The 71,233-nt window shown below is 42.7% G+C and overlaps 3 protein-coding genes across 9 annotated transcripts in view; 1 reads left to right on the top strand and 2 right to left on the bottom strand.

Annotated features, from left to right (window-relative positions):
- The window catches only part of RBM17 (RNA binding motif protein 17), a 14,056-nt gene extending 1,137 nt beyond the window's left edge, over positions 1-12,919 (bottom strand). The window contains exons 1-11 of one of the 4 annotated variants that reach the window (XM_021384321.1): positions 12,828-12,881; positions 11,559-11,621; positions 10,795-10,935; positions 9,152-9,268; positions 8,013-8,179; positions 6,027-6,124; positions 5,043-5,099; positions 2,664-2,805; positions 984-1,135; positions 397-473; positions 1-18 (exon numbers count right to left, since the gene is read on the bottom strand). The exon at positions 1-18 is cut by the window's left edge and continues 81 nt beyond it. In XM_021384321.1, the coding sequence (XP_021239996.1) occupies positions 1-18; positions 397-473; positions 984-1,135; positions 2,664-2,805; positions 5,043-5,099; positions 6,027-6,124; positions 8,013-8,179; positions 9,152-9,268; positions 10,795-10,917 (951 nt within the window). In that variant the 5' untranslated portion in view covers positions 10,918-10,935; positions 11,559-11,621; positions 12,828-12,881. Of the gene's footprint in view, positions 19-396; positions 474-983; positions 1,136-2,663; positions 2,806-5,042; positions 5,100-6,026; positions 6,125-8,012; positions 8,180-9,151; positions 9,269-10,794; positions 10,936-11,558; positions 11,622-12,827 lie in introns of all 4 variants that reach the window. The other 3 variants (XM_021384320.1, XM_021384323.1, XM_021384324.1) reach the window with 3 other exon arrangements.
- On the top strand, positions 31,112-49,796 carry IL15RA (interleukin 15 receptor subunit alpha). 2 transcript variants are annotated; one of them, XM_021384318.1, is made up of 5 exons: positions 31,112-31,807; positions 42,155-42,340; positions 42,554-42,661; positions 43,241-43,473; positions 46,228-49,796. In XM_021384318.1, the coding sequence occupies exons 1-5, from the start codon at positions 31,747-31,749 to the stop codon at positions 46,315-46,317; spliced, it is 678 nt and encodes a 225-aa protein (XP_021239993.1). In that variant the 5' UTR covers positions 31,112-31,746; the 3' UTR covers positions 46,318-49,796. The 2 variants fall into 2 exon arrangements, with proteins under 2 accessions (XP_021239993.1, XP_021239994.1); XM_021384319.1 differs by having other exon boundaries at positions 31,147-31,807; positions 43,241-43,477.
- On the bottom strand, positions 55,645-67,395 carry LOC110392237 (endonuclease domain-containing 1 protein-like). 3 transcript variants are annotated; one of them, XM_021384316.1, is made up of 4 exons: positions 67,188-67,395; positions 64,892-65,076; positions 57,839-58,156; positions 55,645-57,144 (listed from the first exon to the last, which is right to left on the bottom strand). In XM_021384316.1, exons 3-4 carry the CDS (start codon positions 58,118-58,120, stop codon positions 56,599-56,601), a joined length of 828 nt encoding a protein of 275 aa, XP_021239991.1. In that variant the 5' UTR covers positions 58,121-58,156; positions 64,892-65,076; positions 67,188-67,395; the 3' UTR covers positions 55,645-56,598. The 3 variants fall into 3 exon arrangements, with proteins under 3 accessions (XP_021239991.1, XP_021239990.1, XP_021239992.1); XM_021384315.1 differs by lacking the exons at positions 64,892-65,076; positions 67,188-67,395 and adding exons at positions 61,613-61,700; positions 61,797-64,863; XM_021384317.1 differs by lacking the exons at positions 64,892-65,076; positions 67,188-67,395 and adding an exon at positions 59,796-61,605.

Here is a 71,233-nt window from a genome sequence, read left to right as displayed (position 1 = left end):
ACCAGCACCCACCATATTCTGAAAGTTTAAACAATAAACGTAACTCGTTGGATGCAGTCTGAATAGACAATTATGTAGATAAATCACAGATGCATGCAACTGTGACCATGAATTATTTAAGCTATTGTCTACCAGGTCAAGAACCATTTTGTCACATTCCAGAGCCTAAACAGTTCCCTAATACTAAGACACCGTGACATGGTCACCGCATAATCTAAACCAATGTTGATTTACAGTCACAATTTGTATCAGAGGAAACAGATTTTCTCCACACACACTGAGCACCGTGTAGGTGCAGGTCAGAATTGTCCAAATTGTAACAGGAATGCAGGTTTTAGCACTTAGATCAGTCGTGCACGCTGCAAATACCAAGACACACCTTTAATCACAACTTACCCTTAGTAAGACCACTTTAGTTGGGCATTTCAGTATCTCAGTCAGTGGATTAGAGTCTGCTTTCTTGGCTGCGTCTGCTAGGAAGAGAAAAAAAGTTAATCATGGAATCATTTTAGACTAACGCTCACACGAAGGCTTTTAGCAGAATCTTACTGTTAGCCAACAGTGGAATGAAAGCCACTAAATATAGGTTTGTACTGGTGAGGAAGAGTATTTCAGATCTTGTAGCTACTTGGAAGGACAGCATGCAGAAAAATCACTGCTACAAAGATCACAGACAATGTACTGTTTCCTTGAGGGAAATCATTCATGAGTTCAAAACTGCTTCAGATCCACTAAGAATTAAAAACCAGATCTCCTGACTTCCAACACTTGTATTCATGCAGAAGTGCTGTCCTAGTAAGCGGAGATGCTGTCTCTGTATCAAACAACCGCAGGGAAACGAGGGCATTATCTAATGCACATGATAGGGAAAAAGCCAGCAGGAGTAAAAAAAAAAATAAAAAAATCCAGGAGCTCCCACTGAGCACAAACTATTATTTCCCACAATCATTTTTCACAAACTTATTGGTGGAAGACAAGATTACCTTTCTCTGTAGCATCACCAACAATGATCTTGCCACCCCTCTTGCTTGTTTTCTCTACAGAGAGTGCTGTGCTCAGCCCCTGTTCATGCTTTCCCAGCCCCTGGCCCTCTCTGAAACCATACTTCTGCATGATTTTATGAGCTACCGTCCCTCTGCAAAAAGAAAAGAACATTGGTTAGTAAAGGTTTCATTACCATTCATTTACATTATCATCACATTTCTCCAGAGTGTGCAAATACTCAAAGGTTGTTCATACTTTTCCAAACACATTCAAAGCTGTAGTAGCAGTGCAAGTCACACATTGTGCCAAGGTCCATCTAGCCCAGTTTCTTATCTTGGCCAGTAGCTGGTATCAAATGCTTGAGAGAAAAGGCAGATGTGGAACCATCTGCTTCCCACATTAGATCACGTTATACTACTTACTATTTTGAAGTCTGCATGAGTTCCAAAGCACACGGTTTTGCTAGCGCTTCCTATGACAAACCTGGATATTCTAAGTATTAATTGACATGCCTCTCCTTTCTGAATTTTCAAGAACTTACTAAGGTAATAATTCTATTAAAGGTACCATCTTTGCTGGCATTTCTTTGGAGCACATAGCTGCTGTCCAGGCATAAAAGAAATGTCATGGCACAGTAATTTACACCACAGTAAATAATCTACACTAAGTCACCTCCGCTTTACCAAGAGGCATATAAGATTGCACAGAAAACATTGCATCAGTGACTACATGGCACATACAAAGGCCTGGCTATGTAAAGCTTGAAAGCTGAAACACTAAGCCACAGAATAAACAGTAGTCAATTGTACAGTCAAAATGATTTTTTATAACAGCACCTCCTCCAGTGAAGTGAAGGTCCCAGGGTAGTGCTAACTAGAGGTGGTAGCAGTATGTAAGTGGGTCCACCAGCACTACTTCAGTTACATGGTTGTTTATTTTCTTAACATTGCCCAGAAAAATGATGTTTCTATTGAACAACGGATTGAAAAAAACTGTCTCCAAAAATAAATGTAGTGTAACAATGTAATAAACTCCACTTCTATGGCTGTGATCGTCCCGCATGCAGTTCGGATCTCACCGGGTCTGCTCTTCTGTAACACCCAATCTGACTGGGAAGAGGGCACACAGCTAACCATCACACCTCTCAAATGAGGTCTCGGGGCTATTTTTAACCATCCATTTGACTTCACTTTGCCACCACTGTAGAAACACAAGCATCACACACAGCACGAACCCGAGGCAGAAAAGTAAACGGCCAGATTTGCAAACACAGCTGCCGCCACATTCATGCAAATATGCTTTGAATTTCTCAAGAAACAAACCGGAGTTGAAATAGGTACATAACAAAATTAGGACAAAGTTAGAAAAGAAACCTACTGGAACAAGCCATCTTTGCTCTCCTGTGGACTACATCAGCTTGGACTGTACAACCCATAAACACTTCACGCTGGAACGTGGCTTCAGAACTTGTCTTAAAAACACTGCCACCTCAAATGCATTTCTCTCATTCAAGTGAATCCACTGCTTCTTCTGTATCCTGTCAGTTATGTCTACAGGCACTCAGACTAACCATATACATAAATGTGTTATTTATCTCTACTGACAGCTATTTTAACTTTTCATTCCTGACACTTTATAATGCTTTTTTTCCACCCAGTGTAAATATGTCCAACATTTACCCCATGTTAGCAAGGAACGAGTTGCTAGGTCCTGTGGGGGAACGAGGTCTGTCTGGCTCATCGTACACTGGAGGAGGAATGGCTGCTTTGGAAGATGGTGCCCGAGGTCTTGACTCATCTTCATATGGGAATGATGCTACAGCTGAAGGAAAAAAAAAAGAGACATTTCCTTTTCACTAAAATATGTTGCATGTTACCAATGCTAGAATACCACGCTTTCAATCTTAGCTCATTTAGAGAAAGACCTCTGTTTGCAAGTTGTACCTTTTCTGCTTTATACAAAAACATTTTTCACATGAACCCAAACCAGAAGAATGTTTCCTATGCACACAGAGATTTAACATCCCCTTATCTTCTTCCCTTGCCCCAAGATTTAAACTTTGAGTTATTCTGGATTTTTGTCACAGAACAAATAATGGGTTTGTATACACGTCATGCATGTCTAAGTCTGTAACGCATTCATTAACCTCTTACTTATCACACTGAGAAAAACATTAAGCAGCCACCTGCACTACAGTGAGTCTATCCAGACAGAGGACAAACAAATTTAAAGCTCCATTCATCAGGAACACAATTATGACATTATGTCAGTACACACACCTAAAGGACTGTCAAGAAAGCATGCTGTACATTTCCACAAAGGAGAAATCAGTGTTCCAAGAAGAACCAGCACAACTCAAAACATTTATAGTCTTAAGAGATCTCACTGATAATTTCTGAACTAACACAGTACGAGAAAGAGACATATATCATACAGATTAGATTAGGTTACTGTCTTCCACTGAGAAGTCAAATTGAAAAATGTAAAAAAAAAAACAAAAAACACACGAAAATCTACAGTACATTGAAGAAAATACACAGAACACACTTTTGAGTGTATTTATGGCCTTATAAACTGAATTCATATCAAATTATCTTACTGTGAACTACTGTTTATATCCTTCCCTATCCTACTACGTCATACGTGAAGTTTGAGAAAGCAAAAAGAAAATACTATTTAGAATCAGAGCACGTGGAGTTGAAAAGGACCCACAAGGATTCAAGTCCAGCACCTGGATCCACCCAGGACCACCCAAAATCCAAACCCTAGGTCTGAGAGCATTGCCCAAATACCTCTTAACTCTGGCAGCTCAGTGCCACCCTCTGTTGCAGAGCCTTCCCCTAACACCCCCTGCCCCTCCCCTGACACAGCTCCATGCCGTTCCCTCGGGCCCTGTTGCTGTCACAGAGAGCAGAGCTCAGTGCTGCCCCTCTGCTCCTTGTGGGCCGCCATGGGATGGGCTGAACTGCTGCACTTCTGCTACAGCACTATTTTCTGAGGTTCTTCCAGTCTAGCTTTGGGTGTCAAGTAACAAGCAGCACAAAGATTTCTTTGTAAGTTCATCTCACAGAGCTCTCCCCTCAGGATATTTCTACCATTTCCAGCCTATATTTATTTTTCCTTGACTCTACTCAATTGCTCCTAATTATTTACTCCAAACAACTTCTTTCTGTTTCTTGTGTTTACGCACTTCAAATGCTTTCACTATTATATCATTCACTTACACTGCCAAGCTTCAATTTTTTTTACTTAAATCTTCTTTCAAATAAAATCTGGAAAGCCCTTTATGTGTACAACTTAATTATTTTTAAGGACGTAAAACAATGAACAGCACATTGCGTAATTTAAAAACTTAAAACACAGACATACAAAAAAAAAAAAACCCTGAGCATTTTGTTCTTACAGCAACATTATGCCACCTAGTGGAATACTGCAGTCTTCAACCTGAATTCATTGAGGACAACCCCGGTGCACACGCTTCAACAGATATTATTTGCATTATCTCTTACCAGTAAAGTGGAAATAGGAACTTATTTTTTGTCTCCAAAGCAAGACCTTCACCCTGCTCATGCACAGACCCAGCAGATGATATTTGCTAAAGAGGATTTTTCTGAGTGCTCTTAGGGTATTCCTCAAATTTGAAAAGTTGTGTTTGCAGTGCACAACCACTGCTTTAGAGAAGGGTCATTCAGAAAGCAACTCCGAAAGCAAAGGACAATGGAAAAATTCTCTCTTCATACCACTGAAGTTTTTCATCCATCTGTCTGCAACGTCACCATTTTTTACACCACAAATGAGTGACTGGACACAGTTACAACAGACCAGCCTGCTAAACCACTTCTCCAGCTACACAGTAAGAATCCTTTAGAATAGAGACAGGAAACAGTAATATTACAGGTTCCTCACAGCCTCCTTGCAGTCAGTAAACAACTAGTACAGGTCATTGGGCAAGAAAGAATTCCATGTAAAGAATAGCAGGATGACTTAATTGAATAGAAAGCCGAGTGAGAATTAAGCCATATTACTGGTTTTAGAGAACAGGATTTTGTTGTACTTACGTTCTTTGTCTTTCTCGACCAGAGAAGTGGGTGGTGCAATAGCAGCTCCTCCCATACCTGTGAGTAAAAGGGAAGAGAACATGGCTGTGTGATTAGGTTCTGCTGCTTGGAACGGCTGCACTGAGACTTAACACAGCTGCTGACTCCTTGCCAGCCAGCTGCTAACGTACATCACCGTCAACAGAAAAGCAGCAGCAAGAGCGTGAGCGATACGAATGAAAAGCACATCAAAGAAGACAAGATCAGACTGCAATCATGTTCTACACGTTGTTTCTAGAGTAAACATATTTCACAGAATTGCAAAATTAAAGGCTACAAGGGAAGCAAGCCTTCAGTTCTAGAACTGTTCAATTAAGCCAATACTCTGCTCAAGCTTAACAACACTTTTCGTAAGAGTGCAGTACAAAGCCCCTTCCCTATTTTAACACGCAGCATTTTAAGGCAGTCACCAACTTCCAAGGCAGAACAAAGATTCTGCATGCCCCTGTCAAAAATTTACTTTTCTAAAACAAAAACAAAAAACCAGACCTGAATTATTCACTATAATCTCGTGGTTGAGAAGAAGGAAATTTCATTTTGTTTATGCTAAGATACCATCCCGACACATATTTTGCTAACTAGTTCTAAGAGCATTCAAATAACAACAACAACAGGAATGGCAAGCACCAGTAGTGAAAGCTCAACGGTGATTCTCATGGCTTCATTTTATCCCACACTTCCCCTTCTCTCCTGGAATCTACACCACGCATAAAGTTAAAATAGGTATTGACAAAGTTATTTGTGGCTTTCCACACCCTCCACAAGAAAAAAAAAAACATTGTATTGAAATAGTTGTTATGTAATAAAACGCTGGGTTTCTTCTAATGGCTCCAAAGTTAACAATACGCTTCTCAGCTGACAAAATGCATTAAAACAGGACTGGGACCACATCCTCCTCCTCTCTACTTTTCTTTCCTCTATTAAGAAAATAAACAGCTCCCTTACTTCTTTTTCTTCTCTCCCTTTCATAATCTTCATCTTCGTCAGAATCTGGATCCGGTCTTCTTGAAAACCCACTGGCTTCATGTCTGTCTTTACGTCTTCTAGGAGACACAGCGAGTTAGGATAAGAAACAATCCAAGTCAATTCTGCTTTAACTCATGGTACTACCTTTGCCATGTGATTTGGCCAATTGGATTAGCATTTTATAATGAGTCTTCCACGAAAGCGTAAGTAAACACCTTTACTTTTAGTGTTTTTGTTGGTTTGTCTGCTTTTACCCATATTCTTTTTTGTGAAACATAAAATGCATTCAAAACAAGATCATTTTCCACTTGCAAATCAATCAAGGATAAAGTATGGAAACGAGGAAGCCTATGAATAAATCCAGTCCAAACTGATGCACTAACTGAAAGACGACAGTGGAAGAGGTGCTGGATGCAAGCAAGAGGAAGGTAGCAGAGACATGAATTCATCATCCTGCATTGAAGAGAATCCCTTTCAAATTCCCAAAGGCTATCTGAAGCAATGATTCATCAGTCAGTTTTAAAATCCTCACATTTAAACATCAAATTTTTGAGAGCTTAGCTTGACAATCAAAATAAGATCCTGGCAAGTACGTAAAAGCTAATGTTTAGGTGGAAGATGCTTCAAGAATTGCTTGCACTTCAAATGTTACTTACTGTGATAATGCAATTAATCATTTTATTACTTTTTCTAAAGTATTTTTCCTCCAAAATAAACAGCACAGCTTGGGGCATGAGTCAGATCTCATTTCCAGCACAGCCAACAAAACTATGCTGGAAGATGATAAAAACAGCAGTTCTATTGAACCAGGCAAAACTTCTGAGTCCCTACACTGTGAACATAAAACATATGTACTCTGTTCAATCACCTAGGTTATCACAAAGCATAAACCCGACCCAACTTGGGCTGATGACAGATTGTTTTCCTAAATTTAATTTAAAGCTTACTGTGTATTTTTCATTTCCTCTCTAACTCTCTATAGAGAGACCAACCTCTCGGCCTACATGCAAGAAGTTACAACCTTGACTAAACAGCAATCAGCACTGAAGCTGTGGAAATGATAGCCCGGATTTCTGAGCTCTTGCATGCTAGTTAAAGAGAAGACAGAGTAGGCCAAATAACTATCAATATTAATTTCCACACTCTTCAGAAGTGGATAGAATATCCCCACTGTAACTCCACAGACTTCATGATTCATACTCTGATGAAACTGCTTACTATCTGCACTTAGAATAAGCAAGTGTAATCTTATTGCCTGGCTGGCAGATGTTTTACCACCTATTTCAACGGGACACTGAATCTGCATTCAACACCTTTAATAAGATTAAAGAGATTTCTTATCCCACAGAAAGAGCACTGAGCTACTTAAAAGTTAGTATTCTTTTGTCCAGACACAAAAGAGAAAGAAATACCCAATTAATGTACTTAAACTGAATGCAGAATATGAAGCAAATAATAGGCAACTATGCCTCGTAAAGGCAGTGCTAGCTTTGTCTTTAAAACTGAAATGAATTCATAGGTCGGTCAGAAGGATGTAAAAGCAGAAAAGATGATTTATCACTGTGTGTTGAAAGGTATTTCTGATGTCAGGTTCCACTTACATGAAATAACTCTAAAACACCTGTGAGGTCAGGGTCTGGTACTGATGCATAAAGTACCAAAATACCACTGCTACTACTGAAATACAGTAATTGCAGAAAAAATATATAAGGGTCTTTCAGCTTTCCCATTACAAGCCAAAGAGGCTGTAAACACCATCAATCCTACGACTTCTGTGCTGTTAGACAATTTTAGGAAGAGAATTAAGACACGTAAATAAGAAAAATGGCGCTCGTTTCTGCACACATACAATATTCTTTGCTAAACCTGAAGAAATTCAGGGGGATAAAACCAAACAGGTGTATATTTAACAACCTATTCTTTAGCTAATGGTCAGTATGCCATACGTTCAAGCAAAAGCCTTACTTTTCTCTCTCTTCAATCTCCTTTTGCCTCTCCAGCTCACGCTGCCGCTGTCGTTCCTCCCTTTGCCGCTTCACCACCTTCTCATAATCATTTGGAAACATAGGATCATACTCATCTGCCAAAGGAATCAATACATCTCCTGCAGAAAACCCACTAGGTACGGGATCCTTAAAAGAGAAAAAGGACAACAGTGATGTCAGCTGAGATCTGAAAACAACAGAATCAACAACTCAACTCCTAACTTCCATAACAGCAGATAATATCCCAATCCTGCTGGCATTTGAATACATCTTTGCTTTACCTCGAAACATTTCGCCCAGTCTTTCCCTATCTATGAATTTTTCTATGAAGGAAGAATTCCCTGACCAAACAAAGCAGCAGCAAATCAGGGTGGACAAGAGTTTTTCAATACTCCTTTGTTCATGTTAGGAAACATATCTTGATGTTGCAGCCGTCTACAAGGGGTTACTCCCACGCAACGCCGTCAGTTCTTTTGTCACTGTTTGCTATAAACACGACACCAACAAAGGTAGACACACTGCTCTTCTGTCATCTGACAGGCCATCCGGAAGCAATTCCTTACTGTGCAGGTGAGAGTGCAGTGGAACAGGCTGCCCAGAGAGATGGTGGAGTCCTGCATCCTGGAGAACTTCCAAAGTAACCTGCACATGGTCCTGGGCAACCTGCTCTGTGTGTCCCTGCTTGAGTACAGGTGCTGGACCAGATGACCTCCAAGGGCTCCTTCCAGCCATAACCATGTCACTGTGGTAACTATTCCACATCATCACACAAGCCCAGTTCCAACACCGGTGCAATCACAATTAGCTTCATTATTGACCTGACCAAACCACCATTTCGTGAAGTATTTTGAAGCCGTCCAGGAGAAATATGTTAGGAGCAATGTTTTATTTTAACTGTGCATTCATCTGGATGCTTCCACGTTGTACCACGTGGAAGTCTGTAAAAAGTTGAAATGCTCTTTAATTTAAGAACCTCAGAGCTGAGGTTCCAATTTTGGAAAACAATCAGTTCTTTTACCACTTGGAAAGATCACTGGCAAATAAAATGCAGATGGCAGTCAAAGAATTCCAATTCAGAAACATTTGTTAACAGATGGAGTCTATCTGTTTTGTTCTTACCTTTAACCCAGCTGCTACGTGAGGCGGTGTGTCCACGATCTGTCTCTCATCAGAAGAGCTACCTCGTTTCAGGTCAATCACTGGGGCAAGCACTGTTGTTTGTTTGGTTCTTTGACTCTGAAAAGCAGCCAAAATATAAAACGTCTAAAAAAAAAAAAAGCTATGAAAAGAGTCTTCTGTTTTATAGAAAAGACACAAAGGTAAGAAAATAGCTTCATTTGTAGCCTCAATGCTGACACCTCTGATTTCTTTTATAAAGGATAAAAAACACTGTCTCAAATCCTGCACTGTGCAAAGCTCAGTATATCGTTTTTCTTAACTTTACCAACTCAAAGCAATCCTCACCATTTCTAATGAACCTTGATGTGGGTAATTCAGTTTATTTCCTATTTTAGTGGTGGCAAAGGCCAGCTCAGCTCTGAGCCAGATGTTTGCCAACCGTGGTTATAGAACTGCTACACAAACACGCATCTGATGCAACACTTCAAATTCAAATTCAGTTAAACCAGTGCACACCTTCCTCTTTTTAAGCAAAAGAGAGCAGACTTTGCTTGTGCATGCACTAAACCATACAGCAATAGGTGAATGCTTTGCATTAGGTTGAAAACCACACATTGGAATTTCAGGGGATCTCTTCAGATAAGGCTGAACCCAGCGGATTTTTTTCCAAGAAGGGTCTTAAACCCACTCTAAAGATATGTTTTACCATCTAATAAAATATATCAATCCATTTTATATTCTCCAGTTTTCAATCTTATTTTATTCTTCTAGTACTGTTATTCTATTTGCACATATACAGACAAAGAAAATACCTAACACAGCAGCTTCATTTCACTCATGCAGGTTGCTCCAGCTAACAGCAAAATGCTGCTGTCAATTCTAGCAGCGTAAAGCAGCAGTAATTCCAATGAAAAAATGCCACATCTGAGCAATTATGCCATATCTGTACCAGTATTTATGTAATCTTACTCTAGACCTTACAGATCACAGGGAACATACACACATCTTGCATGAATCAAACACAATAACAGCACTGTGTAAAGCAATGAGGTGAAATACTGTCACAATAGAGCAGAAAATGGCTCTGTTACAGTTTAAGCTCAAGGAATTGGCTTGTACCCCTTTTCCCTTCCAGGTACACGCATAATTTCTCTAATAATTTTTAATGCACAATGATTTGTACATTAGCACTTAAGGCCCTTTAAACAGAAAGCATAAAATGATGCAGATGTGTAAGTAACAAAACCCTACAAAGAACGACCAATAAACAGTACTGACAACTTCTAAATTGCAGTGTGACCTTTACTTACACTTTAAACAAGAAAAAAAATAATGAACCTCATCATCTTCCAAGTTAAATTTGAACATCAGCTTCTGGCTCAGGTAGTAACAAGATCTGAGGCTCACAGCACACACACCAATTCTTTGTTCAATTTTCATCTTGCAAGACTTCCTAGAACAGACCTGAAGGAACAGGCATCTTGTGCCCTCCACCCGTTTTGGGAGGCCCCTTGCTACAAACCCACAGACAACTGCTAACAAAATCACCTCCAATCTGTATTCTAAGGTCGTGAACTCGCCCCAGCGATCTGAGCAGGGAAGAATCTTTAATAACAAGAAGCAAAATTAGGAAGAGACTGTACCTTTGCTTGAGTGAGAGCTGCCTTCTTCACCTGCAGTTGAGACTGCAGCAGTTTGAAGTTTTTAGACCAGCCTTCTGTTTTGGAATCGCTGGTCTCAACTCCCAAGTCATCGTAAAGTGACATTTTCTCTTCAATTTAAAACTAGAAAACAACAACCATAACAAATAAATCAGATGATGTAATGAATCTATGTTCAGCACCCAGTTGCTGCTATTTCAAGTGTGACTGAACATCACATTTTTAAATATCCTTTTTTCCAAGCCAGAGAGAATTCTAAGCAATAACACTGTTTTTTTAATGCACAGTAGCAGATATACAGGACTACAAGTAAGACTGTGCAAAAAAAACCACTTCAAAGGTAATGAGTACTCTTCAAAGGTTGATGGGTGATAAAAACATCCTAAATTTACGTTTTTCGCACTGTATGTCAATCATTTCAAGCTCTGAAGTCGCACTGTACCCCAGACCAATATTTGGAGATTTACAACGAAGTTCAACGTCATGTGCAACACAATCCTCAGAACTTCAAGATGCAGACAGAATTATTCTCTGCTGACATTAAAAGTTATCTGCACAAACATATCAACACTTCATTCTCCTTCTTAGATATTCCTACTTTTTGCCTCAGGCTCAAAAAGAGTATCTTATTGCAACTGTATTTGCCAGAGTATTTTCACCTTTAAAAGCCTCACAAACACACAGACGTGCATGTATATAAAATTAGCAAAACAACATCAGCAGCAACATGAAATGAAATACATCACCTTGTCCGTTACTTCATCTAGCATGAAAGGTAGAAGGGAAAATGTGAATATAAACACTATCACCTGTGGAATGTAAGGGCATTATTTAGTCTCTTAAGTCTCTAGACTACAGTCTGTCCTGCCAAAAGCTTTAATTTTTCTTTTTAATTTACTGCAGTATTACTGATGAACAGTCTGCAGTGAAATCTTATAGACTCATAAGCAAGATCTTGCTTCCACAGATCTGACAGGGAACTCTGCATACAGGTGTTTGATGCTTAAGATATATCTGAGATGCATTTAAACCTATGGGAAAAGTCTCAGGTGCAGCTGACAGCAAGCCCCAAAGGGGTCACGCTCAGCAAAAATAAAAGACAAATAAATGAGGTTTTATCTTGCAGCGGAATAGGAACAGCCAGGGCTCAGTAGAACAGAGTTCACTGCAAGATACTGGAGAAGACAGGACTGGGGGGTTATTGCACATATGGGCATGAGGAATGCCATACATACAGGAACACAACACGCAGGGGAACAAGGTGAGAGCAGGGTGAGAACAAGGTTAGAACACGAATTCCTGACTGCCACAGGGAAGTGCAGTCTGTGAATCATAGAATGGCTTGGGTTGCACGGGACCCCAAGGATCACTCAGTTCCAACCCCTCCTGCCACAGGCAGGGCCACCAACCTCCAGATCTGGTACTGGACCAGACTGCCCAGGGCCCCATCCAACCTGGCCTTGAACACCTCCAGGGAGGGAGCACCCACAGCCTCTGTGTGCAGCCTGCTCCAGCACCTCACCAGTCCCTCTGTAAAAAAAACTCCCCGGGACATCCAACCTAAACCTTCCTTGAGCTTAAAACTATTCCCCCTCGTCCTATCACTATCAATTCTGGGCCAGATAACACACGCTTGGGGTATGTTACTCAACACGTATAGATAGAGAAAAAAGGACTTTGTGCCTCCAATTCGAAGGGGATGGGCTGCAGCACAACGGGGGTCGAGGCAGCAAACGCAAGGCCTGTACCCAGGCCCACACAAGCTGCAGGCCGCCGTTCCTGCCCCGCGGGCGGGCAGAGGGCCGAGGCCGTGATGCAGACAGGCCGCGCAGCGGGGCTCAGGGGCCCGACCCCCCCCCACCCTAGGCCTACACCGCTCTGAGGGCAGCAACCCGCGGCCGAGGACCTCCTCCCACCCCACCCACCTCTACGCCTTCCCTCCCCGCACCCTCGAGACACGGAGCGGGCTCCCCGGGCGGGATGCGCCGGCCGGGGCCCAGCCTCCCGCTGCTCACCCGTCACCGCGCCGCCGCCATGAGCCGGCCGCTAAGGCAGCCGGGAACGAGCTCCCCTCACGGCGTCCACGCATGCGCGCTGCCGCCCGCTCCGCTCAGCCAATGGTGAGCCGACCGAGCCGCGGTAGCGCCGCCCTTATAGCGCCCCCTGGCGGTTGGAGGAGGGAGCGGCATCCCTCGCCTCCATCCTCCCTCCTCCCTCCCAGTTTCGCCCCAGTGTACACCAGTATGGTGCTGGCGAGGGACCCCTGCAGAGGCAACCTCAGTCCTGTCTCCCCCCATCTCTGCGGCCTCAGGGAGGGTGCTTTCTGATGCGGGAGGAGTCACTGCCGTTCCTGACATCCCTCTGCAACCGGAGGGCTTACAGTGGAAGCCACTCCCACCAACCGGGGTGCCCCCAGGGCAAGATCCTACACAGACTGAAATAAAACGGTGTTTTTGGAGTTTCTGGCACGGTCGAGACACTTGGGTAGGACTGCCCAGTGATACTGGCAAGTGGAGCGGGCAGCAATGGCTTGCGCAGCCCTCAGGTCGCTCAGCTGCTCCCCACAATGTGAGGACAGCGTGCACGTCAGACTGCGTATGTCCAGGCTGTGTATGTCAGGATGTGTACACCTGGCTTCACAGCACAGCCTTTGGGAAGCAGGACGGAGCAGGGTGCAGCCAGCTGGGCGCTGGGGACGAGCTCTGCACTGCATTCATGCTCTGGTTGCCATTGGAGGTGTGAAGTTCACCGGTTAGTGGGCATGGTGGGGATGGGCTGATGGTTGGACTAGATGGTCTTAGTGGTCTTTTCCAACCTTAAAGATTCTATGAAAGCATGGAAATAGTGACAAACAGAGCAAAACAAAACAAAAAAAAAAACGACTACCGAAACCTATACTTTATTTTGGCAACACCAACTACAAAATACTGTTGGATATTCCACATAGCTCACATAAATAAAGCCACTAAACAACCCAATGGCAACAGCAATTCGAAAAATCACATCCATTCTTCATTCAGTATCTGAATAACTGGGAGCTGTCAGGATTTTCACACAGTGGCATGCACAGCCCCTATCATTGCTAAGGAAAGAAGAAATAATCATTTTTTGCTGAGCTGTGATGCTTTCGGGAAACAGTCGAGCATGGAGTTCTGTCCCTGCAATGTCACAAGATGCCATTGACTCTTATCTTCTTGGAGCCACACTGAAGTTTGAAGTGGAATTAGGAATTCAGTCGGCAGAGGGCAGGACTGCATTTGTTCCCGGCGCAGGCTGTGTTTCCCTGTACGTGATATCACATTTCTCCATCCTAACTTCTTAGAAGATCTGTGGTAGCTTGAGTAATCTGTCTGCCTGGGCATTCAGCATTTCCAGTTAATTATGAAAAATAAAAACGGAGAGAATAACATGAGTTTCCTGAGCTTGACGATGCTGTTGTGGTGAGTTAGGAAGAGAGAAAACTTACACTCATTTGACACTGTGCCTCTCAGATATCCCCATCTATGATTCACACACTTTTGTTACTATTCCACTGTGCCATAACTCCCTCTAATGCTGAGGTTGCTGTGTAAACATCTTATTGCGCACTGTTTGGCTATTAGTACTGATAGCATTTCTTTTTCCAAACTGTCCTTGAAACTCTCTATTTGTCCGAACTCGAGCTCCATCCACCTACACCAATTTCCCATCGCTTCCAGGTGGCTCTTAAAAAACCTTTCACTCATTATTCGGAGCCGACTTTTTGACTGTGGTGAACATCTTCTCATTGGCTTATAGCAGGCAGATGGATGTCCGGCCCATAAAAGACAGCTTCAAATCAGATGAGGCGAGATTTCTAAGAACTGTGGCCACTTGCACCACATGACAAAGTGGTGGAAATAGATAAACACGCAGCCCTGTCTGCAAAACAAGGCAAAACACCCAAGCGAATATCATTGACACTTCATCCTGGGCGTACTATGTGCACTATCTATCTCTTTACTGATCAGAAAGGCCTTATCTCCAGCACTGCTTTCATCTGTGCTACTGTGCAATCTATTTCCTCGTGGTTAGATGGAAAAGTAACGCCAGTCAGTAAAGCTGCTGCTTTGAGAAGAGCTGTTTCCAAGTTCTGGGCTCTTCCCCTCCTGTTACTGCTGGCCCCAGCTAAGCAAATCTTTCTAGGCAGTGCATTTCCAGATGGATCTATTTTAATAATAACAGTGAAAGTGAGAAAGAAAATGCTCTTCTGTTTATTTATGGAGGATCTCCCAAGCATTTTTGGGGAGTTAGACTAGATGGCCTTCAGAGGTCCCCACCAACTCTAAGGGTTCTATGATTCTATGATTTTCCCCTTGCCCTAGAAATGCGTGCATTTTTTAAGGAAGGAAATGATAAGATGCACATTTCTGTAGCTTTGTGAAAGAAAGAAAATCAGTGGGATACTTGAATGCCGATTTTACAGTGACAGAATCCCACTGACGGAAGACTGCTAGCCTATGTTAAAGGAAGGAATTAACTGCATCAAAAGGTACTGAGAAAAATCACTGTGGATTGAAACGCTGCGCCGAAACAGCACAGCTCAATATCGCAGCGTGAAAGTCATTGGGAAGAGATTAGAGCCTGCAAAGGTAGAAAATGCAATCATAATGGGAAATTTCAATTCATGCTAGGCAGGCTGGGAACAAGTCACAACAGGGAGGGTAACAACTAAATTATTAGACCTATAAATAACTGCCCACTAAAGCAATGAATCAGATAAATCACTAAAGAAACGAGTCTTGGTTAAGTATGTCGGGAAAGTGCATCTGACGTGGATCAAAATGTGTCTGTCCCTCTTTGCCAGAATACCCACAGTATACTTGTATGCACCTGCGTAGGAGACAGGCAGATGACAAAATCCACCTCCTTAATTTCGGGAAAGCACGGAGCAGCTGCAGGCAGGTAGAGGAATCTCAGCATGCTGCAAAGTGTTGAGGTCCCCACGCAGAGGGGTTAGAGGCTGGAGCAAAAAGTGATGGAGAGACAGTGGCATCAGCCAAAAGCCGAAAGCACAAAGTTACAGAAGGATGGCACAGAGCTGGCTGGGTGATGAGATGGCAGATGGGACCCAGTGTTAATGAATGCAAAGCAATGCACGCAAGAGAAAATAGCACTAACAAAACACACACAGCGGCAGGCTCTAAATCAGCTGCTGCCTTTGAAGGGATGCTGCATTCATTGTGGATAATTTGCTAGAAATGCCAACTCAGTGCTCTGAAGGAGGCAAGAAAGCAAACAGGCTGCTGGAAATATTAAAAAAAGAAGAAGAAAACATAATATGAATGCAGCACGCATGTGTACTTTGAACGGCCATCTGCACTCTTTGGGCATCTCATCACCCCCAAGAAGCAACAACACAATGTATAAACTTCAAGACATCAGATGTCAGTGGAGAAGAGGCAGTTGGAGGGGACCCGGAAAGCATCCAAAATGGTACCAAAAAAAAAAAAAAAGAAAGGGAAATAGCGCGATCTCATTTTTTCACCCCCATGGCGATCCCTAAGGTGTCAGGTGGAGCAAAAGAAATAGAAACCGTGCATCTGTGTGCTGGGGGATAAATGGCTGTGAAGAGGGATGAGAGGAGGCCCTGGAGGAGGGGTTGATCTTTCGCGTTGTTTATTCGGTATCCTCGGAGGATGTGGGCTGCCAGTATGGCAAGATGACATTAGGGGGCAGTGCGTTGCAACCTTTGGGGTGACCGTGTGGGTGGGGAGCGCAGGGAGAGTGCAAAAACATGCAGGGCTGCTCCGAGCGGGGACCACCGGGTTAGGAAGGTGGGTGAAGCCCATGGGATGGAGCTATGGTTTCCAGCTGAGGGTTTCGCTACCAAGTGACCCCACTGCACCTTGTGCTGTTGGCGATGGCTCAGGCAGCGCCTTCAACTCACTCTGCGTATTTTGCTTATTATTTGTTTTAGGAAATAACTGCTTGATTGTCACTGCCGTCTTCCCAGTGGCATTCAGCATTGTGTGGATGGCAAAAGGAAATATGAGGAGGACGGTGCCGGAAGGAATTGAATTCTGGCTCAGGAAGATCAGTTCAGGTTTGGAAAAAAAAAAAAAAAAAACCTCAAAGGAGGAACGACCCGAAGGAATTGAGAATAGTGATGAAAAACATTTCAAAAATTCTTCTTTCTGCTAAGGGAACAGGCAAAAATACCTACAAAAGAATGAAGAAAACTATATGTTACTCTGTATGCAAAATGACCCAAACTGCGGAAATTTTTTACCTATTTTTTACTGGCTTCACGTTTTTACCTAATTTCACATTTTGGCTCAGATCCACGATGGGAATATGTAAGAAAAATCCTAGAAGAGAAATATTTCATCCCGGATTAACGTGTCTGAAAGACTAATTTCAATTTATTTATTTATTTATTTTTTTAATCACAGCTATGGAAAGCTGTGTTGCTATTGACACTGCACAGTGAAGTTGTTTATGTTTGGCTGCTGATGGGGAAGGGTGCAATAAATGACGAAACGACCGTTTTGTTCTAGCATCGCTGTCTTGAGCTTGAAGAACTCAGAAAACATGTTGAAAATATAGCAGTGACAACATCACACATGACTAGACTCAGTACAGATGGGACGTCTGCCGTCATCGAAAGGAAAAAACAGTCATGCTGCTCTGCTAGGGAAAGGTTTTGGATGGGAAGTTATTCAGATCCCCCCGTGTTAGCCATGAAGGGACTCTAGGTGCCAAAGATGCAGGTTTCACCCCTGCTTAAAATCCCACTGGAGCATCAAGAAAATTGGAGGCATTCCAGGAGGTTGTGTTTGCTTTTGTGAAAATAAAGAGGGAGGGAAAAGGAAAAAAAATACTATATGCCTATTAAACCTTCACTGAATTGTTCATCATCTTTGAAATGAGAAGCTTTCAGAAAGATTTTGGAAGCCAGGCAAAACAGGACGGGAGGGCTTGGAAGAGAAGGAAAGGATTCGCTTTACAAGCTGCTCGCCTGCCTTACCAGCCATTACTGAGCATGCCTGCAGTGGAAGCTTTCTCTCTGGTCTGGCCGTCTTTCTTTTACTCTCCTCATACAATCAGAGGCAAACCTTGGCTGCACCGTTATTTTTTTTCAAAAATTTGAAGAGCTTCCACTCCTTCTTAAAGGTCAAATGATGTTAAGTACTACAGCGGAGATCCTTTGCTATTAGACTTGTCTCCAGATTTGAAGATCTTGTGTCAGGAAAAGACATTGTTTAAATTGATTGAACCTCTTACCATGTGAAAGTGCTGATTTCCTTCTAAAACCATCTAATTCCTTTGATTTTCCGTCCTAAAATATTACTTGAATGTCCTGCAGGTTCAATAATAACACTAATTCATCTCCTATGGTTTTGAGATTCTGACTGGAGACCATCTGAAGCATTCTGAGCATCAGTCCTCCGCGAATGAATGGATCTCGAGTTGAGTACTCAAAAAATGGAAGGAGTCTCAAACTTTAATATTCAGCATCCACTGAAACAGCTGCACGAAAGCTCCATCCAAATCTACAGGTGCTGTTTCTTCTTTAACTACACTATCATTCTGTATTTGAGGTTAAATTCTAAGAAAAGTAGGCTGTTATCGAGTGATATGACATCGCTCTGGAAATGCATCTGTACAGATAATTTACATATAGGTAAGATTACCCTTTCACTTGCTGCAAGATTTGTATCAACTTCTTGTGAACCATTGTTTTTGGTCCAAAACAGCTAAATCCAAGAATTTAAGGTTCAAAGAGAATACTCTGAAGTCCCTGAAGACATCCATCATGATGCTCTCTATATAAACAGGATTACTTGGGGTTAACATCACACTGATGAGCACTTTATGGTCATGGATTGTCATACATTGTCCAAAGAAGTTGTATAATCTTCATCCTTTGAGGTTGTCAAGACCCAACTGGATAAAGCTCTAAAATCAAGGGGGATCTGATAACCAATCTTATGCTAAACAGCAGATTTAACAGACACTCCATTGCAGTCTGAATGATTCTATGCATCTGTGATTACTTTCTTGACTTTGTTACTGCAATACTTCTCCAGAGGAGTGAGACCAAGGAGAGGACTTAGCATCTGGGCTTGCCCTGTTTTACTTACCAAGTGCTCTGATCACTGAGAATATGTGCAAAATGATTCCCCCTCCTCCTCCCCACTTATTTAGAAATAGCTTGGGAATTGTAAAGCACAAGTGGATTGTGGCACCTGCTGTGTTCCCTGAATAAGCCACTTGCTCAGTGTCATCCCAGTGAATTTCCTACTGCCTGATTCCAGGTGACACCTTTCCCATAGAGGAGCACCGTGTCAGATGTTCAGATCACTCCTCCTAGGTTAATGGATAGAGCTGGATATTTCCCCTGAACCAAAATCTCACCTGGGACGTGCAAAGGATTGCCAGTTTTTAAACAGAAATTCAACTTCTTTCCCATGTATATAGCCTTTTTGTGCTGGGGCATGTTTTTGCCTATTTTTAACATGGCTCTTTCTTCCTGTGTGCAAAACGTGGTGTATCCTTGGCCCCAGTGTCCAAGTGAATAACACTGATACTCTCAACGGATTTTTGAAGCTAAGATGAAGCTGTTATATTGCCTTATACAATTATAGTGCATTTCATCTCATCCAATTCTAGTTGTGTAAAAGTAAGATATCCAGTAAGTTTTCAAGCATGAGCTGTGGACAGGAGACAAATCATCTCCAGGAGACATTCCACGAAACAACGCTTTCTACTTTTACTGGGACAGTTTCCATATCCCATTGTATGTCCCAGCAGTTATTTTTGTCCATAGCTGTAGTTTTGTAAAGAGGTTTGTGTGCCTGAGGTTTCTGGTAGCTCTACAATTCACAACATACTGCTGTAATGAGGTACAATGCTTTGTGCGTTTATTCGGAGGATGCCAGCCCATGCAAGAGAGAAAAACTTGAATTCTCTAAGTTATGAAATACCCTAATGACATGACTAATGACAAGGGCAGGCTATGCAGCATTTTTAGGTGAGTTTTCTTGCTTCTTCCTTTGGAGATATCCTGATTATTGGAAAAAGACCTGATACTGAATTACTTTGATGGAGAATCTAGACCAGCCTAGCAATTCCTATGTTTCTTAAGAAATAACATTGCAGCCAGAGATAGGGTACCCTGAAGTCCCTAATAATCTGGTCCCATGGCATCATGCATGGCAACATGAGGAAAATTGGATGCTGAACTTCCATCTTTTTGAAGGAAATGCTCACCATCTTTCTTGTTTTTCTTCCTTTTCCCGGTTTATAGAAAGCCAAGACCTAAGCCATAAATGAACCACAGCCAGATGTGAACATCATCTATCCTTCTGTTCCTGAAAAACAAGGAAGACATCAGACAAAAAAATACCCACTCTTTGGGTAAGAACCTTGTAAACAGCATTATCTCCACCGTCAGAGCAGACCACATGCACGTAAAAGGATGTGTTATCAAAAATATCTGTAATGGTGACCTTAAAACAGTACAAGAAGTGCTAATGAATTTCTTGTTATTTCAGAAAGGGACTTTCTTCTCCGTTGGTGCGGAGAGCTTCCTGAAGCAAAAACAAATGAAGCTCTTCTCTCTCTTTCTTTTTTAAATATAAGTTAGAAAACTCTTCGACTAAGTTTCTGCTTAGTTGTTTTCTAGCTATTCAGAATTAGAACTGCTCCGAACAAAGACTTCTACTGTACTGTCTTTGCTCAAAGGCTGCATGACACTAAACAGGAGAACACAGAGACATCCCTGTAGTTACAGTCATTATTTTTATTAAAAATGTGCTGTTATGAACACTTTATCAGGTTTGGGCAGAGGGAAGGGAGAGAAGTGCTTTCCCCAGGCCACGTTCAGAGCTAGAGAGACCAAAATCAGTATGAGGCAGTCTTAGCCATCTCCTCTAGGCTTATCTTTTGACACCTACTCCCTTCAGTGGCAGGCCCTTCTCAACAAGCTGTCCCTCTCTTAGCTCATCTGTTTTCTCAGTTATGTTTGTTGTTTTTTGAGTGTACAGAGCTGAAGCAAGGTATGTCCTTGGTACTTGCCCAGTTCCACCACGTTTCCTTCTCTCCTCTATCTCTAGGGTTCAGCTAGCAAATCTCTAGGGCAGTGCCCATTGAAGATAGCATAAAATACTCCAAGTCTGGGCTCTGTCACACTGCAAATCTCAATAAAGTGAGAAAAAGCTCAAGTTATTTGTACTGATGACTGGACCAAGAACCAGAAAGGAAATCTTTCATTTTAGTGCATTCATGCAAATGTAAATTCCAATTAAGAGTAATGATACAGATATACTCTTTTTAGTGGACATGGTACAAATACCACACAGCCAAGCAGGCAGATACCATCATTTTACTATGCTTTATATTTTTGTATTGTCCTATATCTGTTCTTCCTGTGGTATCTGAGCTGCATGTATCAGACATGGCATCTAGAGTACTTTCCTTTCCCAACTTTAAATAAGTTGGCAAAGCACTCCGAATCAAGGATTCTTCTCTGTGCTTCTTTTATTAGTCATATCAATTTTTTTTTTGTTTTCCACTGTTCTTCATAAAAACACTTTATAATTTATTATTTTTTTTAATGCTTCTGTTTGCATCAGGCAGGCAACGGATGTAATGAGGATGGTCATGAGGGCAGCTGAGCAAGTACTAGTTAGGATGTGATGGATACAAACTAAAGCAGTCCTGGGAAACCTCATCCTCTCTTCACTGCTTCAACTCAAGTGGCATCAGCCTCAGTGTAACATCAGGACAAGTGAATCCTCTGCCCTCCAAATCCTCACTTTCAAAGACTATTTTCTCCTACTACATTATGAAACATTTCTACGTTTCAAGAAATTTACAATTGCAAGTTGTACTTTCCGGATTAGGAAATGTTGATCTTTGGGAATTAGAAATAAAGAAATGTAGGAGACTGGAGTATGCACTTTAGGACAGAGTGTCAAATGATAAGATTGTTTAGTCACAGAATCTCAGAATCATAGGGATTGGAAGGGACCTCTGGAGATCTAATACAACGCCCTTGCAAAAGCAAGTTCCCTACAGCACAGATGCTGCCTTCTAAGAATTCTGTTCTCGATAGGACTATCTGTGATTATCAACATGAAATGATCAAAATAGGTTGAACTGTGAAAATTAAAGATATCAACAGAAAAGAAAGTTTATGCGTGCCCAGAGAAGAAGTGAAGGAACCCACATGTTGTTTTTCCATCTGATCTCGTGCTTTCTGTAAGTGTTGCTGTACCTTTTTGAAGCGCGAAACCATCTGAGATGTGATGGGATGCTGCTGGGGGAAAATGGTCTTCAGCAAAGTTTGCAGATGTCTTGTCCAGTTGGGAAATGCAACTAGTTTTGAAGCTGATTGCATGCACTGTATCAGCTCAGAGTCCTGGGGCAAGGACCCTTTTTCAGGACCAAATACTCTATAGTTACAATGAGCTTTGTCCTGGTGCAGGGGAGAAAGTGTGAGGCCATTTGCCATGCATGAGCAAGTTCTCTACAGCCTCCAAAGCCAGTCACCAGGTTGGCCCTTCTTTGGTCACATGAACTGAGTAAAGAAATAGGATCTGGCTATAAAGTGTGCAAACTTTTATTTATGAAGGTCATACTTCCTCAGGGTAAGTGGAGTTTTGTTGAGCACACTAATAAATAGCTGTTTTGTTGTTGTTTTTTTCAAGGAACAGCTAAAGGGCATGAGATACGAGCTGGTTTATGGAAATATGTGCTGCACTTCATTAGCATGTATCTCATTCAGCTTGATCCTTTCTAGCTCACCTTTCTCCTTCCTTGTCCTCCCAAGCCCCAGAGGGGCACTGACCATCAGAGGCCTGAACAGCACAACTACCAAGACATTTTTTACTGCTAACTGCAGCAGATGGAGTTTGTTTGCAGCAATTGAAAGCCAAGAGGTAAGGTTTGGTGGGTATCCTCAGATCAAATGTGCTAATCCCACAGTAGCTATCCCAACCCCGCACCTTCTCCACTGTACAAATAGTGCTTGGTCCTTGAAAACAGTATTACGGTAACAGCAATAAAGTAGGGTCACAGAAATCTAACCCAACGGAAAGGAAACCAGCCAACTATTCAGTATTTTGCACATAAGTGTCTCTTTTCAGACCTACAGCTCTGTTTACGAGCATCAGTTCTCCCTCATTAGCCAGAGCAACGCTTAATTGCCTTGTTTTAGATCGTCTTTATCTACACGTCCTTGAATGCTGGTGTCACTGCAGTATTTGAGAACAGCTGAATATGCAGTATAAATACACTCCAAAAACAAAATCTTAAAGCAGCCACAGGAAAGCAGCGCTTTAAAATGATGTCCCCAAGCATGAGATTGACTTTTGTAGAATCGTCTCAGCCTGGGTTACTCTGGCAATAATTTGAAGGATTGCTCTTGATGTTGTAAGAAGAAGCTTGGGGACTCTTTGAAAGGACATTATAAAAGAATGCTGGGCCTCATTAGGAGCAAAAACAAAGGCATGACTCCTTAATCTGCAGTGAGTAATAGGCCAGCTTTATATTCACAGAGGACCGAGTCATATTATTTTCTATTTCTTTAGCCTTGCTGATGCAAAATGTATTCTGGCCTTTCTATGTTCAACTTTTCATTTTCTCGCTCTACTTCCTTCCTCAGGACCACACCGATTTTCTCACTCTTACACTAACATTTCTTGGTTAGCGGTTAGATTTAGAAACCTCCAACTTAGCCTAGCTGAAGAACTTTTCTAAACAGTTCCCACCTCCAGTATTTGCATGTAAAAGTTCTTTTTACATTTATATAAGGAATCCTCAAAATCTGTGCAGTCCAGATTTTTTCACTCTCAGGGAAAAGGCACTGGATTAAGAATAAGAACTGAAATGCAACCACTCACATTTATTTCTATGCCGTAGTATTTAACCCCAGTTTTTGGGACATCTGCTACAGCTTCCTATGAGATGTTAATCTCAGGGCTGACTCAACAAAATTCATACCACTGAGATTAACTCTGCCTTAACTGAACTGTCTCCTAAGGAGAAGCACTTGACCCACTTCTAAAATTAAAGAAGGGTTAGAACGCTGCCTTATGATGAGCAGAAGAAAGATTTCTAATGGTGGTCTTCAACTATGGTAGGTCCTCCTATGGTTGTGGCAGTGTGAGGGCCCAAAGGTGGGATAGGAGTAGTATCATAGAGGTTAGACTCATCCCTCTGATTTCAGATGCCTAAGATATGAGGTATTTATGTCTGAGTTTATCATCTAGATCCTCTTTATTTTCAACATGGAAAAACAGATATTTAGAGGGCATGTTTCACCTGACCTATTTAAAACATTTTCTGAGATACAGTCATGCCCTAGTTGAGTCTGTATGTCTTAGCTGACAGTAAAGAGAGTCTAGACAGCCAGCTTGGGTATAGACGTTTCCTCTGTGAGATTCTGAAAGTGTGAAGAGCCTCATCTTCGGTGCCTAGGGAGGAAAGCCTTCTTTTTCTTGGTTAGATAATGGCAGGTATTGCATACCCGGTGTCCAAGACAGATGTTACATGGAGTTTCTGTCTGAATTCTGCTTCAACAAACAACATCATGATGTTATACACTTGTTAGTCTTAGACCCAGTACAATCACAAACTCATGTAAAAAGGAAGGATAAGCACTTTCTCTGGGCTAAAGAATATGTAGTTGGTACAAAAATCAGTTGGTCTCTGAGACTGCCCAGAGAGGTGGGTTAGATGGCAAATGAGAGTTAATGATAACACAGAAGGACTTTCTCTGAGTAAAAATTATAGGTTGAGAGCACTGATATGTAGCTTGCTGGGTCCAGAAACTGAGGAGTATCCTAGAATCTAGGTCTGGAAAAAAATTGAGGGGTCATTTATGCTGTGCCCAGGAAGAATCAGTTCCACCTCAGTCATTACCAACGTCTGTTACCTTGTCCCTTTCTTCCCCTTCTCCATCATCATTCCTCTTGCAGTCTCAAGTTATTCAGTCTTTCCCTTGAGGTCATGTTTGCCAGACCTTTTTGTCATCCTCCTTGCTTTCCCCTTAGCTGTATTCTGCTGGTCCATGCTTACACAACATCCTATCCATAGCTTTATTGTCACAGCATCAAACAAAGAATTGCTTGCACGTTTTATACATTTCAGAATTACATTTACTTTTTTTTTTAATGTGTGATTTGCCCTTTTGCATGCGAGCCCTAATTTGTTTTCAGAAGAAGAGCTACCTAATCAGTGATGCAACTATTCAGTTTTGCAGGTAGGGAGTTTTTTTCTGTCTACATGTAGTACTCACACTTGTTCTCTAACTTGCAACCCCATTTTTTGTCCAGTATATTGAGGTCAATTTGAATTCCTTTCCTGCCCTTTAATATATTCATGTTCTCTCTGGCTTAGTACCTTCTGCAGATGCAGCAAGTGTTGTCTATACTCATGGTCCAGATAACTTGAAAATACTGAATAGCCAAAGACTCACAGTATAACTTGGGGAACACCTTTCACTACATCATTCTCTTCTGACATTTAATCAGTGCCATTCGATATGCTCATCCATGTTTACACAATTTCGAACCGTTCAGAGACACTTTCTTCTCAGGAATTTTCCAAATAATTTGGTACTCATAATTCAACTAGCATAGATTCCCAAACTTGACAGACAGGGTAAAAATTCTTACTAAAGTCATGAAAAGAGACACAGAATCTTGAGTGAGGAGTTTACTACAGAAATTACACATTCATGCACGCTTTACAGGGTCACCTCTACTGGATTAATTGCAGTTTGATGGTAATCTAAAGGAGAAGGGAAGGAACAAATAAGCTCACAAAATAATGTATTATTTCATTTATCAATTTATTTTAAGGTAGGAGCCAGAAGAATGATGACTGTAAATAAGAATATCTCTAGAAAAAAGTTACCTGTGCTTGCAGCTGTATTTTGCATGGAAAATGGTTAAAGAACCCCATCTAGACATTACTGCATTAATGAAACTAAAGCAGCGCTCACTACGTAGAAACTAAGTTATGTTCAAAGAGTTTTTCCTGTAAGCCAGAAGCTCAGCCAGACACCAAGTCTGAGGAGAAAAAAATGATGATTTTAGAGAATACCACCAACAGCCAAAAAAGCCAACAGAATTTTGGGTTCCATCACTGGGAATGGGATAGAGATGATATTTTGCTGCCATATAAAACCTTGGTGGGACCACATGTAGGGTAGCCTGTGCTATTGTGATCACTGCATCTCAAAAATGGCTTAGTGGAATTGGAGAAGGTCCAGAGAAGGACAATTAAATGATCACAGGGATGGAATAGTTGCCTTACAAAGAATGACAGCACAGATCTGGGACTTTTTGACATGAAGAGAGGGAAAACATGGGGCTGATGAGTTAGGTTAACTGCATTATGGAGGTGAGGGTAAATACAGACCATTAGCCACCAAATCCTACAGTAACAGAAGGGAAAAGACATAGTAGATCCATTTAAAACAGAAAAAAAGGAAGCTGTTTTTTGCCCAGTGGGTATAGAATACTCCTTCAGTTTGCTGCCAGACAAGGTTGTGGAGGACAGTGGTACTGACAGGTCCAAATGAGCATTACACAGTTGATGGTTGTCCATAAATAGATCCAAAATGTATGGACAGAGATGCAGCCTGTAACTAATGTAACAGCCATGGATGTTAGTGGAAACTGGCCTGATCCAGCTAGGTTGTGCTCAAGTTTTATATATGAAACTGCATGAACCTTTTGGGTTTAGGATCTTGCACACACTGACCTAAGAGGGAAGAGAGTAGCTTTTTTTTTTAACATTATTATTATTATTATTATTAATTCACACGAAGGATCTTCAGGGATACTGTGTGATCCTGGTCTCTTTGTCCTGGCCTGGTTTTACATATAAGCAGCTCAAAGCTGTTCATCCAACAGTGAGAATTTTGATGCAGAGAAGTATTTTGTGTTTCAGAAAAACAGAATTTCCTATATCTGTGTGGATGTGGACAAAAAGCCCATGTTGGCAGTGAGCCATAGTATAATTAATATTCACGGAGACAGCTATGGTGAGAAGTATTCAAAACACTGAGAAAGGGGAGATGTTGATTCTTGGATTTGTTCTGGAGGATGAAACCCTCCTGATACCTACTGACAGAGGCAGGAACACACCAGGTCCCTTTCAATACACACACATACTCCAACTTTTGAAATGAAGCATAATCAGGTGTAAAGGACATTAAGTGAGTTGGTTGATGGTTTTAGTCCAGCTGAGTACCAGACCCCAGAGGTTCCCTTCAGTTTTATGGTTCTCATCACAGAGCATAGCATCAGTGAAAAAAATAGTTAATGAGAGTATGATGAACCATGCCCAGGATGGTTGACAGGAAAGACTGTTCACAGTCAATAAATAATCAATTTAAACTCCCTTTTTAGTTTTAGTATGCATTTTGCATGTCATCCAGCTGCAGCCATGTAAGAGGCTCGTGTTTGGTTTAAGCTGGTTATGCTGGTTGAATGGTCTGCAGATGGGGGGATAGAGACAAGTTTGGATGGGTGATTCATCACGTAGATGTCAATGTCCAGAAGAGGTGAATCACCCTGTAATTGTACTTGTTGACTCTCTCTGTCAACTCAAGAAAGAACTTTGACAACTATCTGGACCATGCAGTTATCTCTTGACTGTAACCAGAGTCCTTGTTGACATCATCAAATACGATCCACTTAAGGTACAAAATTTGTGTACCATGTGTCAGCTCTTTCTCATTTTTATGGGAAACAAAAAGTAGATAAAAAAATTTGGTCACCATGAATAACTAGGTCTTGGGGAAATATTTCTGATGATCATTTCTAACATGTGGCACAACCAGGATTTCCCCATATTTTCATTTTGATGGGTTGATGGTAGGACTAGATGATCTTAGTGGTCCTTTCCAACCTTTATGATTCTGTGATTCTATGATTCTGCTTTGCAGCAGAGCTGGATGTTGTTGTGGAGGATGGAAAGGTCCCTTGTGCCAAAGATGTGTTTTTGGTCATCTCTGTGAATACATTCCCACATTTGGCTTAATTCTGAAAGAGCTGACAGCAGGTGCTTTTTTAGATTCTTCTGTTCCTAAAGCTTCTCTCTGCACTGAGCATCCTCCAGACTTAGAAAAAACATTCAAACCTCGAGGTGGTGGTAGAGCAAAAAATATTATGTTTGTGTGTATCTTTTCCACTGCAGAAAAGATTTAGGCCAGAAAATAAGACTGTCTGAAAGAAAGAAACTAGAGCTGATCACTCTGGGACAAGAACCCTTTTTATCATGTCATTATAATGACTTTTCTTGACAATACTAACCACTAAGTAATCTGTAAAAGAAGCCAAGAGTGGTCTATTTAAGTGCAAAGGCTATCTGAGCTGCAGCTGTTTGGTATACGGTAGCACTGCTTCCCATGCCTAAGGTGATGTTCCCCATATATTTCTTCCCAAGTAAAAAAAAAAAAAAAAAAAAAAAAACCAAACAAAACCAACTTTTGGTTATTAACCACCCTCACCATAATTTTAAGGAAACACAAGACACATACAGATTAACAGCATTTAGTTAGCTATTAAAGCTCCCCATGTCCTGACAAGGTCCGTATAAAATGTTACTCCCTTCAACAGAGGGTTTAGGTAAGAGTGAGTCACAGAGGAACAGCTGAATTAAAGAAATAAAGCACAAAGCTTGCTTATTCTAGTGAGCTGCATGGATATTTACCACTGTTTTAAAATGGACTACGCTGCAAAAACATCATAGTGCTGTCGTCTGTTCTTTAAGTGGACTTCTCTTTGCTTACAGCATCATAGGTTTTATAAAAAAAAAAACAATGCCCAGCTGAAAACTTAATACTAATCTGTTTTATTTGAGATGTTGAAATAAAGGGAATGTGTCTCCTGGGAGATATTGATACAGGGCTCTATGAATTTCTGCTTTCTCTCCAGTCTCTGAGTGATTCTGCTATTTTCCAACAGATAAAGCTGCATCAGGTGCACTGCAGGTGAACTTAGAGCCTCCACTGATCGTAGCTCCAGACTGAAGGACTTCCAACAGTAAGATTTTTAAAAGCATTTTCAAGGGTTTGATTGGCCCTCGCTAAGGAAGGCTGGAACTGAGTCTGCATTCTGCTCTCTCACAACTCCTTTTCTGCATCTTAGAATCATAGAATCGTAAAGGTTGGAAAAGACCACTAAGATCATCCAGTCCAACCATCAACCCATCCCCACCATGCCCACAAAACCATGTTCCTCAGTGCCACATCCACACATTTCTTGATCACCTCCAGGGACTCTCACTCCACCACTCCCCTGGGCAGCCTGTTCCAATGCATTACTGATCTTCTTCAGAATAATTTTTTCCTAATATCCAACCTGAACCTCCCTTGGTGCAACTTAAGGCCATTGCCTCTCATCTCTCTTGTTATTGCGGCACTGTTTAAAAATAAAAATAGTTTGCAACATCTCGCTTTGCCATCCCCGTTTGTCTCTGAGACTGAGACCATGCAGTGGTCTCTTCTCCTCCCAGCTCTCTGCTGAAAGAGAGCACTTCTTGAGCAGCCAAACCCTGGAGATCATTTTGAGAACACTCAACAGCCAGAGACACCAGCATCTTCTTTTGCCCCTCCACCTTCCTCGATGCTCAAGAAATTCCTACTTCCCTCTGTTATGATCCAGGTTTCATGGAATTAGAGAATCGTTTGAGTTGGAAAAGACCCTTAAAATCATCTAGCCCAGCTCCCCTGCAATGAACAGGTTTCCACCACTTCTGAGTTTTTTCAGCCAACTTCTGTTACGAATGATCTAAATTATAACACTGATTGTAATTTTTTCTTATAAAACTCTGTGTTTTTTCTGTCTAGATACCTCTCCTCTGTTCTCGCCCCCCCCTTTCTGTACCCAGCTCTGCTTTAGGGCACCTGAACACCTTTTGCTGGCAGAAGCTGTGCTGTTTTTTCCAGGAATCGCTCAGCACGCTGACCTATTTCATAAAGCTGACCTAGCTAATTGCTCTCACAAGCAGCAACCATTTTTCTGACCTTTAAAAGGCCTAAATGCTGAATTGTGGGTCTTTCTCATGCAAACTGTGCTTGTAGCAATTAGCCACCTGGGGTCACCTTTCCTTCCATCTGACTGTACACAGTGTGCTCTTGCTTGGAGAAAAACTCACCATTTCTAATAAAATCTTAGTGGCTATTATCCACCTACACTGAGATTTGCTGCTTGAAAGTAAATGGTTGCAGGAAAGTGCTCGCAGCTTACCTTCCAAAAAAGACCTTGGCCAGCAAGAGGAAAAATGTAGCTAGTGAAGAATCTGCATCTGCTGCCCTTCTCTCAGGGTTTGCACTCATTTACTGACCGCCAGAATTTAGAATAGCTGGGGGATGCAGACTGACACGAAGGGCTGCAGGAAGGTCCCCATCTTGCAAATTCAGGTTGGATTTTAGGAAAAAATTATTCTATGAAAGAGTGGTACGGCACTGGAACAGGCTGCCCAGGGAGGTGGTGGAATCACCATCCCTGGAGGCATTTGAGAAAAGGGCAGATGTGGCACTGAGGGACATGGTTAGTGGGCATGGTGAGGATGGGTCAGTGGTTGGACTAGCTGATCTTAGTGGTCTTTTCCAACCATAATGATTCTGTGAAGTAGCTATGAAATTCAGTATTTCAACCAGTCAAGAAACAGAAGAAACAATTGGAAGTGAACTCCCCTACCCCCAAAGAACACATAATGTGTCTAGTAGAGGAAGGACAAATTGTGAGAAAAAATCTGGGATTTGTCTCAATGCTGTTCACTAAAAATGTTATCCTAACCCAGATGACCCATATGCAGTTGTATATCTTTGAGCACCTTGGAAAAAGGTAATAAATTAGGACCTATGACTGTCAGACAGATGTTCAAAGACCAAATCTCTCCAGGTGGGCTTTGGTATGAGTGTTTCCTACTATCCTATTAAATATGGGAAATAATCTGGTGAAAGTGTCCTCACTACTGAAACAAAGGCAGTGAACACCTGTAGAGCATGGAGTCCCTGGTGAACAGATGTAAGTATTGCATTTCATAGGTTGTTGTATCCAAATCAGTGGGAAAAAAAACAAAAAACACAACAGTTTGAATCCATTTTTATGTAGTCTATCTCAACTAATTCTCAAGGTGCTAACTGATAATTATTTCTGTGGGAATAGCTGTAGAAAAACTACACAGAGATAAGGCACAATATTTCCTTCCTCATTTCCAATTTTCCATTTGTAGGAATCAGTTTTGCTGAATCTGAAACCTAGACAATTTATGAACAAGAGAAGCCATTTCCAAACCTGCCAACCTCATTCTTACAGGTTTTTTGGGGGTCAAATGTCCTTCCTTCAGAAGTTCAGCTGCCTCAGAGAAACTGCATACACCAAAACACAGATGAAATGGGGCTTTATTAGAAACAGACAGACTTCCAAAAAGCCAAATCAATATCCCTTGGGACTTTTTTCTTTGTAGGCAGAGCTCACAGCTTGTGTCAAATATCCACGGTCTTACACCAGACAGCTATGCTATGGTGATGATCCTTCTCAAACGCTTGTTCAGCCGCATGGTTGGAGTTGAGTGGCTGCACGAACCTGCTAATATTTTGCCCCTTCTACTGCCCTCAGCTGCAGGAACAGCTCTGGAGTCAGTAGCTCTGATGTGTCAAACCACTTCCTCCACACAACGGCACGCACTGCGACGCTGAGCATTAAGCTTGATTTCCTGGATAAAAGCTACTAATACCTGAAGAGAGAGCAGCTTTTAATCTTTCTTGCGGAGCCAGTCAGTGAAACAACCATTTGCTGACCACAGAGTCCTTGCTGTGCACACAGGGTAGTTCTAGGGCTAACCATGCAGTAGGTAGCTTGTAGGGTCAGCCAACACCAACCCATCGCTTCTCTGAATCTTCACCATCCTCGGCGTTACGGAGAAAAGATGTAAACAAGTCCCATGGAGCTCAAGTGCCTTTTGATGTGGCTCTTGCTTGGATCCATCATGGGAACAAGGGCAGGTAAATGACTATTTCTGCTTTTTGGGGAAGGAAAATATGATTTGCGTTTTTGTGGTGGCTGCTGGAGGATGTTCGCAACATCCTGACTCCTTTCAGGTAAGGAAAGATGTTAAGCACTTAAGGAATTTTTATTCTACGAAAATGAGAGGAATGGGTTTTGTGCCCACAAACCATCAGTCAGAGACGGTGCAGAGCAGCACAGGATATTTTTTGTCTGAGAAATGTGTGTATCCTCCAAACCATCACTGGAACAGTGGGCAGATCAAAGCAACCTTGGGCTTCTCAGGTAGCTTTTGAATTTGTTTTTCCATTTTGTACGTAACGTTGGGAAATATAAAAATAGACACTGAAATGTCATTGCTTCTGTAGGTAAAATTGTAGCCCTGCTATTAGCTAAAATGTGCCATCCAAGTTTGCTATAGGTACTAAAGATACCAAATATCCTTTCAGCCACAACTCCCAAACAGCAGTGCCTATAAAATATAAATAGAGGCAGCTAATTCATTCAGCACAGTTTTATACATGTATACATTATAAAACTGTTTATATTTGGCTTATTTACTGTGGCAGCTGAGTGCACTAAGAAATGGTCTGGTGACATATCAGAGTGTTTGCTTTTAAACTGCCTTATTCAGGAGGATGAAACTTAAATTCTCAGGATAAATGTGGAATTTCCTTTTGTATCTGCTGGTGATGCCTAGGTTCAGAGGTGTGAGCAGACACAGCCTAATGTAGGGTCTTGGATAAACTGATATTTTAACTGCTAATGGATCATCTCCAGCAGGGCTACATCTTTTACTAAGGTCAGGGCATCTCAGGGAAAGGTTGGGATGCTTATAACCAAACAGCTCTACCCATTAACGCAAAAGTACTTTGACAAACATTCTACCCTCAGCCTATTTCATTCTGGTTAAGTAATTTTGCCTGTAAAGGCTGAACCTTTTCCTTTGTGGGGTATTTTGTTTGCCACACGAAGTACCACTGCCCACGGCAGCTGTTTGAGTGCCGCATGTGAGAGCATCGCAGCGAGACTTTCAGCCAGAGATATGTAAATGGCTGGGATCGCTTCTGGGATGAGTCAGTTCCCTGTATCTTGCTTTCTGTATTACTGTGCCCAGGAGACATTGTGAGAGTTCTTGCTGACAAGACTCGTTTATCAGAAATCTTTCTGGGTTTTGGAAAAAAATGGTGAGGTGTTAAGTAGTTGCATTTCATGCAATTTTACATGATCTAGTTCTTTGATGAATAAATAAATGCATAGCGTTGCATTCTTCGCTGTACCTCTAAGCTTCTCTTCCCTCAGCTCCCTGAATTTATTTTGAATGTCTCTCCCAGTCCTCATACATAGTAATTTATATCTATATAAATTTATCCCTGCAAATAACACAAAAGGGGAGAAACACTGCCCTTTGTACCAGCTTAGGACTTCTTTTTATCATATAGATGCCTAAAGTACTGCGGTTGCAAGACCTGCTGCATTTACTCCTTATGGGGTTCAACAAGGAGAGTGTTTATTCCTTGTGGTGTTCAACAAGGAGACCTGGAAACAGACATAAGCAAAGAAGAAGGAAAGAAGCGAGGTCAAAGTGGTCAAAAAACAGCCATGTCTTTCTAATCCCAACACACACAATGCTATTCATATTATTTTGCCTTATTCTTTTCAGCTCTTCCCAATACGGCAAGTTCAGTTCAGTGAACAGATCTTGCCATAGTTGCTGTTTGCAAGAGTTTCTGTTAAAAAAAAAAAAAAGAACTATTGGGAATAAATACCATTAGGGGAAAAAGAAAATAAAATCTATTATTTTAAAGAACAGTTTCAGTGATGCGTCTCAAAGTGCTTTGCAGAGGGCAAAGTTCTCTGATATTTACAGGGGGAAACGAAGGATCGCTAATTTAAACTACGCCTTAGTGCTGAAGAAGAAAAGAGAAGTTTAGATTTTCTCCTGAAGGACATCACTTTTACCTCATTTACTCTGCACAGCAGCATTGCCTAGGAGCTGTAGGCATGGACAAGACCTATGCTAGGTGAGGGTCAAATAAAGATAAAAGCTGGACAGCGCTCCTGCGACCTTTCCATCTTGGTATTCATTTTACAGGAATACACTGAATATATTTGCAAGTCAAACCTGGAAGGGATTAAACCTCACAAAAGGAAGAATTTCATTCAACTGAATTTCATTCACACAAGATGGGTACCAGATCTCAGTCATTTAAATGAGAGGAATTTCTTTCCCATTATACTTGCATATTAGCGCTTGCTTCCATGGATTTGAAATGCAACGCAGAATAAATTAGAGTTGTCAACCACATACAAGTGCTTCTTCTAAGGTCAAATAGAGAGCAAATACGCTCATAGAACCTCCAGTTATAGTGATCCTTAGCAGCAAAGTGCCCACCATAGTGTTACAATCTAAAACAAATTTTTTAATTGTTAAAATTGGGATCTTGCTAAGGAAAAAACAATATTGTGGAGAGAAAGCCTGCAGTGTCTACTTCTGAGATAGAGAAATCTTCTGACATATGTCCCTGTATGTCCTTCACTTCCAGTTTGATCTTAAGGGTCTTTTACGACCTAAATGATGCCATGATTCTGTATGATTCTATGATTACCTTTTATCATGGTAAAAAGTCCACTCTTAAGCTACTGCTGGAAAGAAACTACCTTTGACTTTGCTCACTATAGCATCACTTGCTCCCTATAGTATCATGATTTTGGCACCACTGTTTTATTTACTGATGTCCAGCTGAGTACCTTTGTCTCTCCTGTTACATCAACTGCATCTTCAAATCCAAGCTTTTGGATGTTAACTACCTATATTTTCCATCTTCTGACCGTTATATCGAATCCTGGAACAATTTCCTAACCTGGTTTACTTACTCTTCTTTCCATCTCCTCCAATGCTTCTCCAAAATCACATTTCCAAAGTCCTCTCATGACTTTCTTTGCTCAAATCCCCATTCCTCATCCCAGAACTCTGTCATCTGCTGCTTTTTTTTTTTTTTGACGTTCTCCCTTTTTAAAGTGCAAACACTCAGAAAAAGGACGTATATCTTTATTGAGTTGGCAAAATGTTCCATGCATCACGAGGTCAGAAGAAGTGATCAATGCTGACAAATAATTTCCATCTCACTCTTGAGAGCTCTAGCAAAGACTTCAATGACCAGTTCTGTGCTAAGGTCATGAGTCAAATGAGATGAGTCCTAAATTCCAAAAGTCAGGATTCCCACCAGGCCTTTTGTCAGTGTTGTCCAAGACTGGGACACTTGCTGATCATCCAGTTCAATTATTTTCAGAGAGGACATTCTCCGTAGCCCTCCCAACCCAAAAAAAGAAAAGGCTGAGGAAGTTCCAGTCAAAGGAGTCTGAATGTCTGTCATTGCTTAAAAAGTCAAATTCCCTTCTCAGTAATGTGTTCTTCCATTAATATGGAAATACGTAAGAGCCAAGTGTTACTGAAACCACAGATTTAAGCAAAAAATTAGCTAAATCAATTTAAAAACCAAATGTCACATACCAAAACAAGGCTTTCACATACAATATTTTCAAAATCAGACACTATGTTCTCCTATCATTTTGTATACAGGGTTTTCCTCTAAAGATATTGAACTCTGTGACTTCACCACAGAATCAGGAAGGCTATGAACACAGAGAAAAAAAAAAAAGAACAGAATGAGAAAAATATTTCCCATTCTCCACTTCTTACACCTCCTATTCAGTGAGCTGTGTTTGAGCTAGTTTACCTACCATTCCCTTCCTTATGAAACACTCCCCCCCTTTCCTAACATTCCCTCTTTCAATTCCACATTTGCAGTGCAAGTCCCCTGCCCATCCCCTACCAGGTGTGAGATTTCATCTTCCTTAACTTCAGCCATCTGCATGTCTCCATCAAGATGGATGAGTAGACCCCCTTCCTAGCCAGAGGAGATAAAGAAATACTTTTAAGGTACAGTTAATCTACCAGATTGCAGATAAGAGTGTGATGAGTCATGTCCTGCAAGTCCCTTTCTAGTGACTACAGAGGGATTTGAAATATCTGCTATTTGTCTGCTGGGTGACACTCATTAGTTTATGCTTTAAAAAAGGCATGAGTCTATTTTAATGGGGATAGATGTGTTTATGGAAGAGGGGAGACAGATCACTGAATCGTGGAATCATTAAGGAATGATAGAATCGTTTGAGTTGGAAGGGACCCTTAAAGGTCATTTAGTCCAGCTCCTCTGCACTGAACATGGACATCCACAGCTAGATCAGGTTGCTCAGAGCCCTGTCCAGCCTGGCCTTGAATGTCTCCAGGGATGGGGCAACCACACCTCTCTGGGCTTCCTGTTCCAGTGCCTCACCACCCTTATCGTAAAACACTTTTTCCTTATCTTGTAAAAACTTCTTCCTAATTTTAATCTCCCCTCTTTAATTTGAAACCATTTCCCCTTGTCCTAACACAACAGATTCTCCTAATGAGCCTGTCCCCTTTCCTCTTACAGCCCCCTTCAGAGAGGCTGCTCTCAGGTCTCCCTGCAGCCTTCTCTTCTCCAGGCTGAACAGTCCCAGCTCTCTCAGCCTGCCCCCAACTCATAGTCCAACATATTTTATGGTGCCTTTTCAATAGAAACAAGTTCTAGAATAACACACTCGGCAGACACTCAATTCCCTGATCCTTTGAATAAAATAGGAATATTGAAGCCCATCTCCTGCCCTGTAGGGTTGGTGTCTTTCCCATTGCTGTTTATATGCAAACTTGTGCCTGGCAATTTCATCTACAGTGCATTTCTGACACTTAAACTGCAGAGTCATTACATACCAAGATGAATTCATAAAATAATCTGTGTTTAACCTACAGTAAAGACAACCAAAATCTCACAGGCAAATTATTGTGAACATCAGGTCTGCAGCTCAGCACCACAGCTTCCATCTATTGCCAGCTTACAAATCCACATAGACTTGGTTGACATTAATCAGATGGCAAAGAAGCAGGCAGAGCTACAGCTACCTTGTTATTGGACCCTTTGGGAAAAAGTTTTGAAGTTAGAAAAAGTTCATTACCATTTCAGTCCAGTTGCTGGTATCAATTCCTCCTGTTCACCCGTATCAGTTTCGTCTTCATGAGGTATGCTCTATTTAGAGAGCACAGAGTTTCAGACAGCATGAACCCCTTGGGCTGAATTAGCTTTTCAGGAACAGCTGGGGAAATCTCTTCATTTTGACATGGTTTGATTTCTGGGCATCTCTAGGGAAAGGCTCTCTTCATCTCTGAACTGGTAAGTGTGCGAGCTGCCTGGTTTCATCCCCTGCTCCTGGCCAGATCTTCAAACAGCCAGTTTCCTACTGATCCCTTCCTATCGCCTTTGTATTTGGGGGAAAAATGTCCTATGTCTGCAGCTTGCTGTTTTAACTCTACATCAGAATAATGTCAGTGCCGGTGACACAAAGTCACGTGACAGAGGAAATTCTGAGTTTAGGTTGCCATGGCGTGACTCATTGCCTGTGTTCACCTAATCACTAAAAATACCTGCTAGGAATTTCCCCATTCACTTATTTGGGACGGAAGGTGCTGTTCTGATGCCTTATCTAACACCACTTTGCCAGCTCAGACTTGGAAGAGAAAAACACAGGTGAACTTCAAAGATAATACTGCACATCTACTGTGAGCAAAGTAGGGTTGGTAGTTGGGTCAAATAGTAGTAGTTGGGTCAATAACATATTTAATTGGGAAATCTCAGGGAAGAAATACAAGCACTAAAGGAATTGATATGTGGTTTAGCTAATGGTTTTCTTTCCTCTGAGCCTACATAGGGGAGATTTAGATTGGATGTAAGAAAAAACAGATTTAGCTTTAGGTGGTTAATTTCTGGTTAAGGACCCAGTCTCACCCTGATGCATATGTTCCTTGCTTAATTACTGAATTACAGTGATTTAATTGTTAGGTATGCATCAGTCACCAACGGCAGTTAAGCTTAATCTAGCACATGGTGATAAACTTACAAAAGATGTGGCATGGCTTGTATGCCAAAACACAGACACATCAAGGAATTCTGCCTAGCACTGGCCTCCAGTAGCTCCTGTATAATATCTGAGAGCTCATGTGGGTGTCCCAGATGCCTTAAGATACCTGAAATGGCATTGGGGGATCTTTCCTTAAGTAGGAATAGCAGGAATCCACTTATCTTATGGCAGAGATGACAAGCAGTGGCTTGCAGGCCTTGGAAGAGTTAACAAACTTAAATCTGGGGAGCACACCAAAAGATGCCATGTTCTGCATTTTACATTTCACAGATATTGATCATCTGAATTTATAAGTCTCCATTCACTATATGATAGTGTTCAAAAACAGTTCCGAAATTTCCAGGAATGCTGTAGGCACCAAAAATCATAGAATCATAGAATCATAGAATCATTAAGTTTGGTGTAGAGACCACTAAGATCATCTAATCCAACCATCACCACATCACCACCATGCCCACTAAACCATGTCCCTCAGTGCCACATCTACCCTTAATCTATTGATATGGAGAGAAATTAGGAATAAAACAGTTAGATAGTACCTCTAAGTCATATGGCAGTTTTGGTGGGGAGATTAAAATGGTGAGGGGTGATGAAGCTTACAAGTGAAGGAAAGAGAGGATAGTGAATATCACGATTGAAGTAGAAGGAAATAAGTGTAAACAGCAACTTTGGAGATGGAGATGTGAAGGGTTTGCTGAAGGAAAGTCAGGAGTCAAAATCTCAAGAGGAGATCTGAAGGTGATGCGAGGACACTGAAACAAAGACCACTATTACTAGTGTCATGGGATCTTAGTAGCTTAGTGGTTTTTAAACTGATTATTGGCAGTAATGTAGCCCCAGAGCTGCTGTAGAATTATGTAGAAGTCAGAGGAAAGCTGGGCTGTGGAAAACTGGGCCACCAGAGGCTTTGAGGCAGACGTCTCCTGGGTGTGCTGGCCTTGTATAAGATCTATATTTTCTTATCACAAGAACACAAAGAAATTAACATTAATTGCCACCTAGGTGAAAAATTCAAAAAGTCAGAAATGTAGTCACGGAATAGATCTGCACTGCTATTCCCTAGTTCCCTAGCTTTTTTCCCATCTGCTGACTCACTGCAGGGATTTCGAGTCTTTTAGGGTCAAACCATACAGTTTTCTTGGGCACGAAGACTGACTGAGGTTCTGGGATGATGGTAGAGTTTTGTGTAGGCAATACAATCCAGATCTCACCCTGTCTCCTTCTCGGCACAGTTTTCCTACACTATCCTGGGATGCCTAATGCTATATGCAGACCTATATGCAATCACCTATAGCCTCTGCAGCTTTGGAAGATGCTTACTATACCTTCAAGAGAGTCTGAAGATGTAAATTAGTTTGAGCCTCTGAAGCTTCTAAATGTCAAAGCACTGGAAGCTCTTTTGGGTTTGGTGGCCAAACTGTAGTTTCCAATCTTAGATGGACTTCGCTGGGTATGTTGTCATTATCATGAATTAACATCACATCTACTGCCACAACTGCTGGAGTGCTGGATGATAGCTAGGGCTCATTTGGGTTAGGCATGTTGCCACTAATGGTCAGACACAGAAAATTCAGGATCCAAATACAAGACATTAAAAGTACAGAAGTAATAGTGATCAGCATGTCGGGAACATATTTATTCTTGAAAAACAGGTAAAAGACCACTTAAAGAAAAGCACCTTTGAATGCAGATAGGACACCTAAAGACAATGAAGAAGAATAATGGCAGCTGATGTCTTGACACAACCATACTCATGCAATGTTTCTCCCAGAGTGAGGACTGGTATAATAGTAAGCCTGAAAGCTGATCAATTCTGCATCAAACAATGGGAGAGGAGGTCAAACATGACAAGACCAATGGTTTTGAAAGGATATGATTGTTGGTAAGGAGAAGGCTCTCAAAAATGAGAGCAGAAGAAACGTTTAGATGTGGTACTAAGGGACAGGGTTTAGTGGGGTTATATTGGTAGTAGGTGAACATTTGGACTGGATAATCTTGGAGGTCTTTTCCAACTGCGATGGTTCTATGATTCTATGATTCAAAACATACAGTGTGACAGTGAAGAAGTGGAAGCCAACAGAGAGGAGCAAAGAGAAGCCCAGAATGGTCAAGGTAAGGCCTAGGAGAGTCATCTTTCTAAATTCTTTCTGGATCAGAAGCAGGAATGTGGTTGTAAAAGCCAAAGAAGATACGTCAGTGGCTTAGATGAGAAAAGGTGAGAACGTGAGTGACGTGGATGAAATGAAAAGTCTAGATCCTAGGAGTGCTGCATGAGATCCAGCTGAATCTTGTACCTGTTGATCCAAGAGCACAGCTCGACTGGAAATCAGGTTTTGCTCACTGCCACCCCTGTGCACCATTTATGCACAATCCTCATCTGATGCCTGCAACTTCAGAAGAAGCCTAAATTCATTTGATCATCGACTGAAACAACAGTTGCCCTTCATGATGAATAGGTTAGATGCTGTGGCTTTTCTTAAGAAGAGACTAAAGAGTTGTAGGTTTGGGTACCTTGTGTTGAGATTCAGATCTGCAGTCTGCTTCAAAGAGGCTTTTGAAGTCTTGAGGGAAACATGCTTTTAGCTTATAGGGAAAGTGAGAGTACGTGCTCTCAACTTGCTGCTCATCTGATAACTCTTTAATTTTAATCACCCTTGACAGTCTGTGGTAAACCGTGTGGTTAACTATTTCGAATGCCGTGTGCTTCACTTGAAGCCACAGTCTGATGTAGTTTGTGAGGTGAGTTCTTTGATAACACAAAGACACGGGGCCATTAAAATAGTCCTTGTGTGGCTTAGCTGTTAAGCCATTCACAGTGCCCTTCACTGTGGCCTTCTTTGAACTTTGTGACTTTTACCAAGTGGCAAGATAATGAAAAGCAAAAAGGGCAGAAAATATCGAAGTGAGAAAATGACGAGCGGCTCTAAAAGAGCTTTACAGGACTGGGCTTGGGGATCACTGGCTGGTTTGCCATTGGCATGGCTTTGTTTCAAGGAGAAGGCACTTCAGGAAGTCAAGGGCAGATGCCAAATGAACATCTATCAGGAACTGAAGGCCCTTTCACAGTCTTTCTTGCTAGTTCCAAGGTTGCATTAATTATGGCTGTAGAAAATGTGAAGACGGTGATTAAACATTTTACTCATAATAGCTGCTACTGTTATGGATAAGCTTAAGGGGTCAGAGATCATGAACGCAAAGATACAGAGTGGCTGCCCCAGTGCAGCCAGTATATTTTATTTTCAAATTTCTCAGCCTTCAGACCTTAAAAAAATCATTAAGTAGTGCCTTTATTATATTCTGGGTCTGCAGCTCAACTTTCAAGTGCACTGAAAATGATCTCAATTCATTCCAACTGATTGAGAAGTATATTTAGATGCAATTTGCTGATGACACAGCACTTAACATCCTTGTCTGGGGACAAGTTATATATAGGTTTGTAAACTTATTTCCCAGTAAGCTGCTTGTTGTTGTGTCCAGATAGAACTGAGCCTACTCCCCTTTTGTAGATGACTGCAAGTTTTAGTAACTTTTAATAAGTGTGGATAAACGCAAGTTTCATGTTACATAGTGGAGATTCCCAAGGAATTCTTCTGCACTTTGCACAAATCTATGCTTGTAAAATCAATCAAACCAGTCAAAGAGTCAAAGCTTCTCACATTCTTTTCATGCCATCCAGTTTCATCCCTTAGCCCTCCAACAACGGACCAGTCCTTTGCTAGGAGGAAGAGGGGGAGGAAGAAGGTGGGTTTGCACATTGACTCAGCTGACTCTGGGTTTACTTCCAGACCAACCAAATAGACCTGCAGACAGACCTGGATGTTCACAATACATGGTACCATCACCTCATGGTCATGCACCCAGGCTGCACTCGGGTGACTTCCAAACCTCCCATGAGGTCTGTTTCTTCTACAGGAGTGCTGTCCTGTTACAGAAGCAGCTCCAGGAGCTCTGTACTCGGAGAGCTCTTTCTAAGAAAATTTGCACAGGGGAGCCTTTGCCCACCTAACTTCAATGCCACAGCCCCATAGGATCCCAGACATAAATGCGGTAATGCAGAACTCACTCTGGTTGACAACCTGAACTGCGTTTCACCCAGATGATTTTCTTGACAAGCTGAATTCAATTTCCCGTGGCCAGCTCAGGTGAATACCTCCAAAACCCTTTCTTCTAACCTCTATAACTTCAACCCTCTTATTGGGAGCAGAATTACACCCAGATACTTAACTGAGCACAATCTGGCATTGATAATGATAATGATGATAATGTCAGAAAGACACTGGAAGCCTTCGGTGAGTAAGGTGGATGCACAGGCTGCTCTGATTCACAGGTTTTCTGATTGATTGCAGAAAAATGTCCATCTCTTCCGAGTAATGAATTTGCTGATGTGGCTGCTGAAACATATCCACTGAAGACCAAACTGCGTTATGTATGTGACAGTGGCTACAAGAGAAGAAGTGGGAACTCCTTGACAATTCGGTGTCAGAATATATCAGGGACTGCTTCTTGGGTCTACGATGAACTTGTATGTATTGGTAAGCCATTACCAACTTTTTTGGCACTTGTGGCATTTTCCCAAAGAGTAGTGCAAGATGTATCAGAGCACTGCTGTAACAAATGATCTTCTGTGCTTATCTTTGCAAATTAAAACTTACAGCAAGCCTGTTCTGCCTGTAAAAGCTTGATTGCTCAGGCTTAGCTCTGCTCTTTGTCCTGCTGTCATTCAGTAAATGTATCTTCTCTCACAGCTGAGAAACCTTCGTTCTCAAGGAACCAAACAGCTAAGTTAAATTCTACACCAGAGCCAGCAAGAGAAACCCAGAGCTCAGCACCCTCAAAGCAAGAAAAAATTTCAAGTAAGTTAGAGCCTAATCAGTACTGTAACACTTCTCCCATTGATTTCCATGGAGGCAGTATAGGAGTGATAACGAGCAATTTTTAATTATTTTGATAGTCAGAGAGAATACATTTGCTATAATACCTGCTTGTCTGAGCAAATGAAAATGCGTAAGCAAATGATTTCTTTAGATGTTCACGAGGTAGGAAAGCTTGGTATATCTTACTTGCCTGCATTTTGTATGAATACAAATCACATTGTTTCTTCCCAGGTAACAGTGATAGGATGAGAGGTAATGGCCTTAAATTGCACCAGGGGAGGTTCAGGTTGGATATTAGGAAAAATTTATCCTCAGAAAGAGTGGTGAGGCACTGGAACAGGCTGCCCAGGGAGGTAGTGGAGTCACCATCCCTGGAGGTGTTGAAGAAAAGGGGAAATGTGGCACTGAGGGACGTGGTTTTGTGGGCATGGTGGGGATGGGTTGATGGTTGGACTGGATGAGCTTAGCAGTCATTTCCAACCTTAATGATTCTATGATTCTATGAAAAACAGAAGCAGTAGGTCAAATCTAACCATGTGCTGCCTTGTGAATTCCCAGGTTTCTGTGGTATGCCCAAAACTGTCCCACATACCTCTCTAAGCGCACAACAGCAATATTCGGTGGGGCAAGTATTACATTTCAAATGCCCGACTGGCTACAATAAGCAACTTCCTGAATCTGGCACCATCACGTGCAAGAATGTGAACGGAATAATCAAGTGGATGCCCCTTGATACGCCATGTACCAATGACAGCAGCCCTATAAACAAGCAGCTGTCACATCTTATTGAGGCAGGTAAGATTTTTGCTTTGGCATCACAGCAGTGTTATGACCTGTTCACAGAGGGTCCACACCCTGCCAACACAGGAACAACCTAAGAAACAACCTGCTCAGGGTTCAGGATGGAGAGATCAGTGACCACAGGACTCTGACAGTGATGGAAATGATGCCCATGGGGAGGACACAGCTATATCCTACTTGCTCTTGGGAGCTTTCATACTAAAAAGGAAGAAGAACTGGGGAGCAGATGGACAAAAATAGTAGAATAAGCTTTAATCTTTTCTCCTTGCTCCTGACGGATGAGGCCATCTAGCCTCACTTCAAACTCCAAAAGTAGTATCGAAGCATTTCTCACAATTAATAGTTTTAGATGAATCATACAACAGAAAGACTTATGTCTTCCCAGTGACTACAACAGAGCCCAGATGATTACCTCAGAGGCCGCATCTACATAATGACAGTGAGAGACATGGCCATGCAGTGGAGCAGGGACATTTGGACAGGGTCCTTTGCCTGCAGAATGACCTCTTTGCCTCACTGCTGCTCTGACTATAGGAACGAATCACCTTACTCACTGGGCACACTGGTTCAGCATTATACCAAGAATGTCACTCCTTTTTTATAGATCTGGCTGTTTCCCGGTGCTACCTAGTTAATAGTGTTTCAAATATGGTAGTCACAAATTGTTTCTTGGTCTTTACTCCTCTTTCAGGTCATTTCCTTCCATTCATAATTCCCCTTAATGCTATCAGGATGAAGGAACTTCTTGCTACAGTGGAAATAATCCATCAACACGCCAGTCCTAGAACAGGATACAACCTCTTGAAAAGTCAGAGATTATAAAATTTGAAGCTTTATAATTAGGATTATGGAAAACAAATGTCTGGATGATGACAGGGGCCATGTGGGCCTTTAAATCCTTTAATTCAACAGAACAATAATTTCATTTTCCTGCAAAAGCACACTCAAGCCTGAACAAGATCACTTTTTTCAGTGAGTGCACCAAAAATGTATTACCCAAAAGGAACAGGCTGCCCAAGGAGGTGGTGAAGTCACCACCCATGGAGGTGTTCAACAAAAGGGTCGATATGGCATTGAGGGATATGGTTTAGTGGGTGTGGTGGGGATGGATTGACGGCTGGACTGGATGACCTTAGTGTTTTTTTTCAAACTTAATGATCCTATGGTTCTACGGTTTTATGATATTTTCCCCTTTGTTACGACGTAATGGTTTTAGTGGTGCTAGATAAGGCACATTCTCTCCTTTCTCTGTTGTTTCCTCAGCAATGAACACAAAAGTATTTATCCAATCTTAAAAGACCTTCCTTATTAGAAGGTAAAAAAACTTCCAATACCTCATGCTGGTGTATGAGAGATCTGAACTTCCTTTTCAGGATAAGGGAGAAATTCAGTGGATTTCTAGCTCTGGTTTCCATTTCTGGGGAAAAAGAGATCCTTTTTGAAGCCACATTTCCAAATTCTTGCTTGGCACTTTGACAGTCATCCTTCCCAGCCTCATGTGAAATAGTGATCTTAGCTGGATCCTATTCCCTGGAAGATACAGCCACCTCATGCCCACCCCTGGCACATATCAGATCAGCAGATGTGTTTCTGTCCAGGCTGACAACGTCTATCGATGGCCAGGAAACAAACATGATGATTTTTAAGTGTGCTGTGCAGAGGCAGACCTGTCACACCTAACCCGACTTTGCCCTCATCACTACCTTGATGCTGGAATGAGCTGTCTCTTCACCAGAAGAGAAAATCAATATAAAATCAAGATTTTCTCTGTCTTTGTATGTTCAACTCATCCATCCTTTTCCTCATCACTGATATGGCCACTGACAAGTATGCCATTTTGTTAATTGGGCTCAGACTTCACCTCAGCCCCTCTGAGCAGTTACTTTGCCTTTGAATTTGCTCTTCTATCAAAGAGATCCATCTCTGTTCTAAGAGCTAATAAGTGTACTGCAAGTCACATCCATGCCCAGGTGAAAAGTCAGTAAAGACAGTACAGACTGTTTAAGCACTTCAGCTTTTTATGAAGTGGTTCTCAAAGGCATATAGGGGGTGTAAAAGAAAACAAATCACGCAAAAATCTGTTTTTTAAATGAAGTAATTTTCAAATTCTTCCTCTGAAACTTCATGTGAATTCAGTGCATATCTTCCACTGAAGAAAGGGAGGAAAATGTAAATATTTAAATGATGTGTTTCTTACACATTTCCAAAGGGCTGAAAGAGGACGGGAAAATAAAATATTTGCTCACAGCTAAAACCGATGCATTTAGATCAGTCTGAAATGATTTTCTCCTCCCCCTTCCCCAACTCCCATTCAATCATTAGCTGCTAAAATAGAAATCAGCTCTTACCATGCATATGCTCAAGACTTCGTACAAGGGCTCTTGATTCCAGCTGGAGTCTGCTGGCAGCCGTAGCGCACATAATAATGAGGAGGAATAATGTAGTGCGATAAAGGAAGGGAAGGAAGGATGTTGCTAACTATGCCAGAGGCTGCAACACCAGGATCTCCTCGTTATTTTGGCCTGGCCATGGTTGCTCTCTTGTTTCCCAGGTCCTCTCTGGCTGGACCTGCTTGCTCCCAGGAGCAAAGCGATGGGGCCATGCGGGGGAATTATTATCTCTGGGCATAGGGACAGGATAAGCTGCTCTTCTGTTTCTCCCAGTTGGAGTAACTGCAGTAATCCCTGTGGAGCATTGCAGATAACTCCAGGTGCTGATTTTGTGCTGATTTTGTATTTTTACAGTCATCTTTTTCATTCTGCTTCTCCATTCTGCTGTCTTTGTGTGACTCACCGAGCAGAGACGGTAAATGGGAAGGAACCAGGAAAATGTGAGATCTAAAAACATCCCTGGAAGAGCTCTCAGACCGGATCTACCACTTCATTATTGCGCTGCTTGGATTTCTGAATACCTTCTCTGGTATCGGATAAATGACCCTGGATTTTAGGTTGTCTTGTTCAGCTGTTAAATACTGGTACAAGAAAAGGAGGAATCGGATCTTCTGAAATCAAAAAGTGTGCATAAAACTGCTTTGCCTCAGCCATTGTGGAACCGAGAATGACAGTTCAAATAACGGGTGGAAAATGAATCCTGTGAGGAAATTAAGGTTAATTATGCAAATGTGTTGGTTTCAGATAGATTGCGCAATCAGTCTTTTTCTCTCTGGCTGATCTGTGGGAAGTCTGATGGAGCATCTGCCACCACCACCACGTAGTTCTTTGTCCTTCATCCCCCTGATTTCTCAGGCGTGCCATGACAACTTTGTACTGCAGACTTATTTTAGTCTGGCCTCCTCTCTGTTTCTATTACTACACTGAGATGTAACTTGTCCTCGTTCAGAGGCTCCTCCGCCTACGTAATCTGAAGCGTCCCTATTTCACACTTGGAAGTTCTCCTTTTCTCCTCTTTCTTTGCGAATGCTCATTCCAGTTTCTCCTCTTGTTCTTTGCTAATTACTAATGGGCTCTGCTTCTCTGCTGAATGGGGACTTTTCTCTACAAGGCGGAGGGAATCATAGAATAGAATCATAGAGTAGTTTGGGTTGGAAGGGACCTCAAAGATCATCTAGTTCCACCCCCCCTGACACAGGAAAGAACTTTGTGAAGCCATCAGCAGTGTTTTTAACAGTGCTTTTAGCCAGTTTGTGATAGGATAAAGCCATAGGAAGTGTAGACAATGCTCTGAAACTTGTTTTAGTGAACACGGCCTACTGTGCTACAGATTGCCTGGGCCATTATGAGGTTTCTGAGAAAACGATATGTGAAAAATTGTCAATAATTATCTATATCTCCCTGACCCTCTGGTGGGACAAGGGCTGAAATAACCAATCCCAGATGAAGCAGTAACTGAGGTCCTAAGTGGTGTCTTCTGCAGAAATTGATGACTGATTGCTCAGGTTGCCCAAAGATCTGGTGGATGTCCCATCTCTGGAGACATTCAAGGTCAGGCTGGATGGGGATCTGAGCAACCTGATGTAGCTAGAGGTGTCCCTGTTCACTGCAGGGCAGTTGGACTAGATGATCTTTAAGAGTCCCTTCCAACCCAAATGATTCTATGATTCTATGACTCTATGATTCTATAATTCTATCAGCTCTTCCAGTAAGCACAGAAGAGACCACAGAAAACCTGAGTCTTCCCAGCTGTAGTAAAGCCTTTCCCACCCATGGTGATGACTTCTCAGGGAACTGTGGCATTGAGATTTAAGCTAGTGGAACCAATGCCTTGCTACTGAACAACCAGATTGCACCAGTGACTCCAAGACCAGCAGGACCAAATGAACAGGAGGCCTGGAGACTCACAGCCAATGTGAGAAGGAGGCATTAAATACTACAGCCTAATTCTTAGGGGAGGAGAGTGACTTTCCATCTGCAGAGGACAGATGGAGGGAATGCACCTCATCGCTGAGATGAGGAAAGAGCCCTGCCTGAAGCTGCTTCACAGAAACACTTCTACAGTGTGGAAAATGTATTCCTGACATAACAGCAACCTCACATAAGTGACCAGGTGGACAAATGTACTGCTCACCCAAGCACATTAGATGGTAGCACTGTCCCTACAGACCACACATCACTTTCTCCACAAAGAGATGCTGGAAGCCTGATTTCACCCAGGCTATGCTATGCTTTGCTATGCTATCCTATGCTATTCTATTCCATTCTATTCCTTTCCATTCCATCTCATTCCATTCCATCCCATTCCATTCCAATATTGCTCCAGCTCAGAGAAGGCACAAGATTAATTTGGCAGTTCCTTTTATACCTGCAAAGCATAAAAAGCCTAGTGCAAAGGCATCCGAGGACAGATTCAAGCATGACTTCAGCACATGCAATATTTGATATATACTTACATTATTGGGAATTTGTGAGGTTTGAATAGATTTCTGCCTCTCTTTACATATATTATTCCCGATATGATAGAGTTCATCTGAGAAAATGTAAACAACATCTGAGACAGATAGTGGGAAGGAACAAGTCCCTTAGAGGAACATGTTCATCTCTCCCTATTGCCTATTTATATGTGTATGCCTGTAGTTATTTATTTATGTCTTATATATCTACATATACATATACTACATATATACACACATGCATATGTAACTCTACATCTATGTGTACATAGCTGTACATATAGATATACACTTGTATACCTAGATGTAGACCAAATCCCTCAGTGTCTAAAGGCACTTATTTCTCTTCATTGACTCCGGATGATGCCCAAATTAACCAGATTACCTGTAGATGCTTACATGGAATGTCAAAAAACAAACAGGATTAATCCCTTGTAATTCAGTAGGCATGACATGTTAGTTTAGTTTTCTATTTTGTAATAGAGTGCGTGTCATTACTTTACTGAGTTGTATTCCTGTTGAGTTATTCTCACTCCACAGCTTTGATATTTATACTTTCCACAGCTTTTCTTTATTCCTGTTGGAACAGGGCTAATTTGTAATATGCATCTTTATAAAGATGGTTATATGATGGTCTATTACACACTGATATATTGTATGGGAGGAAACAGCAATCTGTATTTATGCAATAGATGATAGGTTTTCAAACCTGCCAGCTGCTCTGAAGTGTGCAAGCAGTGGTACTGAGCTCTTCCGCTTCATTTGTTTAATGCACATTAGCTACTGTTAACATAACTCCATTAAGCGCTGCAATTAGGTTGGCATGACTTGTCCCACTCACAGCAGTTGATTGGAGAAGGCTAATATTTTACCTGCTTCTAGCATGTACATTTTTAGACAGTTAGGCAGATAACAAGTCATGTCTGCCATTGCTCTGATGACTTATTCTACTTTCCCTAGCCAGGTTGGTTCATGGGCTCTCTCTCCATATTTTGTCTTTGTTTCTTGGCAGTCGAGGGAGACACACTGCTGGTACGAGACCTGTAAGCAATACATACTGGAGAAATATTATAGGATTCAATTTTCTTAGCTATTAACGCCTACATAGGGTCAGAACCCAGGTGATCTCCAGCACGGGAGCTGTATATGTACTTTATCAGAAAGCTGTAAGTCTCAGACCACCTGCACTTCACCTCCTAGTTGGGCTTGTTGGCCCCCTGGGGAAATGTTTGTGTTGGAGGCTCGATCCTTCAACACGACGCACAGAGGGTATGGAAATCAACAGGATGCAGCCTGGAAGCAAAACTCCACCTCTGAAGGAGGCTGTGGCCAAATGGGGACCGTCATTGTCCTGCTTTCTCCATGGCCACTCATCTGTTTTACGTGAGGTGTGGCGTTTGAGACTTTTATTTTGTAAACTTTGATTTTCTCAGCACGGAATGATCAATAAACTATAACAATAAATTATTCTGGATGTTTGAATGCAGCTTGTCCTCCTTGTTACGTCTACCAGCCTCCATGATTCTCTGATTCTGTAATTCTGTGTGAGCTAAACTTTGAAAAATCCAAGATTTGTTCTCCATTATTCTGCTGGCAGCTGTAGTGCACATAATAACGAGGAGGAATAATGTAGTGTGATAAAGGAAGGGAAGGAAGGGTATTGCAAACTATGCCAGAGGCTGCAGCTTCAAGATCTCCTGGTTATTTGGCCATGGTTGCTCTCTTGTTTTGTCTTCTCTCTATTACTTTTAATGAAAAGTATAAAAAAATCAGGAACATGATATAAACAAGAAGGTTTATTCTACAGGCCTGTCTAAAGCTCACAGATGTACTAGTACACCTAACCTTTAAAACGCAGGAGGAAACTAAAAAGTTCTGCACAGGAGGATCTCTGACAACAATAACTCCAACACAGACAATGTGAACGATGAGTAGATTTGTACAGCCTAGAGGCACTGAAGCTCCCCAGCCCTCACACAATGGGTGAAGATGCATAAACTCCTATTTCATATATAGATTCAGGTGTCAGAAAACTTGGTTTTCCTGAAGTCTGCAGCAAAAAGTAATCTTGCACATTGAACTATGCCATTGCACATGCCTTCACATAGATTATGATTTTACTAGATGATCTCAGAGGTCTCTTCCAACCTTAATGATTCTATGACTCTAAAGGGTGCTCAGACAGTGGCTCAGCGGAAACACCCCCAGTTTGATCTGGTTGCCTAAACACAGAAATACGCTGGGATCTGATACACTCAGGGTTGTCAGAGACATCCACACAGGGATGGATGCCACAGCACAGGATCCATCAGAGGTCCTGCACTGATAGCTGGAAGCCAAGCAGCGCAACTCAGCCCATCCTGCAGAATTACTCCACACATGGATGCCTACTTTAAGATGCCCAAGCAGTGAGCTGAGTCCCAGCCCCAGAAGTCACTGAGACTTTCAGAATGTGTCACTCACCTCTCTAAAGGCATTGCTGAAAGCATTTCCTACCACCCAAAGACAAAATCATTTCTCAAGTTCAAGTTTGAGCACAATTCTTTTGGTTGCAGTGACAAATGTAAAACTAAGAGGTGGGGACCTTATGCACAGGTACTGTGCAGCAGCCAAAAATGGTCTGTATCTCAGACAACTTAGAAGATGTAATCTGAGTGCATGAAGGCAGTGAAACAGAACAGGTCCGCCTCTCAGTTACATTCATAACATTTCAGTTACCCACTCTTTCTAGATTCATTTTTACTTTTTGTATAGGAATAAAAGTTTGGCAGGGCCAATATATGCTCATCTGGGGACTATGAAAGCATATGAGCAAAGAACTCAGGACTCCAGCAAGCACCAGCTCCATCAGTCATTTCCAGGTTGCTAATTCTCTATGTTGTCCTTTCATTTTTATGCAGAAGACATTCAGGGAAGATATTTCCCAGATAGATTTTATTTTTAAAGCTGCAGCATTTATATCCATGCTAAATATTATGCTGGAGAAGCTACAGTGGTTTTGCCCCAAGCATGGATAGCTCCATATGGGAGGAGGGTGAAGTCTGTGGCTGCAGGGCAGAGTAGTACCACTACAGGGGTCTGAGAACACTTCTGCATAAATGGTTTCATCCATTTGCAAGACCTGAAGCTGAGTCTTCTATCCTGCCAACAGCCTACATCTTCCCTCACCTTCCTAACATCACTCCTTCAATCACTTGGCTGCATACTGGAGTTGCAAACCAGCTGTGCAATGCCCAAAAAGTCCATCTGGGATGAGGGCTGCCAGAGTAATGCTCAGAGCCTGGTGACCCCTGGAGATGCTCCTGGGTGGATGTCACTGCAGATGTCCCCAGAAAGCCTTCCATGTCCTCAGGGAAGTAGGTCGCAGCGCCGCCGCAAGCTGATGAGAAAGTCACTTTCTTTCAGCATGTCTAGGGCAGGAGGAGGTATCAGAAACACCCTGCTTCAGCATTTCCAGGCCCAAACTCTCAGAATTTCCATTTCAAGGGGAATTCGGAAACTTTTGGGGTTTTGCTCTGATTCAGATTGAAACCACATTTTGAAATGACAAAATTTCCTGTGCACGGGTAGTCCTGTTTTCCAGCTCTCTTTGCTCAAAACCAAAGGCTTCTCTCTCCTCTTAATTGTATTGTTTTTATACTGCTGAAACTCCCTCAATCCTCAAAAAATATCTCTTTTAGTGCAGCAGATGAGGAAAATAGTAAAACTGAAAGTTGTTCTACTATCTGTTTCAGCTCTAGGACACAGTGCACAGTAAAATGAAAGTAATTCTGTTTTCATTTTGTGGATTGGAAACTTCATAAACCAGTCTCAGTCCCAGCCCAGTGCTCCAAACACCCAGTGTGAGATCTCAGAGCCTCAGAATTTAATAATTATTTACCATTTATGCACACAGCAATATGTTAAAACAAGTCTTCATTTACTGAACTAACAAAATGTGAACAGATTACTCAGGACAAAATTAGATTCAGGTGACATAATTGCTGAAAGAGGTGTCATTGCGCAATTTGCCAGAAATAGGGTGCAAATTTGCATTATCAGTAGTTTAGAGAATCCAATATGATACTTAGCAAACTTTACTTCGTATCAGGACACCTGAATATATTAGTCTCACTAATATCATTAAGGTATGCTTTTTTTAAAAAAAAACATTCCCAACAAATACTCCCAGAGTTGTGCAAAATCATGCAGCATAAAACCTTTCAGTGTGTGATTTTCCTCTTCTCTTTATTCCCCAGAAAGAAAATTCCTTCTTGATTTTCCTTCTTGCTGAAGGTTCCCTCCAAGCCCATTCCATGGCTGATTTGTCAGATGTTTTGCTCTTCCTGATCTTACCCTTTTGTTACCTCTATAACCCAGTTCAAGGGTTCAAGGACTCAGCCATTTTGTTTGTGCCACTCCTCCTTTCATTAGCTCTCAACAGACTTCTCAGCCATCTCAAGCCTTTAGTGCTTATACTCAGAGCACTCCTGTTTATAGAAACATAGAATCATTAAGATTGGAGAAGACCACTAAGGCCACCTATTCCAACCATCGATCCATCTCCACCATGCCCACTAACCCACGTTCCTCAGTGCCACATCTCCACGTTTCTTGAACACCTCCTGGGACAGTGACTCCACCACCCCCCTGAGCAACCTGTTCCAATGCCTCACCACTCCTTTTAAGAAGATTTTCCTAATATCCAATCTGGACCTCCCCTGGTGCAACTTAAGGCCATTGTCTCTCACCTATCTGTGGTTATCCAACACTAGATTTTGCCATAGGAATCGCCAACTATGTTTTAGCCCTTTGACTCAAGAAAGACATCAAAGATCAGATGGAAGATGCTGTAGAAGTGCAAAAATCAATGATCATTGCTTCTTTCTCTTAACTGATGAAAAATATTATTTCATGTTTAGATGGAGAATTGTTTTTCAAGACTTAATGTTTCCAGCTTCCTTGATGACCTTGCAACAATGCATAATGTGAAAATATAGATGTTTGCTTTTTAGGAAACTGAACATTCCTCTCTTCTAGTAGCTCCCAGTAAGATAAAAACAGAAACTAAGTTAATAGCAATCATATTATTTTCTGTTTTGTAGATCCATGTTTAGCTGGAGATGGGAGATTCCCAGTGAGACCTCCTATGAGACTGAGCAAAGAGTTGTGTGATGAGGGACAGGACCCTATTTCTGCTTTCTTGCTTTGGAGATGCTCAGAGACCCTGAGTGTCAAGGGGAAACCCATCCTGCCTTGCCTTGGTACCTCCTGTTTGTCTCTTCCTAAAGGTGAGAAGAAAACATTCTCCACCAGTCCACAATGTGCTAAAAACCAAGTAGGACACTTTTGGATAGTTCCTTGCAGAGACAACTCTCAGTTCCAGCCAGGCTTCTGTAGGGTGAGAAACGTCATTTGTACCCACAAATCTCCTGCAGTGAAGAACCACCAGGAGAGCAGCACCTGAGCCCTTCACAGACCTGCATGAGGCTCTTAGCAGATCCTTGCGAAGAGCAAAGTCATCATTTATCTTTTTCGACGTGGGAGGAACCAAGGCATGGGATTGTAAACTGTGACAAGAGCCCAGCTAGCCTGTGGCATAACAGTGCTAATTCACATACGCAGAGAGGTCTGAGAAGGACCACTTGGTCCTCCTTTGGCCAGAGGGGTTTCTCAGAGATATGCAATGTGTATTTTGATGCTGAGCAAGATGCTGCTGGCAGAGCTGCATGCCTGTTAGTTGACCCCAGTGATGCAACGAGCAATACATCTTTGCTCCCAGCATCCCCCTACAGGTCCCACTGCAAACCATTTTTCCTTCAGGTCCAAAATCCCAAATCACAGAGCTCTCCCTGCAGACAGACAGACACGGAGCAAAGCAAACTGCAAAATTACCTTCCCATCTCCAGGTGACTGCATCTTCTCAGTGGACAGAGAAGCTTCTCGCCCCACCAGTGACACAAGCACTACTCACAGAGCAGCTCTGGTCTCATCAAAGGGTTCTGTCCCTATTCTCCATTGTCATGTCCCTTTACATGCATTCATAGCCAGGATCAGCTGAAAACAGAGTAAACCACAGATGAAAGCTGCCTGGAGGCCACTCCTAGAGCTGAGGATCTTGGGTCTGGGGCAGCTCACTGCTGAGTGAGGCATCCCCGATATCTGCTGGAAGAGAGCCTCCAAGCCAGTTCATTTGTTCCCTTAGCTTCCCATGCATTCCATGTGCTTGCAGAGAGGGGAGGGCACTTCTGGGTACTGCTGGGGGAGATGGTCCTGGGGAGAGATGTGGGGAGCCAGTGGAGGGGTGACTCAAGGACTGGCTGGGGAGTGGGGAATGCCAGGGGGATTCCAGCAGAAACTGGAAAGCGGGGGTGGCTGGAGAAGTGAGGATCAGTGTGGTTTTCAGGCATGAGGAGGTGGGGTGAAAGAGTCAGAGGTGGCCCCATAAGAAACTCCAGAGGGGGCTGATGGGCTCTCTCAGCGTGAAACAGCTCCTGACAGTTTGAAATGTTAGGGCAGGAGACCTGAGTCCACATGGGTCTACCAAAGAAAGGGGGATATGAGTGCTGCCCCTAATTTTGTCCTCTAGAAATATTCTCATTCCTCACAGAGCAAGTGTTGGTGCTACCGTTGCTCCCAGAATGGCACTGGAGATGACAGGAGCAGATGTCCACAATGCCACTTGGGTGGGACCTGGTTGCTAGTGCTCAGGTGCCCAGATGCCACTGGAGATGACCTTGAGGTCCTGCCCCCATCCTGCCACAGCCGCATGCATGTAGGTATCAGAACCCACACCCAAACCCCATTGTTTCTGTGCAGCCTCCAAAGAAGTGGGTCCTGGGTGAGTGATGAGACCTGGCAGGTTAATGAACCGTGTGAAAGGGAACGTGGCACAGCTAATGGAACAGTTCTGCAGTGAGCAACGGAGCGTGCGGCAGAGATACCAGAAGACTGTGGACACAGGGAGGGGCAGCTCTGGAGTCACAACCAGCCCAATAGCACTGGAGCTGGGCTGCTCTGGAGCTGAGAAATTCAGGATCAATCTGCTACCTTAGTAGGTGAGACAGATTGTACGTGCAGTTTGCACCACAGTCTTCTTAGTAAATGAAAGTTAATGGAAAAAGTAGTGATAGTCTGATGATAGCACTTTCATTGGTGTCATGGTATTTTTAGATTGGATTTGGACAGCTCACCTCTGGCAAAGAAGCCTTACAAACTAAGGCATTACCAGGAGTAGAAATTTCAATGGAAAGCAACTTCTGATCTACGTGCAAGGTGACTCTAGGATCTAACATTGAAGCAAATAATTTATATCATAAACGACTCAGGAACAAAATTACATGGCACATATTGAACTTTTATACCCACTGAATACATTTTACAATGGAAAAAAAATCAATCATATGTAAATCTGCAGAAAAGGTTCAGAAGTAGAGCAGAGAATGAAGTTATCCCACTAGGGCATCACAGAAATTTATCTTCATCTGGTCAAGGTCTGGTGTATATCTGATCCCTGAGCCTGCCTGCCTGATACTTCAGCTCTTGCTCCCAAGGTACGTGGTCCAAAACCAAGCAAACAAATATGTGGTAGTAAATTTACGTAAGCATGGCCTTCATGTAAACTCAGGGTTAGGGAGCTTAGAGATTAGATGCAGGTTATCTCCTTCCTTCTTATTTTACTTATTTACAGAGCTCAACAGAGCTGTGATGTTCCTCCCACGCTTACTAGCCTTCCTCCTTTCCACTTTCCTCTCTCTGTTTGCCCTTTGCTTTTGTCCTTGGCTGTGTCAGGCAGGTCAGCTAGAGCAGGTTGTCCAGTCCAGTGTCCAGATTGATTCTGAGTATCTCCAAGGAGGAATCTGGATAATCCATGTATTATCTGAGCCAACCTTGCCTGGGAACTTTCCCGAAGAGGCAATGGATAAGTCAGCAGCACGTTAACAGCAATGTTAAATGAAGAGGGTAAGGAACTGCAATCTGTATATGGGCATGGAGAAAATGGGAGGAACAAAAAGCAACACGTCTCTAGTCTTAGTGACAAACTCTGATTCCTTACCCGTGGACTGGTATTCAGACTGTCCCTCCAGAGCTTTCAGGGATTCATCCCAGAATGATCATTGTAAGGGTGGGCAGCAGAGTAGGAAAGCGAATGAGCCAAAGGCCATACTGGCCTCTTTCTTCCTTTTATTTTCAAAGAAGAGGCTCTGAGAAACAACTAGAAAACCCCTAGAGAAGGAAGCAGGACAAATGCTGGTGGGTATGATGGGATATACAGGATGCGAGACAGGGCTTATGCCCGGGGACAGTCGCTATCAAACAGATAAACCTGATCCCTCCCATAAAGCTGGGTCAGCACCTCCTCCAGCTCCCCCAGCGTGAGGAGCTGTACCTCATTCCTGTCGTTCTCAGCAATGACCCCCCAAGCCTCCCTGTGGTTGTTGTCCACCTCACAGCAAGCGCTCGACCAGAGGTGGCTGGGCTTATTCACTCTGCCCTTGGCAATATAGTTGTTCCCAGGCACAGCACCCACCACGACGTAGGTCGTTTTACAAGCCACCGTCCTCCTCATCATGGTTTGCTGCTCGTAGTTGTTCCAGGCACCACCGTTGAGTTTCTCGTCCTGGGGCACTATGTTGGTGAGGGTGAAGGTTGCCACCCTGCTGCTGGAGTCAGAGTGATGTCCACTGGGGTTCAAATGGCCGCGGTTCAAACCTGTCAGGTTCTTGTAATCGCGAAGGATAGCCTGGCTCTTGCCAAGCTGCTCTGAAGTGATGTTGTAATATTTTGAGAGCGTCCATTCTTTTTCCATTGTTTTGGGATAACTCAGACCCATCAGCTTGACAGGTAAAGAGGAAGAAGTGTTAGTACTGGGGATGGGAGCAGTGGAGCAGGTTTTCCTGGAACAAAAGTCTCTGAGTGCCAAGCACTCATTTTTTGCCATTTCAATGCAATGAAATCATACTTATCAGAGAGAAATCATAAAGCTATCCCTCCTTGACAAATACAAGAGATTAAAATAAAATAAAGCTCAAAATGTGACAGCACTTCATTTGGCATGTGACCTTTGAGACCCAGTCTGCAGCAGGAGTGTGGGTGGATACATGAGATGTATTTTCCATTCTCCCAGGTCTGAGAGGTGACTTTGGAGAGACACAAGTGTGACACATCTGGTTCCATTTCCTTCCATCTCCACATCCCACACCTGCCCAAGGATCTCCTCAGTTCCTGCTGCCCTTACTAATCACATCCAACCTTCATTACCTACATCTCATCACACTGTCACCAGCCCTGCCCATTGCCCCGTTCAGCCCCATTTCCACAAACAGCTCTATGTTTTTCATGTCTCTTTTAGTTCAATCTCTCAACACCCTACTGTTCTACAGGCTTGGGGAAAACAAGAGCACAGACATCCTGTTTGAAGCCTAGGTCACTTAGGGGGGGTCTTTACAGGAGGACAGAATGGGAAGAGTATGAGGAGAAGAGCCACAGAGCCCACAGGGCTCCCAGAAGGAGATGAGGAGAACACTCACCTGGGGTTCCACCAGCCATGTTTTAGGTCTTGTGCCAGGTCCAGGTTGGTACAGGTAAGCAGAGTACACGGGAATACGCCTGCTCCTGTCATAGAGGGTTGCAAAATAATACTGATTATTGTAACGCTGGCAGATCCAGGCTGGGTTCTCTGGCTCCAGGGCTTCATTTGGGGGAGTTTCCCGGAAGAAAAACTGAGGGCATGAACTTTCAAAGGATTTCACCACCTCACCACGTCCCAGCCAGAGGCAGCTCAGTGAGATCTGCAGCAGCAGCACCAGCATCGCAGGGAGGACTTTGAGGGACGAGCTCTTGCTCACCTGGAGATCAAATGTAGGCAGACACCAAGCTCAGAGAAAGCTCATCAAACCTAGACTCATTTTTGTCCCTGTGGGGCATGGCTGGTAGAGAAGGGGACTTTGAAAGATCAAGGAAGGAACAATTAATCCGCCTCTCGGATACTGGAAAAACAACAGCAGAATAAGGATGAACTCTAAAATAGGTTTTAGAATCACAAAATCACAGAACCATTGAGGTTGGAAATGACCACTAAGCTCATCCAGTCCAACCATCAACCCATCCCCACCATGTCCACTAACCACGTCCTTCAGTGCCACATCTGCCCTTTCCTTGAACACCTCCAGGGACGGTGACTCCACCACCTTCCTGGGCAGCCTGTGCCAGTGCCTCACCACTCTTCCTGAGAAGAAATTTTTCCGAATATCCAACTTGGACCTCCACTGGTGCAACTTCAGGTCATTACCTCTCATCCTATCACTGTTACCTGGGAGAAGAGGCTGAACCCCACATCACTACAACCTCCTTTCAGGCAGTTGTAGAGTGTGATGAGGTCTCCCCTGAGCCTCCTCTTCTCCACAATGAGCAATCCCAGTTCCCTTAGCCGCTCCTCATAAGACATGCCTAGAGGAGGCAGCAGTGGGAGTTTAGCCCCTCTGAAGTGTGATCCAAACCCATCCCAATTCTAATCAACTCACACAGATTAGTTTTCTCAGCAAAACAAACGCTACTGCTACTGGAAAAGCTTTTGGCCAAGCTGGTAACATAAGTATCTTCTGCTGCTGGAGGAGCCCAGATGGCTCATCAGGGCACCCATAGAGGTGCTGATCCATATCCCCAGCTTTGCAGGTTCTTTTTCCTGTACAGTGAAAGGAGCGGACACAAGAATTTCTATTTCTGGTCCAGAAATAGATTCTATTTCATCTTTCTCAGGTGTTGACATGATTGTCAGCAGTCAGCAAGATCTTTCTGTTTGGAGAAAACTGTTCCTAATTTTATTGTGATGCAGGATGCTTTATCTTCTTTCAGCTGCACTGCAGGCTTTGGGATAGCAGTGATATTTCCATTTTCATTGCTAAATGTTCAAATGAGCGATTTTCAAATAATTAGCATATGAAATCAGGATGGTAGGAAAAGCAGCTGAAAGGATTCACAGGAGAGAAAGGCATCATGGCCTCTAAAACATAACCCCCCCATTTGTCTGGGGAGGTGTCTGAGCTGAGGACTGCTCTTGGCTTAGAAAATCTCCTCGTACATTGTCCTTTTTGTATTCTTCTCCCTGACCCTCATGTATTAATTCCCATTGCATTTGGAATATTGAGATAGAGATATCCTTTCTATGACACAAGACATAGAACCATAGAATCAAAGAATCACAGAATAGCTTGGGTTGGAAGGAACCTTAAAAATCATCCAATTCTGCTCCCCCTGCTGTGGGCAGTTACCGACCATCAGGTCCTTTATCTCTTCACTAGTGCTGGATCAGGAACAATCTGAGAAGCAAGCTGAAAACTGAGAAGAATAAACCACCAGAGGTGGTACTGTCATGCTCTGGAGAGCTGAACCACCTCAGGCAGAAAAGTTCCCTTTTTTTGCACCACCCTCTCCACAAGCTTAATACATACACATAATTTCATTTCAGATATACAGAAACCAACCTACCGTGTGAAAGAGTGGCACATAAATAAGTTTATTCACGTGATGCTGCTTGCAGCCCCAAAACTGTAGAGGATTTTCAAATGTCCCTGCTACAGTCTGAAGTTGTGACCATGGGATGACTTATATATGATCTCCAGGCAGGGAAAGTTGGCCGTAGTTCTGTTTTATTGGATTTCTCAAACAGGAGTTCGAGCTGGGTTGTCCAGGGGTGGAGCCAGGAGCTGTGTTGAAAATGGGTTTTTCCAGAGGTCCTTTGCAAGGTCATGGGTAGAGAAAGCTCCCTCCTTTATTCAGTTTGGTGTGAATTTTCCAGGTGACTTGCCAGCTGAAACTTACAGGTTTATTATGGAAGGTGTTTTATGGCATTTCTGATTAACCTCAAACCAAGTCTTTGCTGTGGCTGTAAGCCAAATTCTATTTGCGGGCCAAAATATCATCTTACATATATCTTTTCCTGAAGTTGCATATGAAATAGGGTACAAACTCCAAGTCTACTCCCAACTGCTTGATACACACTGTGATTGGCCATCAGTGATTCAAAGATAAACGATGTTGCCAGATAAGGCATCAAGGAGTGCCTGGCTGCTCCAGCTACCCAGCACCTTCAGTGCATCTCATACAGCCTTGGTCCAGCATCTCTGAGATAATGTTAATGTTATGCTGCAGTCCCAGTGGAGCCGAGTGGCTTAGCTAAAAAGATGTGCCTTGTTCAGCCCAGTTTGTGCTGTTTTTATTCCAGTGCACAAAATACCCTTGGAGCTCGTGAAAATTCATAAGAAGCAGATGATAACCCCCCTCTTTGAGAACAAATTAGCAACGGCAATAATAAATGATACAGTGATGATGATAATGTGATGGCAGTCATCATGAGGTTGAACAATTACAAAGACAAATGGAATATGTTTTCCTGCAGTTCAACATTTCAGCTCACCATTAGTCATCTTATGCATCAGTTCCCAAGGCTTCTTCTGGGAATTACTTTCCCAAAAGTATCCCAGATCAGGTCCAACATTTTTCTGGGTCAGCAGGTAAGCAGCAGAGGCAACACCACTTCAGAGTATCCCAACAGGCTTTGGTGCCTTTTCTAGACAGGTGACACATCACTAACACAGCTGAGCGCTGCCTCTCCAATAGGATCCAGGGGATCAGAGTGTCCTTGGAGACACTCAAGGTCAGGCTGGATGAGGCTCTGAGCAACCTGATGTAGCTGTAGGTGACCCTGTTCACTTCAGGGGATTTGGACCAGATGACCTTTAAGGGTCCCTTCCAACTCAAATGACTCTACAATTCTATTCCACGATTCTCTGAGTGCTGGTTCAGAGTGGGCTGACTTATCTCTGTTGGGAACGATGCTCCTTCTCTGAGGTTTTTGTCTGAACGTGGCCAAAAGTGTTTTTTTTTTTTACTGGACCCCACCCAATTTTGTGATTTTCTCAAAGAAAAGTTCACATGGTGACAAGTTCCCACCTTCCTCCAGTCTCTGCTGCCTCTAAGTACCTCTCCCATGTTCTCCAGATCTTTACTTCTATGTGTTAACACTTCTTTTCCAAGTCATTCCTTCTCCCCTTGCCCTCTGTAATATAAAATGCTAAAGCTCTGAAAAGTATGTGCACACACAAAATCTAGTTTTCTCCTATGGGGAAGGTTAGATCTCAGCAATTGCAGCACATCCTTTGTTTGCTGTATTTACTCCAAAGATTAAGGAAGTGTCTTAAAATCATAGAATCATTAAGGTTGGAAAGACCACTGAGATCATCTAGTCCAACCATTAACCCATCAAATATGGGAATCAATGGAGAAAGTCAATGGAGAGGACTTACCTTGAAGCCGTGTCTCAAAAGCAGCAGCTGAACAGTCAGTTCATTCTTCCCCCTTGAGAAATGTTCAGAGCCCCGCTGCAATACACACCTGCACCAATACAAATCTACACCTTTTAATAACAAAGGAAAATGACATAAGAAAAGAGGGATTTCTGTTGTTACTATTCTGAGGAGATTTGCTCACATCTTCCTAGAAATGGGGGCAACAATTGCTATTTGCTGCTTCCTCAGGATTTCTCCCAGGTTTGCTAGAGAGGCCCACATGTCAGAAACAGATCAGAATCAGACAGCCGAGCTGCAGATTTCTCTTTCTACTTCCTCATTTCCCATGGGGTGCTGAGTTTCTATTCCCAGCACACAGCCTTGGTGGCATTAGGCAGTACATCCTGTCTCTGAGTACACACAGATGTTCATGGGCTGCTCTTCTACAGTCTCCCAGAATATAGTTAGTATAGACAGAGTACACATTTTCCCTTGCCTAATTGCAATGGTTTTGAAATAGCACATGTTAATGTCATTCTATATATACCTTATTTACTCCTATTTTCTAGATATAGGAGGACCATTTTCAAATTGTATCTCCTTGGACATGTCCTCTCCTATGTTTGCACCAACACATGAACCACGGGCACTCTCTTTTTCTATATGGTGCTTATCAACTCCAGAGTCCACGCTCATGAAATAGCTGATATCCAGATTGTCCCTTCCAGTGAGTAAGCATACAGAATACTGCAAACTTCTCTGTCTGCTGTTTTACAACCACTGCTGAGCCCATGTCCAAACAGCATCCTAGTGTGCATAGAGGAGGCTTGGTGGAGACAGGGTTTCTTCCATTAGTAGTGGATAAAGGGTTTGGACGAGATACACTCTTCTGATTTCCAAGGAAATGAGAAGAGTTCACTGCTACGGTCTCTCAAAGGAAAGCTGTAGGAGAGATGCTGTTCTCCTACATTACAAGTGGGTTGGAAATGGCATTAAAAATTGTTAACGATGATGATAACCAATAACCACCTGTTGTAACTAGGATGTATTGGAGTTTGAGACCTGGACCAGAAACATATTAGACAAAAGTCAGGGATTCTAATCTGTTACAGCCACTGGAAGTATATCTTCACAGAATCACAGAATGGCTGAGGTTGGAAAGAACCTCTGGGTCCACTTGGGCAGCCTCAGGCAGGGACATCCAGAGCAGGGTGCAGTCTTGAGATAATGGAGCATAGGGATTCCGGGACTCAAGTTGAGAACAGCATTTGATGGACGTTTCTGAATAAGGATAGCAAGATGCTGAGCTTGGTGCCCCAGCAGTAGTCATTGGGCTTCTGCTTTTAACACAGTGAAGAGGCACGCTGTTATTAGAGTTCTGCTGCTCACAAGAAGTCATTGCATACAGAGAAATAAAGAACCAAAACTGCATTGGTTCTTTTTTTCATTTTTTTGGTTTGGGTTTTCTTCAAAAAGGACTTACTTAAAATATCCACAGCAAAACAAGAAGTAAGCAAATCAGGTATCAGCTAAGGTACTGGGTCCTGCAATTAGGACCCAGGTGTGATATCAAAAATGTTGTGCAAATACAGCTCAAGTTTTCAGAAGGCCTGATGGTGAAATCCCACGCAGACCAATTTGCAGCAAGTCTTGGATGACAAGAGGTTTTCCCATGTGGTTGGTGTCAACAAAAGCTAATCGAGATCAGCTTTAGGGGTGGACCAGTGTAAAATTCTTATGTGGGCATTCTTGCCCATAGTTTTAATTCATCTGGAAAAAAAATACAGAATATATATATATATATAAATAAAACGTGTTGTGCCTAAAATATAGACAGCAGTCAAGGACTACTGTAGGAATGAGCTGGGGAAATAATTAGAAGCCATGAATCCCATGCTCAACTCCCAAAGACTGTTAGGTCATGCTTTTTCATTCTATTGATTTTTATAAAAATTGTGCTCTCATGCTTCATCGCTGGCACCATTCTGTCTTTCAAGTCAGTGTAAGCAAAGGCTGCACAATGTCTGGAGCTGTGCACTTTCTGGATGGAGAGGAGCTGTGAGCAATGTTGAAGATCCCTCTACTGCAGGCCAGCTCCCATGTGGTCTTCCCTGCAAGACAAACCTTCATTTCTTCTGTTAAAGCTCAGATATGGAAAAATCCTACTGAATCCTCCAGTCTTCTCCAAGTCATGTGGGAGCTCAGATGTTTGTACATGACATACTTCCAATAATTTTCCTGTGCCGTAGTAGAAAAGAAACAGGAAGGTGTGTTCAAGCCCGACCCTGGCATCTCCACTAGAATTTTCTCCTCACATTTACCTCCGTTTCCTTTCTACCAGATGTTAGATTGCTGCTGTAGCAGTCCAAATGAGGAGAAATATGCCTCTTGTGACTGCAGGTCAGGAAGGAGAGGATTTGGAATCAGCAGAGTCAGAGGAGGGTACTATTTCTCCTGCAGAAGAGATGCCACCAAAGTCTTCTTTTCACTTTTCTATCCCCATGAAAGAGGCCCCATGAAGAGCCACAGAGCGGCAGTGTAGATCTTAAGGAAGGAATAAATCACAGCAGCAGAAGCCAAATGGGCACAAGAAAACAAAATGCAAGGGAGATGGATTGATGGCTGGACTAGATGATCTTAGTGGTCATTTCCAACCTTAATGATTCTATAAAATGTGGCTCACATATATGATACCTGCTGTTCTGGACTGTTCTCCTCAGAGGGCAGCAAAAAGGAGGGCCTCAGGTGAGATCCTCAAAGGGTTGAGGTGCCCAGAAGAGACAGTTGGGCTTCTCTTCCTCACCAGTGTCCCAGAAGTGTCTCAAAGCAGATATGAAGTAGAATCTCCATTAAGCAGCACAGGTCATGCAAACAACACAACTCTTGTCCAGGACCATGCAAGAAGTATCACACTTATGGGGAAAAGTGGGCAGAGAGATTAGGTTGCAAAAGATAAGAGATTGCCTAATCCAGCACCAGAACAAGTGCCATACTTATCAACTACTGACCTTGAGCTATTTCCCTAGGGCTGTTCCTACATTTTGGAGAGAAACATGTCCCTGTTAAGGATCAAGCAGTATTTTTAATGTATTACAGTTTAGCAGGAAAAGCTTGTACACTGAGCTACCCAAATTTGGATTACTTGAGGTTACTTCAGGTGTATGAACTTGACCAGGCCGAGTGCCACGGTCTGTGTGCATGCACAGCAGGTACAACGCAGTGGCAGTGGGGTCTCGTCTCTGTCACCAGTCAGTCTGCTACAAATACTCACCAGTGGAGTAGAGACCAAATACTCACCAGTGGAGAGCTGCCAGGTTTGCCTGTGGTTACTTTCACTCTTTCAGTTTTGTTCAGCTTTGGAGACCAAAATTTTATCAGTTGTTTTCATTTTCTGATTCCTGCGCAGCAGCACATGTTCTGTTAAGGGAGAGCTAAGCAGTCACCAAACTCCCGTGCTACAGATGCTCATCAGTTGGGTGTTGCTGGATGAAGAGATGGGAACAAGAAAGAAGCAGGCTGTTTGCCTCGGAGCAGAGGTAAAACACAGACAGCAAAAGTAATACTGCAATATTGATGTGGAAGGAAAATAAGAATGCTTATATCTATTTTATAACACGTGGAAAAGTGAAAACAATCTTACATAAAACAATAAGAGATATTCATCTTCAAAGTATTTCCACATGAGAGATCTATCCTAATTCAGGTGTTTGGAAATCACGTTTAGAGTCAATAGGGAGAAAAAGATCTGCAGGGAGATGTACATATTACCCACAATTAGGCAAATGTAAAACTATGTAAAATAGTTTTGGATTTAAGTGTTTATACTCAGTGTAAAACATGTAAAAAATGCAAAAAAAAAAAAAAAGTAAAAAAATGTAAAAAATGTAAAAAATGCAAAAAGTGTAAAAAATGCAGCCTGACCTATTAGCTCCACTACAGATACCTGACTTTCACTTAAAATCTTGTGCAATAAATTCACCCACCCTCTTGGTGAGTGTGGTTTTGGTGTACAATGCCCACATCCACCAAAACACTGCAGGACATCGTCGCTGGGAACACGTCTCCTGAGATTCAAGACAGCTCCATCCCATGTGCCCAGGAAGAAGCTCAGTTCTTCCACTGTAATACGAAAACTAGCAGAGAACAGCTGTGTCTTAATACCTTTTGCAGACTAGAAGTGGTTGCAGAAGCAATCTCAGTTACGTCAGACCCAATGGGATTCCCCACGGAAAAAACTGATTTGCTCAAAGTTCAAGAAACTCAGCCCCATGACTCAGGGGGAGGAAGGCTGTCCCCCTGCTGATTCCGTGGTGCTGCATTAAGAAAGGCAAACAATGAACCGATGGGGAAATCCTGACAGTGACCACGGCACATTGGGGTCAGCAGGCATGGGGCCCTCCTTCCTCACGCTGTCTCCTTGCATGGTCCAGGTCATAAAAAATAGCACAAAAGGAGAAGAGTATTCAGATCTGGGATCTATAATCTTCTGGGCCTCAGAAACTCCTTTCTTCTATCTCTCCACATTGTTTCTCCCTCAGAGGGCTTGCCTCATTCAGCCTCCCAGCACTGCAGCTTCACTGCACCATAGCCTTCACTGCAGCCTGTCAAGGTGATTAAAATTCAGCAGCTGTCAAGTTTATCAAGCCTCAGGGAGCAAATGCCCTCACTTCCCTGCCAGCTAGGAGACGGTTCTGTTCCCCACTCCACGCTTTGCTCACCTTCATGGGCAGCAGGTCACTCACCTCCAGCAAGGCATGAGCTTATCCGGGGAAAAGTTGTGCTTTGGTTTCATTAACAGGTTGATCCTTACAGAAACTAAACCATGCTGCGGTTTCATACAGATGTATTTATAAGAGGCCAAAATAATCCTTTACTTATTAATACAGTCTGTTTATTAAGCCTTTGAGTTGTCTTTCTGGAAGACATTATATATTAGGGCCCAGATTTTAACATGTAGGTGGACTCCCAGATCCTGTTGCCACATGGTTGGATTGAAGCTGCTCTGAGATATGGCACCAAGAGGCCTGGGGCACACCTCTTAGGAGAGGCTGAGGGATTCAAGCTTGAAGCTGAAAGGTGAAAGAAGGTGCAAAAGGGGAGGCAGATGGGCAGCTACTTGGAAAGGCAGCCGCAAAGTTAATGATGTCATACTCCTTGTGGTAGAGCCAGACACTGCAACAAGGGGCAGCTGCCACAGACTGTGGCTTGGGAGGTGCCGGCTGAACAACAGGATAGAAAATATTACCTCTAGGAAGGTACTACAGCACTGGAACAGGTTGTTGGGAAGTGATTAATGATGAAATGCGGAGGTGACTCAAGGCTCAGCTGGATGAAACCATGGCTAAGCCAGTTTAGAGCTGACAGTATTCAAGCGCAAGGCTGAATTAGAGACCTCCATCTGATGTTTCCAACTAATATCTCTGTGATCCTGTGGTAGACATAGCTATCATTTTCTCCTACCCTTCTCCATCCTGACACACACATGTGGGAAACTGTAGCAATGCAGTAGATGGCCAGATTCCCTGATCTTGAATCTTCAGGTTTTTCTACAGCCCAAAGCCCCTAAATAAACAAATAAATAGACACCACATACCTCAAAGATCCAAGAGGAGGGCACATTTCCAGATACGGTGCTGAGAGTCCCCTGGGGGATAGATGAGGCCCCATCCGCTCCTTTCCTCTCATGAGAGAATGATGATGTCCCACAATCACTGCAGCCACCCAGTTCCTCTGGTAATCCTGCAAAATCACCTCCTCATGGGAACTGTGCTTCCATCTCCTGGGAGCCCCAGCTTGGCCCTCTGTACAACAAACAAACAGTGCTACTGCGCCTTCATTATGCCAAGGATAATTAGCAGTTGCGTCAACAAGATTTCCAGTTTGGTGGCTGGCTCACTCCATATGGAAATTAGGTTGTTGGTTGTGGGCAGAAATATGTCAGATCACGCTCCAGAGGAAGAGCTTCGTTACTAATTAGAAAGAGCAGTCCCCTTGCTCAGGGGTTGTCTCTGCTGGACTTGGTGTACTCCATGGATGTGGCACAGCAGGAAGAGCCAGCTGTCCACAGTGGGCAGTCCTGATCTTCACTTCACCTCTGAAGACGTCAACTCTAGTTGCTCATTGCTCTCTGCCTCTAGGCACAAAGGATGTGATAATGCTGCATGGTAGGAGGGTGGCAGATCCTGCTACAGTGCAAGCATCGTCTTCTGTTAAGAGATGGAAGCGGTGAGCTGAAAAAAAACCCTTGGAGATGCTGAAGCTGCCAAGCGGGATCTTGTTCTTGATCTTAGTTATGTGTTCTGTCATTTTACATTTTTGTGACTTTCTTGCCATTACTCAAAATCCAGACTTTTAAATAAACAGATCCTTCATTCATAAATCTTGCACGGAGCTCACATCCACTGATTCCTATTTAACACTTATGTTATGGGAAGCTGATAAAACCACTGGGCATTAAGTGCTAAAATGCCATAAGGAGGCTGGTTTTAGGACTTCATTCAATGCACTTACCAAGTTTAAGGTAGGATCTACATTTAACATAGCATGAGCAAACTGCCTGCTATTCCCACCTGGGGCACGGTGGTTTACTTACAGTGGACAGGGTGCATGAACTACTACTGCTTAAAATTTGAGCCCAGAATAAAATCTGAGAACTAGCAGGAAGACAAAGCTCAGATAGGGAGGCTCTGTGCTGCATCACAATGTGCGGAAGAAGAAAGCAGACAGGGCTCAGTCCTCACAAGGAACATTCCTCAGTCACATTTAATTCACAACAAACTGGCCCTCAGTGCCAAGCTAAGAGAGGCAAACAACTGCAACAACCATCACAACAGTTCACCCTGCCAAAATGACACATACTCCCAGCTTGCTTCCAGGCCTCTGTTGATTGCTGGACAGGATTTGTCCTGCTGAAGAGTTAATCTTCATCATTGCCTGCAGATTTCCAAGGCACAGCTCATAGAATCACACAATCATTTGAGTTGGAAGGGATCCTTAAAGGTCATCTTGCCCAACTCCCCTGCAGTGATCATGGACACCCACAGCTCAATCAGAGTGCTCAGAGCCCCGTCCCGCCTGACCTTGGATGTCTCCAGGTCATACAAGGCAGGTGAAGAATTGTGCTATGAAAATGCTTATTTCTCTCTGATGGCTACAAGGAAAAATGGTGACAAGCTCTGATTTACACCTTTAAGGTTACATGAGATGAGCCTCATCTTTATATATGTAGCATCTATTTTGTGTTACTTACCTAGCCAAAGCATAATAAAAAATACAAAAGTTACCCTTTGCCAAAGTTGTTTCCTTATGGACAGACCTTGATGCAAACAGCCCCTCCTCAATAATTCTCATGATGTTGGCATGTCAATACAACAGGAATTTGAGAGGAACCAGGAAATGGGAAGTTTTGCAACACTCTAGGAGAACCTGTTGCATTCACAGCATCTTTCCTGTGTCATCAGTCACAAGGATGTGACTTGAGAACAAAACAGGAAAATAATCTGTGTAGCAAGGAATAAGAGGGAAGGATGCACTTCATGCAACTTCAGGTTGGATATTAGGAAAAATTTATTCTCAGAAAGAGTGGTCAAGCACTGGAACAGACTGCCTGGGGGGAGGGGAATCACTGTTCATGGAGGTATTCAAGAAACGTGGAGATACGGCATTGAGGGAGTTAGTGGGCATGGTGGGGATGGGTTCATGGTTGGACTGGATGATCTTAGTGGTCTTTCCAACATTAATGATTCACGAATCTACGCTGTTCAATCTTCATCTTCCTAGATTTAATTGTTTGACGTGGTTTGAGAAGCCTGTAGAGATTTATTTTTCTTAGCTCTTGTCATGGTTGGCTGAGTTCAGAGTACTGCTCTGCAGGTTACTCGAGTCCAAAATAGCTGTTAGCACCAGAAAATCACCCAGCACGCAGGTGGGCTCATGCTGGTCTAGCTATGGGGTGGATGCAAATTTCAGGTGCTTGGGAAGTGAAGTCAGGAGCTGTTTGTGCAAGTGACTCGTGCTGCTGCTCTCAGTTAGGCCTGCTGCTAGGCCATGAGCAGAGTGAGTCAAGTGCCAGCTAATGCTTCCTCGCGGCTGACTTTGCCCGTGTGATGCAGCCTTGCCTTGTAACACTCCCCTTTCAAACCTAATAGATCAGCTCAGAGGGCTGAGCAGATCCCAAGACAACCAGCAATGCTTCCTTTTTGTCCTGTGTATCTGCTTGAGGTACCATCTCTCTGGACGCAGCCATTGCCAAAAGGATGCATAAGAAAACCCTGTGTTTCGACTCCATGGATGTAGAATTCAATGTTTATGCATGCACAGAACAAGTCTACTATAAATACAAACTTGTGTCCATAATAGGCAAGTGGGGAATTTTGAAATGGGTATTTCCAAGAGTATGTCAACAAGATATGGTGAGTCACAAACTGCAATGAGCTAAACTCAGCATTTCCTTTGTTTTGTGGGTTTCTGCATTGACACAGCCTTGAAAGTGTTACACATGGGCAGCACCCATCTTTGCAAGTAGGAGAGAGGAATGGGAACACCGAAGGCTGACAGGTCTGCAGGTCTTACTTGAGCAGGGTGAGAAAATGAGCCAGAACAGAAGGCAAATTCCTCAGTGGTGAACGAAGATTTTCCCCAAATACGAGCCCAGCAGGAAAGTATATAAACCTGCAGGCAGTCAGACCAGACCTCACCTCAGCTGGCTCTTTGATGTCTTTTCTGAGATGAAGCTGCTTCCCTAGAACACAAAATCCACAGCAAGGACTGAGTGCCAGGGCCTGTCTCTCAATAGGGCATATTTGCAAGGGCAGAGAATAGTTAATGTGGTTGGAGAAGCTTTGGGTGGGAGGAAGCCTGTGTCTAGGCAGGCTGCAACAGCATTCACCTTCCAGCCCACCAGAGGGGTCTAACGAGAGGATTTATGCTCTTGAAAAGCAGAATTGTTCGCGGACACCAGAAAGGAAACCAGGTCAGCAAAGCTGTGCTATAGGAGGTGCATCTAAAAGCCAGACTGGCTGCCAGGAGGCAGATTTGATCAGTAATCACAGAATCATAGAATCATTAAGGTTAGAATGACCACTAAGATCATCCAGTCCAATCATCAACCCATCCCCACCATGCCCACTAACCACATTCCTCAGGGCCACATCAACCCCTTTCTTGAAAACCTCCAGGGATGGTGACTTCACCACCTCCCTGAGCAGCCTGTTCCAACACCTCGACTTCTGGGTAATTAACTTGTGGGTATTGTTTTAGGTATTTCTGCATATTTAGCCTTTGGAGTTGAACCATATCTTGTTGCCCTCTCTGGATCTCAGGGTCACCACAGTAGTAAAACATAGATTCACCAGCTTGAGCATAGAGTATTGCATCTGGGCAAAGGAAGAACAAATGCCACCAGCAGTGTTTGGGACTGATAAACACTAATCAGAAGCTCCCCAGCCTCACAGAGGAGGAACTGGAGGCAAAATGATGGGCTTGTCTGAATTGTGCAATGTCAACACTTGTAGACACTGTGAAGACTGTGATGGAAATGGCTTGGAGCAGTTTGATCTCCATTGATGTCACTGATGTCAGACTTGCCGTGAGTAGAACTTTGGACCATCCAGAGCTCTCTTCCAACCTGAGACTTCCCAT

Source organism: Numida meleagris, chromosome 1 (assembly GCF_002078875.1).
Source record: "Numida meleagris isolate 19003 breed g44 Domestic line chromosome 1, NumMel1.0, whole genome shotgun sequence".
Classification (NCBI taxonomy): domain Eukaryota; kingdom Metazoa; phylum Chordata; class Aves; order Galliformes; family Numididae; genus Numida; species Numida meleagris.
Note: the sequence above shows the minus strand (reverse complement) of the source record. Positions and strands in the feature narration are given on the sequence as shown.

Excerpts from the sequence above, each read along its gene's own strand:
- LOC110392237 (XM_021384315.1), bottom strand. The coding sequence starts at position 61,876 with ATGTGGGCCTCTCTAGCAAACCTGGGAGAAATCCTGAGGAAGCAGCAA. Across the intron at positions 61,701-61,796 it reads GCCCCCATTTCTAGGAAGAT|GTGTGTATTGCAGCGGGGCT; the intron begins GTGAGCAAATCT and ends GTATTGGTGCAG. Across the intron at positions 58,157-61,612 it reads TTTTGAGACACGGCTTCAAG|GTGAGCAAGAGCTCGTCCCT; the intron begins GTAAGTCCTCTC and ends TTTGATCTCCAG.
- IL15RA (XM_021384318.1), top strand. The coding sequence starts at position 31,747 with ATGGAGCTCAAGTGCCTTTTGATGTGGCTCTTGCTTGGATCCATCATG. Across the intron at positions 31,808-42,154 it reads CATCATGGGAACAAGGGCAG|AAAAATGTCCATCTCTTCCG; the intron begins GTAAATGACTAT and ends GATTGATTGCAG. Across the intron at positions 43,474-46,227 it reads AGCTGTCACATCTTATTGAG|TCATCTTTTTCATTCTGCTT; the intron begins GCAGGTAAGATT and ends GTATTTTTACAG.